Source organism: Musa acuminata, chromosome BXJ3-1 (assembly GCF_036884655.1).
Source record: "Musa acuminata AAA Group cultivar baxijiao chromosome BXJ3-1, Cavendish_Baxijiao_AAA, whole genome shotgun sequence".
Taxonomy (NCBI): domain Eukaryota; kingdom Viridiplantae; phylum Streptophyta; class Magnoliopsida; order Zingiberales; family Musaceae; genus Musa; species Musa acuminata.
This window is the reverse complement of record NC_088349.1, coordinates 36,124,455-36,196,543: the sequence shown is the minus strand read 5'-3', so window position 1 is coordinate 36,196,543 and position 72,089 is coordinate 36,124,455. Positions and strand designations below refer to the sequence as shown.

General features: G+C 37.6%; 2 protein-coding genes and 1 pseudogene across 2 annotated transcripts in view; 1 reads left to right on the top strand and 2 right to left on the bottom strand.

Moving 5' to 3' along the window:
* Positions 1-1,105, bottom strand: part of LOC135629646 (calcium-binding protein CBP-like) — a 3,540-nt gene extending 2,435 nt beyond the window's left edge. Inside the window, exon 1 of the mRNA XM_065137338.1 lies at positions 541-1,105. Within this exon, the coding sequence (XP_064993410.1) occupies positions 541-1,021 (481 nt within the window). The 5' untranslated portion in view covers positions 1,022-1,105. The remainder of the gene's footprint in view (positions 1-540) is intronic.
* Positions 1,106-39,950: 38,845 nt separating this feature from the next.
* LOC135628780 (triacylglycerol lipase SDP1L-like) lies at positions 39,951-42,809 on the top strand (annotated as a pseudogene).
* Positions 42,810-44,787: 1,978 nt separating this feature from the next.
* LOC135629551 (uncharacterized) lies at positions 44,788-62,602 on the bottom strand. Its single transcript, XM_065137077.1, has 9 exons — positions 61,297-62,602; positions 61,068-61,190; positions 60,921-60,987; positions 55,194-55,297; positions 54,985-55,087; positions 54,605-54,900; positions 47,216-47,521; positions 46,775-47,139; positions 44,788-45,293 (listed from the first exon to the last, which is right to left on the bottom strand). Exons 1-8 carry the CDS (start codon positions 62,515-62,517, stop codon positions 46,783-46,785), a joined length of 2,577 nt encoding a protein of 858 aa, XP_064993149.1. The 5' UTR covers positions 62,518-62,602; the 3' UTR covers positions 44,788-45,293; positions 46,775-46,782.
* Between the last annotated feature and the right edge of the window lie 9,487 nt (positions 62,603-72,089).

Below are 72,089 nucleotides of genomic sequence, written 5' to 3'. Positions count from 1 at the left end.
TTATTTATTACAGGATGCACATGAAAGGGTACTTACTTTGAAGATTGTCCTATTTTCCTCCGCAATTGAGGAGGTATGCTTTTGCAGCATTAGAGGATATTAGTGCAAGAAGAAAAAGTTTTCTTTAGTGAGCTGCACACCAACCCAAAGCTGTGGCAACATTAAAAAATCTCAACTAATCTCCTCACCAATATTATTCGGCTTTTTTTTTTTCAACTGATAAATCCACTAAAATTAAGAACCAAAATATTTAGAAATACTAGGAGACAAATGAGAGTATGTTAGCGCAACCAACTCCACTATATCGGTCCTTTTGGCACTCGTAACACGAAAGCCCTAACGTTACTGTCCATCACCAACATGTTATATTTAATTAGAGATTAATTCCAATAAAATAAAATGCTGGCGTAGGGTAGCACTCAACAGGCTAACTATACTACCATGCGCCACCTAGGGTTTAGATCATGTCGATTTGGGGAGGAATAATTGCAATACTTTCAAGTATAAAACCCTAGAACGATGGCAAGAGGAAGAACTGACCAATCTTACGGACGTTAGAGGAGGTGAAGAGGTACATGAGAAGATGGACGGTCCTCAGACTGAAGCTCTGGTTGTAGGACGACAGCGCCTGTTGAAGCTCCTTGTCATCGATAAACCCGCTGCCGTCGCGATCTGCCGCCTGGAAGCACGCCATGACGTTCGGGTCCGTCCCCGGCGGGAACGCCGACGGCATCAGCGCCGCAAACGGGCTGCCACCATACGCACCTGAAGGAGGAGGCGGCGGCGCCGACGAAGCCGGAGGAGGCTGGCCGTAGTACCCGGGTTGCCCGTAGCCTCCGTAACCGTGAGTCTTCCCTTCCTTTGGGGGCTTCTCGACCGCCGGCGGCGCCGACGGCGCGTAGGGCGGGGCGGAGACGTAGGGCGACGGCGGTGCCGCGCCGTAAGGCGGAGGGACGCCGTAAGGGTTTGCCGGGGGAGCACCGTAGTGGGGGTAACCGGAGCCCGGAGGATAGCCTGACATTTGGACTTGGACGATGGAAGGAGGGCAGGGAAGGAGGAAGAGCCGTTCGGTAACGCAACGCAGATCGAAGTTAACATTAATCAATGTGATGTATGATATATATACAATCTAAGCCAGTAGTTTTCGTGAACAACGCAAACTACGCCGCTAAGCAAACGATTAGTTTGACCGACTGATCAAATGGACACGCTGTGATGAGCGGGTATGGAATGAGCGTCACATCAGATGCCACGTCACGACATCGCAGACCGGATAGGTGGGAAATTTACGGGTGAATGTTGTGGAAGGGGCGCGTTAGAATCAACGCGTAGCGATCGACACGGAGCGAGGCGGACGACGCGTGGGAAGCTTGCGCAAGTAATGTCGTGGTGGCAACACGGTCCGCAGACATAATGCAACTAGGTAGGTAGAATTGAGTATAGTATTTGAGATGGGCTCCGATCTTAGGCGAGATGGATGGTGGCCGTCTCTTTCTTCTTCCCTAATCTATTATCCCTTCAGTCTTCTACGTGCATCGGTCTTCCTTTGAAGGACCAAGGGCCCTCTCGCGATCTCGTTAAAACGAAGAGGGTACCTCCTTATGCATAAGGCCCATTTGAAGAGGGTAAAGAAGGGGTGTTGGAAGTTAGGAGTCTCTGCTAAAGGAGACGTAATTGGAGGCCTAAAAATTGAACGGACCTTCTGCCACCAACAAGGGGAGGGAGGCCTTCCCGTGGGCGTTGATGGAATGATGCTGAGAAAGAAGATTTATTCGGTAGGTGTGGAATGGCGATGCACCTTTACTAGATAGAAGTGTTTCAGTAAAATTTTCCTTGGATCTTCTCAAAAGGGTTCTTCCGAAGTTTGGGGCCTCGAGTTAGGGTGTTAAATAGTAGTAGATGTTAGTTTGGCAAGTCACATAGTCTTACATCGGGAAAATCAGGCTTGTTATCTCCTATTAGAACTATAAATAAGGGTTTGGGCTTTGAAGTCAGATGCACCACAAGAAAAACCTAAGTGTTTGCTTTAGGTTTAAGTCCACATTCAGTTAAATAGTTTAGGCTTATAGTTTAGATTTTTCTTATTTAATAGATTCCGGTGTTTTATGGTCTAGGAACATCTTCCTAAGACATTTATAATAGTCCCTTTTTTATAATAGTGATTTGCTCCTCTTTCGTCCGTGGATGTAGGTCAATTGATCGAACGACGTAAATCTGGTGTTCTTGTCCCTTTTATTCTTTCCGCTTTATTGTCTTTGTTGGGTTGTCAAAATTACCCTTTAGTAAATTTTCTAGGGCTAGCTCTAACAGTAAACTTAGCTACTGTGTTTTTCTCCTTTCAATTTTTCTTTCAGGATGACCTATCCAATTTGTTAGTGGGATGGCCCGATTCATGATGGATTAGGGTCTTTTCTTGATTTCTTAAAAATTGATTTTTCAACTCCGGAAAGAGCAAAAATACCGGATCTAATTTTTAAGTCTTCCAATTGAACTGAAGATTGATCAGGTCACCATGCCTTGGATGCAAGATAAATTTGCCCAAGTATATGACCTTGATGTGTCTAAATTTATCACATAAGCGGTCTGGATTAGGGTGAAAGACTTTCAATCCTTTTAGTAGATAGCTTTTGAGAACATTAGGAATGTTTATTTCCACTATATGGTAAGATGGTAAGATGGGTCATAAGAATGGGGACTATATCCTGACAATGATCGTCGATGGTCTTGCATAATCTAAGGAAGGGTCGATTAGGGTTTTAAAGTAGAACTGAACGATAAGTTAGTTTATGAATTGTGATTAGAGCCTAAAGGAAAGATGATTAGATCGAGTCGTGTTAAGATTATGGATTACAGAGTTGGACCCACAAGTTCGGTTCAAGAAGGGTAAGAGGAATATATGCAAATTGATCTGATTCAATCAGGGTCTTACTCCTGTGAAAGAATATAGGCTTGGTAGGGCAATGACTCAACTCTTGATTTCTCGAATTGAATAAGTGTGATAGCTTGGAGCATTTATGGTGATCAGTGGTCATTTGAGATGGGCTCTGATCTTAAGCGATATGGAAGGTGACCCTCTCTTTCTTCTTCCCTAATCTACTTCCCCTTCAACCTTCTCTGCGCATCAGTCTTCCTCTGAAGGACCAAGGACCCTCTCGGTCTCTGGTTCTCGTTGAAAGGAAGGGTGTGCCTCCTTGGTGTGTAAGGCCCATTTGAAGAGGGTAAGGAAGGGGTGTTGGAAGTTAGGAGTCTCTGCCAAAGGGGATGCAATTTGAGGCCTGGAAATTGAACAAACCTTTTACCACCAACAAGGGGAGGGAGGCCTTCCCGTGGGCGTTGATGGAATGATGCTGAGAAAGAGGATTTATTCGGTAGGTGTGGAATGGCGATGCACCTTTACTAGATAGAAGTGTTTCAGCAAAATTCCCCTTGGATCTTCTCAAAAGGGTTCTTCCCAAGTTTGGGGCCTCGAGTTAGGGTGTTAAATAGTAGTAGACTTAGCTGCTGTGTTTTTTTCCTTTCAATTTTTCTTTCAGAATGACCTATCCAATTTGTTAGTGGGATGGCCCGATTCATGATGGATTAGGGTCTTTTCTTGATTTCTTAAAAATTGATTTTTCAACTCCGGAAAGAGCAAAAATACCGGATCTAATTTTTAAAGTCTTCCAATTGAACTGAAGATTGATCAGGTCACCATGCCTTGGATGCAAGATAAATTTGCCCAAGTATATGACCTTGATGTGTCTAAATTTATCACATAAGCGGCCTGGATTAGGGTGAAAGACTTTCAATCCTTTTAGTAGATAGCTTTTGAGAACATTAGGAATGTTTATTTCCACTATATGGTAAGATGGTAAGATGGGTCATAAGAATGGGGACTATATCCTGACAATGATCGTCGATGGTCTTGCATAATCTAAGGAAGGGTCGATTAGGGTTTTAAAGTAGAACTGAACGATAAGTTAGTTTATGAATTGTGATTAGAGCCTAAAGGAAAGATGATTAGATCGAGTCGTGTTAAGATTATGGATTACAGAGTTGGACCCACAAGTTCGGTTCGAGAAGGGTAAGAGGAATATATGCAAATTGATCTGATTCAATCAGGGTCTTACTCCTGTGAAAGAATATAGGCTTGGTAGGGCAATGACTCAACTTTTGATTTCTCGAATTGAATAAGTGTGATAGCTTGGAGCATTTATGGTGATCAGTGGTCATTTGAGATGGGCTCTGATCTTAAGCGATATGGAAGGTGACCCTCTCTTTCTTCTTCCCTAATCTACTTCCCCTTCAACCTTCTCTGCGCATCAGTCTTCCTCTGAAGGACCAAGGGCCCTCTCGGTCTCTGGTTCTCGTTGAAAGGAAGGGTGTGCCTCCTTGGTGCGTAAGGCCCATTTGAAGAGGGTAAGGAAGGGGTGTTGGAAGTTAGGAGTCTCTGCCAAAGGGGATGCAATTTGAGGCCTGGAAATTGAACAGACCTTTTACCACCAACAAGGGGAGGGAGGCCTTCCCGTGGGCGTTGATGGAATGATGCTGAGAAAGAGGATTTATTCGGTAGGTGTGGAATGGCGATGCACCTTTACTAGATAGAAGTGTTTCAGCAAAATTCCCCTTGGATCTTCTCAAAAGGGTTCTTCCCAAGTTTGGGGCCTCGAGTTAGGGTGTTAAATAGTAGTAGACTTAGCTGCTGTGTTTTTTTCCTTTCAATTTTTCTTTCAGAATGACCTATCCAATTTGTTAGTGGGATGGCCCCGATTCATGATGGATTAGGCTCTTTTCTTGATTTCTTGAAAATTAATTTTTCAACTCCGGAAAGAGCATAGAAATACTGGATCTAATTTTTAAGTCTTCCAATTGAATTGAAGATTGATCAGGTCACCATGCCTTGGATGCAAGATAAATTTGCTGTGTCTAAATTTATCACACAAGCGGCCTGGATTAGGGTGAAAGACTTTTAGTTCTTTTAGTAGATAGCTTTTGAGAATATTAGGAATGTTTATTTCCACTATATGGTTCGATTAAGGTTTTAAAGTGGAACTGAACGATAAGTTAGTTTATGAATTGTGATTAGAGTCTAAAGGAAAGATGATTAGATCGAGTCATGTTAAGATTGTGGATTAGAGAGTTGGACCCACAGGTTCGGTTCGAGAAGAGCAAGAGGAATGTATGTAAATTGATCTGATTCAACCGAGGTCTTACTCCCGTGAAAGAATATAGGCTTGATAGGGCAATGACACTTTGATCCCTTGAGAGTTGTATAATCTAAATCTAGGCTTGATACTCAATTGTAGGAAAAAGATGCTTGATATTGTATGAAAAAGAATACAAAGAAGTCCTTTTCAGTTTTATTAAGTTTTATAATCTAAATCTAGTTATCTTATTAGAGACTCATTTGTAGGAAAAGAGGAATTGGGTGTTCACTAAGCAGCTTAATTGAAATTGGGATGGTTCATTCATGTCGACAGTTGGGCATGTAGGAGGCATTTTGGGGGTATAGACGACTCCTTAATATATGCGGTCGTAATCTGTAAGACTTCTTAAGCTCTTAACCTCTTGATTCGCTCTTGATTCAGAGCGAAGTTCAGCACTCTACTCTCGTCTACTATATATACAAGTATTTCTAATTTTTATCATGATTTATAAAAATTATTTTTATCTATTGACTTACCTTCTATTTCTTGACTGATTTATAGGGACAGGAATGTTATTAATTCAGCTGAAGAGAAAAAAGGGTGGTCGGCCTTTTGTTCTATCATAGTTGATTTTGGATTTTCAAATATTTATTCTTTGAAATGGATTAATTGATCTATGTTTCATGAAAATAGATTTACTTTCTATTTTCATTAAATTATATCATAGTTGAAAGGAGTAGTTTTGACTAAAAAGTAAGGAAATTATAAAGTTAGTTTTGGGGATTATGAATAAGGCCCCTTAAGTTTGATCCCATGTTGACTCTGTAGGGCTATCTATCCAACATCCAAGCCAAGGTTCGGAGATGGAGAGCCTCCCATAGAAGGAACCTTGAGAACCAAATTAGAGTTACCTAAAAGACAATTGATCTCATTGTAATAATACTTTTTAGGTTCTTGAAAATTTATAGTTAATAATAAGAAACTATTGGTGTCAAAATCATCTAGATCCCTCGAGGACTCAATTTATTATTAAATTAAAAAGATTATAATATTTATTATTATTATTATTATTATTATTATTATTATTATATTTTAGATATTATAATTTATTATATAATAATAATTATTATTAGTATAATTATAATAAAAAAACTAAAAAATTATAATATGTTAATTTATCTCCCAATAATAGTAATAATAATTTTTTGTTATATAATTATAATATTTTTTAGATCCCTTGAGGACTCATGACACTTGGGTATAATTATAATAATATTTTTTATATTTTAAAAATTAAAAATTAAAAATTAATTTTTTCATACTATTCTAGGTTATTCAACATTTGAATAGTGTGCCTTTTTTTCTAATTTTTTTAATTTTTTTATTTCTACCAAAATATGATGGATCCTTGTAATGGTTTTTTAACATTTGAGCTTCTAAATATGTGAAAAACCTATGGTAAAATTTTGGTCCACGAAACACAAGTCCTAGTATCAAATATACTATTTTTGGAATGAAATAAAAAAAAGAGTGTATCTAATACAAGGACTAATCAAAATACTATGAAATTTGTTTCACAGGACCTAAGTCCAAGTATCATATACACTATTTTTAGAGTGAAATCAAAAGTAGTGTTTTTGATATATATATTAGTCAAAATATTGTAAAATTTTCATGAAACTTTCGAATAATACCCAAATGGATATTTTTTATAACTTTTTATTATTTTAGAGAATGTTTTTAATATTTTTCTAGGTTATTTTCCATATGAACAATCAGCCTTTATTCTATTTTCTCTGAGTTTTTTATTTTTACCAAAATATGAAGGATCTATGCAATATTTTTTTATATTTGAGCTTCTAAAAAGGTGAAAACCTATGATAAAATTTGGTCTACAAAACCCTATCCCTGGTATCAATTACACTATTTTTGGGGTAAAATAAAAAATACTATATCTAATATAAGGATTAGTTATAATATTATAAAACTTTTATTAAACCTTTTAATGGTACCCAAATGGATATTTATGATACTTTTATTATTTTATAAAATTTTGTTGGTTGTTTTTGGGTTATTCACCATATGAATAGTTTATCTTTCTTTTATTTTTTTATTTTTTTTATTTCTATCAAAATATAATGGATCCTTATAATGTTTCTTGATATTTGAGCTTTCAAATATATGAGAAACTTATGGTAAAAAATTTATTCACAATACCTATATCCTAGTATCATATACAGTATTTTTGAGTGAAATAAAAAAATAATGTATATGATACAATGACTAGTCAAAGTGCTGTGAAATTTTTATTAAGCCTTTGAATGACACCCAAATAGATATTTATAATTTTTATTAAAAAAATATTTTTGACGGTGAATAACCCATCAATTTATAAGAAAATATAAATGACACATATTTTTGGGATGAAAGAAAAAATAGTGTATTTGATACAAGGATTAGTCAAAATGCTATAAATTTTTTTAAAAAACCTTTGAATGACACATTGATGGACATTTATGATATTTTTCTATTTTAGAGAATTTTTTTGATTTTTTAGGATTATTTACCATCAGAATAGTTTATTTTTTTCAATTTCTCTAAGTTTTCATATTTTCATCAAAATATGATGGGTCCTTATAATTTTTTTGACATTTAAACTTCTAAATGTTGAATCTCGTATTTTGATGATGAAACAACTTTATATGTGTTTATGATTTAATCTACGTTTTGAGTGACACAAGATGCTTCGATCAGGATGAGATAATTAAAACAGGAAAATCATATTGTGCCGGAGGAACATGTCAGAAGATTGGACGTCGGACCGGTGGATCGGTCGACGTATCAACAGAAGACTTCGGGCCGTGGATTCGAGCATCGAGCCAAGAAGAGCGGGTAATGCGCCGAGGATATCGAAGTTGCAGAGTCAACTGGCCAATTGGGCAATAGGCCGCAAGAGAGGACGATGGCCGAAGAGTCGGACGAAGCGACGTAGTACCACTGACATGCCGAACAAATTGATTATTGCTTTGTATTAATTGTCTCGATCAAAGTTTTGTTTTACATGTGTAGGATTAACTACGATAGCTTGAAGACATAAAGCTAGTCTACCAGAGTCAAGTCCGATGGGTGTTCGAGAGTCCGAAGATTCGTTGGAGATGCTGCCGGAACCAACCGAGAAGAAATCGGAGACTTGTTGGAGTTTTCGAAAGTCCATCAAAGAGATCGTTGGAGGTTCGTGGAGATCACCGAGAAGGCTTGGCTACTCGCTGAACTCGCCACAAGATCGGGAGCCTACTGGGAGTCCGCTGGAAGAAATCCGAGGGTGTATCGGAAGTCCGCCGGAAGTTTGCCGAAAAGCTCACCGGAAGGAAACTCGACATTGCCGGTTAAAAACTTACTTAGGACTATCTTAAGCTCGTAGTTTGTATGTAATTAGGGTTATGATTAAGGGTTAATCCTATAACCCGGTTAGGGGCCAATTGAACCCGAGTTCGGACTAGTTTGGGCCAAGTTTAGAGCCCAACCAGTGAGCTGAAATAGTGTAGACGGTGGCACCGCCCAGAGCCTGAAGTATCAGGCGGTGGTACCGTCGAACTGGGCGGTGGCACCGCCCAGAACCCAAGAGTTCTGGCGGTGGCAACGCCCAAAACCCGAGAGTTCCGACGGTGGCACCGCTAGAACACTATCAATGTGGAAATTAATAGGCGGTAGCACTGCCACCGACAGGCGGTGCTACAGCTAGTAAACAGTCAATATGACATTGACAAGCGGTGGCACCACCGGGAATCCAAGAGAATTCAAAATTTGGAGCCCAAATTTGAATCCTCTTGGGGTCTATAAATACCCCTCAATTCTCAAATGAGAACACTACCTTTTGAGGAGTAAGAAATTGAGATAAAGCCTTAGCAAAGTCTTTAGCAAGTCTTGTTTTTCAATTGCTTGAGTGTTCACCTCCTTCTTTCTCATTGAAAACTTGTAAGAGTGTGAACCACTTGTAAAAGGTTGTAAGAGAGGTATTTATCCTTCCTCTTCAAAGTGATTTGCTAGTGGAAGTTGGGAGCCCCTTCGAAGAAGACTTCTTAAGTGGATGTAGGTCATTTTAACTAAACCACTTTAAATTGGCGTGTTCCTTGAATGTGTGAGTTCTTACTTTCCTGAAATTGTTATTTACACTACTGCAAGCTTTCGGTTTTCATCTACTCAAGTTACTATCGAAACGAAATCTCCTCGTATTTACGAATTCGTTTTTAAACTTACAAGTTTTAATCCGCTGCACTAATTCACCCCCCCCCCCCCCCTCTTAGTGCCGCTCTGATCCTAACAATTGGTATCAGAGCCACGGTTTTCTACTTTGGTTTAACACCCAAATAGAAATGACTCTTTTCGGCATTCAAGAGGGTTACTCTCTCATTCATCCTTCCTTTTTCAATGGGACGGACTATTCTTATTGGAAAACTCGAATGAGAGTTTTCTTTTTTTTTTTTGATTTGAATTTATGGCACATAGTCGAAAATGGATTTGAAATGTCTTCTCTTCCAATGAACCATTGGAATGATTTAGAGAAGAAGATGTTTTCTCTAAATGCAAAGGCTATGAATGCCTTATATTATGCACTTGATAAAAATGAATTTAATTGTGTTTCGATGTATGACTCAGCTTTTGATATTTGGAGAACTCTAGAGGTCACTCATGAAGGCACTAGCCGAGTGAAAGAGTCCAAAATCAACATTCTTGTGTATTCTTATGAACTTTTCCGGATGAAATCAAGTGAGTCCATCGGAGACATGTACACATGTTTCACGGATGTCATCAATGGACTCAAAGCTCTTGGTAAAGATTTTTCTAACTTTGAATTAATAACTAAAATTCTAAGATCCCTTCCAAAGAGTTGGGATCCAAAAGTTACGGCCATTCAAGAGGCCAAGGACCTTAAAACATTCCTTCTCGAAGAACTTATTGGGTCTCTAATGACCTACGAAATGAACAATGTGACAAAAAGGAAACTCGAGAACAACCTTTCAAAGGACAGGAAGGATTTGGGACATAGTGTTGGGAAATCTTGGGGGCGACATCATATGCGCAGCGGAAGAACAAGAAAACAAAATCCCCGATTCCCAAAGAGATGTTTGCCGTCGTGCGAAGATTGGTGTGCAAAATCCGTGAAACTTAAAACTGCGTATAGAGTAGATTGTGTTACCTAGGGAGATCGTATATCCCTATTTCCTTGCATATCCTTAGGAGAGGGTGAAGGAGGTCAAGCGTCCTCCTCTCTAGCGGTGTTCCACACAGTAGGGTTGCGACGACGCTCCTCAAAACTCCAGGCCTGCTCTGAGGTGGAGAGGGAGAGGAGAATAAGAAAGGCAAGCAAAGGCTCTAGCCTATGAGGCTCTGAATCCCTCCTATTTATAGAGGTCCCCTGTCAAACCCTAATGGGTCCTCCTCTAGTGGGTATTGGATCTGCATCCAATAAGACAAGGGCTCCGTCGGATATCTCATATCCGAACCTCTACTCATCGCAATGCCTACCATATGTGTGTGACCCTCTAGGCCCAATATCGAGCTGGCCATGAGTCATACCTGTCAGAACTCCTTCTAACTCAGTGAATTATTATCTCTGTAATAATTCACTAGACTCATCGACTACGGACGTACTAGGCCACTACGCCGTAGTCCCCAGACGATACAGGGGAATCCAATCCATTGGACCTGTTTGTCCTCAGTTACCATGTACCTATAGTCCCTCATCCCTCTAATATCCCAGAGACCGTATATCGAGCATGGTGCTGTCAGACCCATACGGTTTCTACTTGAGTCTCGCTCTAATCAGATTCTCCCGGAGAACTCTTTCTCTCTCAACCTGAATGACCCTGGCCAGGGATTTGTTTGAGCAAGAACACATGGGATATTCCTCTCATGATGCCGAGAGTGGATGATCCTTTATCGACACTCAATAGCCCTCGTAAGGTCGACTACCACTCCCAATGACCAGCTGTACTAGATCTAGGACAACCAAACCTATAAGTCTGGTATCAAAAAGTGGAGCACTCATACAGGACATCCTTGGTGTCTCAAGTCTAAGGACCAGATACACCACTAGGACTACAGAATCGCTGTTTGACAATAAGGCATCATCAACCATCCAACATTCCGTAAGCGGATCAATCAGTGAACTCATTCTCCAATTAGCACCTGTACTGTATCCCTAGTTGTTAAGATCAAGAGCACTAAGAGGTGGGGGGGGGGGGGGGGGGGGGGGGGGGGTGGGGGGTGAATTAGTGCAGCGGAAAACCTTCTACGAAAAATAAAAACTGCGTTCGTTCGTTAAAAGTGATTTTGGTAAGAAAGCTGATTCGTAAATCACTTTAACTTTTGTTTAAGCGAGATGCAGTAAAGATATAAATGTAGTTTGCAGTTATGATTCTAATCAGATAGTAGGCGCAAACTGAAATATGATATTCGTACGAAAAAAGTGATTTACGTCTAAATGTTGATTCGTAAATCACTTGATTAAGCGAGATATAGTTTAAGCAAGGATATAAAGGTAGTTTGTAGTTATGATAGAAATCAAAACGTAAACGCAAACAAAAATATGATGATCGTACGATGAAACTGTTTTACGTCTAAACACCGATTCGGAAAGTGCAAAGCTTGAAACCCGATCGTATATGTGCAGAAAGCAGTAAGCTTTAGAGGAGGTTTGCAGTAAAGATAATATGCTCAAAGTAAATGCAAACCGGGATTTAGAGTGGTTCGGTCAATCTTGACCTACTCCACTTTTGGCTTCCTCCACTGACGAGGTCACCGACGTCAACTAGAGGCATTCCTTCAATAGGCGAAGGCCAACCACCCTTTTACAGTTTCACTCCTTTTTGACGGGCTTAGGAGACAACCCTTACAGAATTTTCTCTCCTCTCTTTAAAGCTCAGAACTTGGAAGAAAAGAGGGAGAAGAACTTTTGGCCTTTACAACAATTTTGAGCTCTAAAAATCACAGAACAAGATAAGGATTTCAGTGTATATTCGGTGCCCTTTCAGTGCTGAATGGGTGGGGTATTTATAGGCCCCAACCCAGTTTGAATTTGGAGCTCAAAACTATCAATTCCTGGAATTATGGGATCTGGCGGTTGCACCTCCTGACTGGAGCAGTTGCACCGCCTGGCAGAGCTCGAAGACTGAGCCTTTGGGGGTGCCACCTCCTGTTAGGGGCGGTTGCACCTCCTGCCAGAGCTCGAAGACCGAGCTTAGGTGGTGCCACCTCCTGACTGAGGCGGTTGCACCGCTCAGCTAGAGCTCGGAGACCGAGCCCAGTCGGTGCCACCTTTCTCAGGGGAGGTTGCACCGCCCAATCTCGCTCAGAGACTGAGCCCAGGCGGTGCCACCTCTTGGCTGGGGCGGTTGCACCGCCTAGTCTCGCTCAGAGACTGAGCCCAGGCGGTGCCACCTCCTGGCTTGGGCGGTTGCACCACCCAGTCTCACTCGGAGACTTAGCCTAGGTGGTGCCACCTCCTGGCTTGGGCGGTTCAATTGCTTGGCAGAAATCAGGGTCCAAATGGGTTGATCCATTCGGCCCAATTTGGGTTTTTCAGGGGCCCAATTGCCCCAAGATTAAGTTAATGGGATCACCTCCCATTTCCAACTTAATCATTGTGCTAACTACGATTTTTCCTAAGATATTTACTGCAACTTGCTCCGGTGCGTCAATCGCTTCTTCCGACGAGGTTCCGGCGAACTTCCGTCGATCATCCGATGAACCCTCAGTGATGCTCCTGCGGACTTCCGGAAAACTCCTGGACTTGCGACGATCCACTTGGCGAGTTCTAACGAGCTTCTTTGGCAAGCTCATGGACTTCTCGGATTTGTTCCCGCAGAACCTCCGACGACTGTCCGAACTTCCGTCGAACTCTTGAACTCCCAACGTGATCATTGTCTTGACTCCGGCGCAACTCCTGTTGCATATCTTATTTTCATCGTAGTTAATCCTGCATACTTATATCAACATATAGATTAGATAACAAATGACAATTGACTTCATCATCAAAATCCGAGATTCAACAATCTCCCCCTTTTTGATGATGACAATCAATTGATAATGGAGTTAACCTTAACTCCCCCTGTCTATATGCCATACTTGAGATAAGTCATTCTTGAATTTAAAACCTTTGAATTCAAGAGACATATTGATAAGTTAAAATCATTTAAACTTATCAATACTCCCATCATGATTCCCATCATGATGTTTCTCTCTGAAGATGATGTCAAGGCTTGACATTCATTTTTAAATTTTACATAACAGGTTTGAATGATGGTAATAGTAGCAATTCATCATATCAACATGTAAAACTGCGAAGTAAGATTTTGATATCATTACATGATACAAACAAGGCATAATGCAAATTATAGCAATCATAGCATCAATTCATATATCTCTTGGTGATGCAAGCATGACATTAATACTCATTTATTTCTCCCCCTTTGTCATCAACAAAAAGCATGGTAATTGTGATAGCAAGAGAACAATAAGCGAATTTTGAGCATAAGTGTTATAGTTGTTCATGCCTTTACATATTATTTTCCAAGCATATAAAGGAAAGCATGATACATAGATTGCTTTGAATACTTCTTTCTTTTTATTTGTTATAATCTCTTTGCATGAAGGAGGAAGGCTATTTGTGAATTTACTTTGAGTGAAGTTAAAATCGATGAGAGATTAAATCATGCTTCATTTTTACAAGGATCAAGATATGTATGTGAAACAAGTCTTTGCAAGTAAAAACACTATTATCCATATTTCAAGATGGAATTTATAAGCAAGAATCATTTCATCAAATCCAATTCAGAAAAATATTTTTCATAAGTGTATGAGAAAATCCGATTGTTAAGATACCAATTGTTAGGTGAATCCGAAAATGAAATTAACACTTTCATGCATTCGGACAAGACTATGCTATTGATTTTCAAATACAATCATGAAGACAAAACATGCACATAATTTCCAACATGTTATTTAGGCATGTAATGACAATCAAGTGATTTGATCATTCAATAAAGTCCAAAAGATAATTTTAACTAGTTTATGTATTCGGACACATCAACATTCCAAATTCTCTTCTTATGAAATCAAATTATTCTTCACTTAGAGGTTTTATAGAAATATCAGCTAGTTGATGTTTAATATTATGGCAATATGACGCATCAACTGCATTGGTATATCATTTTCTCAAATCATATTTATCGTGGAAACCAAAACATTTAATTTCAATGTAAAATCCGATAGTGAGTAACGAGATTAAACAATGAGTAATGTTCGTAACTTTGCTAACAAACAAATACATCAGGTAACCATATCAAAGATCAAGGCACAGGGCATTGTGATGAGTAACATAAAGAGTTTACAATAACAATAGGTGATTGTGTTCACATACAAGCTCATTCAGGGGGTGGAAAATTAAAGTGCCTAAATAAAGAGTCAAATTATCGATGAATTTGCTGCAGCTCAAATAGGATTTGATCTTGTCGATGTTCAAGCCGTTCTTGTCTTTGTTCAAATCGGTTCATCCGAATCCCAATATCTTCGATAGATGATGCAGTAGCTTGCTCAAATGAATGTGTTTCCTCAAAGGGACAGATCGGAGGAGATTGAGTACCCCTAAAGACTGATGTTTCCGGTTCTGGTTCAGGTTGAGGGGGATCGGTTCTTCTAGGCATTCTAACCCAGTTACCATTTCTATAAACACATCTTAATCGGTGAAGTAGATTTTTATTTATTATGCTAAACCTATCTACTTTTATTACTTCTTCTTCCGGTGGTATTGGAATATCATAGGCTTTCAGTATTCTAGTGATTATACCACCATATGGAAGCATCATGTCTTTCTTAGATAGTTCTAACATGTTTTGCTGGATAAGATAACCAAGACAGATGTCATGTCCTTTCATGATCTAATACATAGTTCCTAATTCTAATTGGCTTACTTCATCATGATGGTATTGTTTAGGGAGAATGATGCTAGTTAGGATATGATGAAGTACCTTAGTATTTAGTGGCAGTAGATGTTCACAACATTTAGGAACAAATACTAAGTTGGGATTGGCGAAAATTATTTCTAAGGCTTCAATATACGTTGTCCCAATAGTTTCATTATCCCATGATCCTCTAAAGTAAAGTCCTCTATTTTTTATGGGAATACATGTCATGTTGCAAATGAATTTATCCGTAATGGAGATGTGTTGTCCTAGGAGATAGGTAGACATTCTTTCTTCTTCATCTACTTGTATATTGTTGTAAAATAATCTAACAAGTCTTGGATAGATGGATTCACTAATTTGTAAAATAGGGAGTAGATCTAAGTTTGCAAACCATTGGATTGTCTCTAAGTCTCTTAGTTCATTTAAATCTATATGTTTTCCCTTATTGACACTCCTAAGTTTGAAAGAGGAAAACTTTTTAACATGATATTTTGAATTGAAAAGGGTAAGATCAAAATCTTCCACTAATCTCCTCTTCCCTTTATCCCTTGAGGATCTTCTAGACCCCATAACTACTGCTATTTAAGAGGATAGTAATGAGCAAGAGTAAATAAATCAAAAATAGAATTTAAGGGGTTCTTAGAGAATACCTTAGTGAGATCTTCAATAGAAGGAGAGATTGTTGATCTTTTGCTTCAAAATGAGGAGTATTTGGGATGCTATGAGGGGTGAAATGGATGTGGCGAAGCTTTGGAAGAGTAAAGAGGGAAAGGGAGTGAGTTGGGGTCGGTTCCACCGCCGGCCCTAGCTCGGGTTAAAAAGAGGCAGAATTGCGGGCGGTTGCACCGCTGGTTGGGGCGGTGCAACCGCTTGCAACACGTGACAGCCGGAGGTGCTACCTCCAACTGGGGCGGTGCCACCGCCTGCAGGCGGTGAGCACTTGTTCTGATCGCAGTGTGATCTGATTTGAATGTTTTTGACTTGAGAAGAATTTTCATTCAGAGCAATCAACTTTACTTATGTTATTACGTAAGAATTTTCATTGTAAGATAAGAAATTTTGCATGATCAAGATAGATCTTGTGACGTGCATACTCTAAATGTCATGTATATGTTTGTGACAGTTTGTTCAGGTTGGTAAGCCTTGCAAGTTTATGACAAACTTAGTAAGTTCATGATATAGTTGGATTTGAAAGTAACAAACGGATGAAATCAATGAGTTTGAAAATCTAGAGGATATGTGAAGTGAGAATCATGGGTTTCCAATTCTGAGAGATCAAATAGGATTGTATCTATATCATATTTGTAATTTTAACCTTCTAATCCTCTTCTGTTATTTAGGCTAGAGAGCAACGCGAGTTCTTTTTGGATCTCGGGTCATGAATATCGAGAAACCAAAGAGTAGGATATTATTTCTTGCTCCTAGCTTAAGATGTTTTATGTCTTTACCAGAAAGGATGATCGTTAGGTACCCATTTGCTTTTGGGTGCCTCAAAAATAGATCTACATTGTTTATCATGTTGCATAGAATTTATCATGGTTCCTTTAGGAACCCAAATTAATTTGTTTGGACTAATTTTCTTGAATGGACAATAATACGTTTTGTGTCCAAGTTTGCAACAAAGGTTGCATTTGTCTTGGTGTCGAACATGTAAGATGGGGCATTCTATGAAGATGGTTGGATTTTGGTGAGGACTTCTCATAAATCTGATTCCACTTCTTTTGAGAACGTGACCCTTGTTTGCAAGGATCATGTTCAAGGACTTGCTACCAACCTTGATTTTCTTCAAGGTGTCCTTAAGTAGTAAGTTTTCCTTTTGGAGAGTTTCTAGATCATGGTATTTTATGCATGAACCTAAACTATCATAATATTCAGCTTTTAACTTATCGAAATTACAAGTAAGACTATCATGCTCCTTTTTTAGTAATTTATATTTTCTACTAATAATCTTGAATTCATCAAATAAGTCATGGAAGGCATTTAATAATTCATCAAATGATAAATCTGCATCTATTAAATTCGTTACCTCCTCTACGATGGCCATTAAGGCATATTGAGCAACTTGCTCGGTGTTGGACTCCCCTTCTTCGGACGCGCTCGAGTCATCCCATGTTGCTTTGAGCGCCTTCTTCTTTGATGTTCTCTTTTTGACTTAGGGACAATCACTCTTGTAGTGTCCCGGCTTTTTACACTCATAACAAATAACTTGGTCCTTCTTGGGTTCAAGTTTATTTTTTGTGTCATTCTTAAACTTGTTTCTTTTAATGAATTTTTTAAATTTTCTTGTTAGAAGTGCCAAGTCATCGTCATAGTCCTCATCACTTGAGTTTTCTCTCAAGTGGTCTTCTGAAGTTCTAAGTGTCATATCCTTCATGTTCGTTGGAAGGATGTCTTCTTGCTCTTCATGAGCTTTGCAAGTCATCTCATAGGTCATTAATGACCCGATTAGTTCTTCAAGAGGGAAGTTGTTTAGATCTTTCGCCTCTTGAATAGCAATGACTTTAGGATCCCAACTCTTAGGAAGGGATCTTAGAATCTTATTTACGAGCTCAAAATCCGAAATACTTTTTCCGAGTACTTTTAGACTGTTAACGACATCTGTGAAATGGGTAAACATGTCGCCAATAGTCTCACTCGGTTTCATCCGGAAAAGTTCGAAAGAATGTAACAAAAGATTGATTTTTTACTCTTTCACTCTACTTGTGCCTTTGTGAGTCACTTCGAGTGTGTGCCAAATATCAAATGCGGTTTCACAAACCGAAACACGGTTGAACTCATTTTTATTAAGCGCACAAAATAAGGCATTCATAGCCTTTGCATTAAGAGCGAAAGCCTTCTTCTCCAATTCATTCCAATCGATCATTGGAAAAGAAGACTTTGAAAATCCATTTTCGACAAGATTCCAAAGTTCAAAATCCATAGAAATAAGAAAGATCCTCATTTGGGTCTTCCAATAGGTGTAGTCCGTCCCATTGAACATGGGTGGACGTGTAATAGAATGGCCCTCTTGGTTTCCGGCGTATGCCATCTCTCTTGGGTTTTAATCCATTTGAGAGTTAACCCCGCTCTGATACCAATTGTTAGGATCAAGAGCACTAAGAGGGGGGGGGGGGGGGGGGGTGAATTAGTGCAGCGGAAAACCTTCTACGAAAAATAAAAACTGCGTTCGTTCGTTAAAAGTGATTTTGGTAAGAAAGTCGATTCGTAAATCACTTTAACTTTTGTTTAACCGAGATGTAGCAAAGATATAAATGCAGTTTGCAGTTATGATTCTAATCAGATAGTAGGCGCAGACTGAAATATGATATTCGTACGAAAAAAGTGATTTACGTCTACATGCTGATTCGTAAATCACTTGATTAAGTGAGATGCAGTTTAAGCAAAGATATAAATGCAGTTTGCAGTTATGATAGAAATCAAAATGTAAACGCAAACAGAAATATGATGATCGTACGATGAAACTATTTTACGTCTAAACGCCGATTCAGAAAGTGCAAAGCTTGAAACCCGATCGTATATATGCAGAAAGCAGTAAGCTTTAGAGGAGGATTGGAGTAAAGATAATATGCTCAAAGTAAATGCAAACCAAGATTTAGAGTAGTTCGGTCAATCTTAACCTACTCCACTTTTGGCTTCCTCCACCGACGAGGTCACCGACGTCAACTAGAAGCCTTCCTTCAATAGGCGAAGGCCAACCATCCTTTTACAGTTTCACTCCTTTTTGACGGGCTTAGGAGACAACCCTTGCAGAATTTTCTCTCCTCTCTTTAAAGCTCAGAACTTGGAAGAAAAGAGGGAGAAGAACTTTTGGCCTTTACAATAATTTTGAGCTCTAAAAATCACAGAACAAGATCAGGATTTCGGTGTATATTCGGTGCCCTTTCAATGCTGAATGGGTGGGGTATTTATAAGCCCCAACCCAGTTTGAATTTGGAGCTCAAAACTATCAATTCCCGGAATTCCGGGATCTGGCGGTTGCACCTCCTAACTGGAGCGGTTACACCGCCTGGCAGAGCTCGAAGACTGAGCCTCTGGTCGGTGCCACCTCCTGTCAGGGGTGATTGCACCTCCTGCCAAAGCTCGAAGACCGAGCTCAGGTGGTGCCACCTCCTGACTGAGGCGGTTGCACCGCTCAGCCAGAGCTCGGAGACCGAGCCCAAGCGGTGCCACCTCTGTTAGGGGAGGTTACACCGCCCAGTCTCGCTCAGAGACTAAGCCCAAGCGGTGCCACCTCCTGGCTGGGGCGGTTGCACCACCCGGTCTCTCTCGGAGACTTAGCCCAGGCGGTGCCACCTCCTGGATTGGGCGGTTCAACCGCCTGGCAGAAATTAGGGTCCGAATAGGTTGATCCATTCGGCCCAATTTGGGTTTTTCAGGGGCCCAATTGCCCCAAGATTAAGTTAATGGGGTCACCTCCCATTTCCAACTTAATCATTGTGCTAACTATTATTTTTCCTAAGATATTTACTGCAACTTGCTCCGGTGCGTCAATCGCTTCTTCCGGCGAGCTTCTAGCGAACTTCCATCGATCATCCGATGAACCCTCGGTGATGCTCCTGCGGACTTCCGGAAAACTCCTAGACTTGCTACGATCCACTTGGCAAGTTCCGATGATCTTTTTTGGCAAGCTCATGGACTTCTCGGATTTGTTCCCGTAGAACCTCCGACGATTGTCCGAACTTCCGTCGAACTCTCGAACTCCCAACGTGATCATTGTCTTGACTCCGGCGCAACTCCTGTTGCATATCTTATTTTCATCGTAGTTAATCCTGCACACTTATCTCAACATATAGATTAGATAATAAATGACAATTGACTTCATCATCAAAATCCGAGATTCAACACTAGTGTCCCTACACGAGCAGCTATGAGACCAGCTGCATCCATCATATGGACGGGTATACAGCACACTGGTCTGTCCGGTTATCACGATGTCCCTCTCGAGTAACCTATGACCGGGATTATTTAAGATATGTGTTTAAAGGTGAATCGATCTTATTATCGTGATTTCATCACGATCCGATTCCCATTGCACAAATCCAAGGGCATCATAATATATATGCATATATGCAAAAAGATATACGCCAAAATATAATAAGCAAAAAGATTCTGTATCAAGTCACACGTGCCATCACTCGCGTGATTGGCTTGCTGGGCACCTATGACTAACAATCTCCCACTTGACCTAAAGCCAATCACCTATGTGTCCGATCCCCATCAGACCCCTGTGATGCTCAAAGATAATCTGAGACAATGGCTTTGTCAGTGGATCTACAATGTTATATTCGGATGGAACTCTTTCCACTACTACATCTCCTCGGGTTACGATCTCTCTGATAAGGTGGAACCTCCTTAGAACATGCTTAGATTTCTGATGAGACCTAGGTTCTTTTGCTTGAGCAATCGCCTTATTGTTGTCGCAATATAGGGAGATCGGCTCCTCGCTACCTGGCACAACTCCCAAATATGTAATGAACTTCTTCAACCACACTCCCTCCATTGCTGCATTTGATGCAACAATGTACTCCGCTTCTGTGGTCGAGTTAGCAATGGTATCTTGCTTGGAACTCTTCCAGCACACTGCTCCTCCATTCAAGGTGTACACATACCCTGAATTCGACTTGCTATCATCAACATCAGACTGAAAACTTGAGTCAGTGTAGCCTTCAACCTTAAGGCTATTACCTCCATATTCTAGTAAAAGATCCTTAGTCCATTCAAGTACTTAAGGATACACTTTACTGCTTTCCAGTGCTCCAAGCTTGGATCTGCCTGATATCTGCTCGTGACACTCAGAGCATACGCTATATCAGGCCTAGTACATAGCATGACATACATGATAGACCCTATTGCTGAGGCATAAGGTATCATATTCATGTTCGCCTTTTCTTCTAGAGTCTTTGGGGAGATACTCATAGAAAGTAATATCCCATGTCTCATCAGTATGAGACCTCTCTTAGAATTTTACATGCCAAACCTTTTGACAATAGTTTCTATGTACCTGGACTGGGACAAGCCAAGCATCCTCTTGGATCTATCTCTATAGATTCTAATCCCCAAGGTATAGGATGCTTCCCCTAAGTCCTTCATGGAGAAGTGTCTAGATAACCAACCCTTTACTATGGATAGCATTCCTACGTCATTCTCAATGATCAGGATGTCATCCACATATAACACCAAAAAGGTGATAGCGCTCCCACTTACCTTCTTGTACACACAAGGCTCATCTTCGTTCTTAACGAAGTCATAAGATCTGATTGCCTCATCAAATCTTATGTTCCAACTTCAGGAAACTTGCTTTAGTCCATAAATAGATTTAAGCAACCTACAAACCTTATCTGGGTAGTTCTTGGACACGAATCCCTCATGTTGCATCATATACACCTCCTCCTTGAGATTCCCATTAAGGAATGTGGTTTTCACATCCATCTGTCATATCTCATAATCATAGTGTACTGCAATAGCCAATATAATTCTGATGGATTTTAGCATTGCTACGAGTGAGAAGGTTTCGTCGTAGTCAACACCTTGCCTTTGACGATACCCCTTAGCCACTAGCTTTGCTTTATAGGTCTCTACCTTTCCATCTACTCTGATCTTTTTCTTAAAGATCCACTTGCAACCGATGGGTACAATACCTTCAGGCGCATCAACTAGGTTCCAAACCTTATTGGAGTACATAGAATCCATCTCAAAATTCATGACTTCTTGCCACTTCCCGGAGTCTATACTCATAATAGCCTCCTCGTAGGTCTAAGGATCAATATCCTCAACATCCTCTCCTCTAATATGTCCCACATATCTCTTAGGAGGATGAGATACTCTATCATACCTACGTAAAGTTGAAACTTATGTATTAGGTACCTGAACAGACTCGGGCTATAGAGTGGTGCTTGAGCTTGGTTCTCCAACCTCGCTCAACTCTATCATTCTCCCACTATCTCCGCCAAGAATGTGTTCCTTCTCAAGGAACACTGCTCTCTTAGCTACAAAGACATTTTGGTCCTCGAGATGATAGAAATAATACCCACAAGTTTCCTTGGGGTATCCCACAAATTTGCATCGCTCTGTCATTGATTCTAACTTATCGGTGTTGTGTCTTTTAACGTGGGCAGGGCAACCCCAAATCTTAATAATCTTAATATCAAGCTTCTTCCCTTTCCATATCTCATATGGTGTAGACACTACCGACTTAGTTAGAACTCTATTCAGAAGGTAAGCTGCGGTCTTTAGGGCATATCCCTAGAATAAGATGGGTATGTTAGCGAAACTCATCATGGACCGTACCATATCTAATAGGGTACGATTCCTCCTTCTAGAGACACCATTGAGTTGAGATGTATAAGGAGGTGTCCATTGGGATAATATCCCATGGTCCTTGAGGAACTGAGTAAACTATATACTTAAATACTCACCTCCTCGATTTGATCGAAGAGTTTTGATACTCTTTCCAGTCTGGTTCTTCACCTCATTCTTATACTCTCTAAATTTCTCAAAAGCCTCGGACTTGTACTTCATTAAGTACACATATCCATACCTTGAGAAATCATCAGTAAAGGTAATGAAGAGTTCCAACATACACATATCCATGTTAACTCACCAATAGCATGAGTTAACATGGGTCCACATACATCACTATATATGAGTTCCAACAGCTCAGTGGCTCTCTCTCCAGTTCCACTAAATGGAGAGTTGGTCAGTTTTTCACGAAGGCAATACTCACAAGTTGCATATGACACATAGTCGAATGGATCTAGATATCCATCATTTAGCAACTTTTGAATCCTTCTTTCATGGATGTGACCTAGCCTACAATGTCACAGGTATGCACTGTTCATCTCATCTCGTTTCCTTTTGGACACATTTACATTCATGATATGTGGAGTAGTGTCTAACATAAATAAACCATTATGCAATGTTCCTTTTGTGATGATGTTATCATCTAATAATATCGAACAACCATTGTTCTCAAAAACAAATTTATATCCACTAACTGTTAAACATGAAATGGAGATAATGTTTTTTGATAATAGAAGGAACAAAATAACAAGCATCTAATGCAATAAAAGCTCCACTAGGCAGATGTAGGGCGACCTCGCCAACAGCTACTATAGTAACTTTTGCTCCATTACCCATCTTGAGGTCCATCTCGCCTCTCTCTAGTCTCCTAGGCCTTGCCAGAACCTGCAACAAATTACATATATGATAAGCACTACCGGTATCCAATACCCATGTGTTATCAAAAGAGTCTGACAATTGGAGATTGATCATGAATGTACCTGAAGCTTCTCCAAGCTTCTGTTTCGCCCTTTCTGCAAGGTACTCTTTGCAGTTCTTCTTCCAGTGCCCATCTTTACCACAGTGGAAGCATTGGTCTTTGTCATTTGCTGGGTCTTTCTTCGCAACCTTTGCTTTACCTGGTTTGCCCTTGCCCTTTCCCTTCTTAAAGGACCTTTCTGCTTTCCTTTTCTTTCTGGTCTCACCAGTGTATAGAACTGGCTTCTCTTTCTTAATAGTACTCTCTACCTCTCTCAACATATTGAGGAGCTCTGGGAGAGTCACCTCAAGCTTGTTCATATTAAAATTTATTATGAACTATGAAAAGGAATCTAGTAGGGACTGAAGCACAATGTCCACACACAAGTTATCCTCTAGGACCATTCCTAGACCTATGAGTTTCTCTATCCACTCAATCATCTTTATGACATGGTTCTGAACCGGTGTCCCCTCAGTCATCCTAGTGCGGAAGAAGCTCTTGGATATCTATATCGCTGAGTCCTTCCCTGTTCCTCAAATAATTTGCGGACATATAGGAGAATGGATCTGGCATCCATCTTTTCATGTTGTCTCTGTAACTCAGGAGTCATAGAGCTCAACATATAGCACTGAGCAAGAGTGGAGTCATCAATGTACTTTACGTAGCGAGCGATCTCATCCTCGCTTGCCCCTTCTTCGAGCGTAGGCATCACTGTATCAAGGACGTACATGATTTTCTCCGCCGTGAGAACAATTCTCAAATTACAGATCCAATCCGTATAATTTGGACCAGTGAGGCGATTGACATCAAGTATGCCACGTAAGGGATTTGAAAGCGACATTTTCTAAAAATAAAGATGCGGCAGAGATGAATAACATGCAGATTTTGCAAGAAATAAACTGTCAAGATATGGACTTCTATCTTAATATGCTCCTACTATTTTACTAACGAGTCATGCGATACCCTCAGCACATGAAACGGAAGTCTCCGGTAGACTTCTAGTGGGGATCAGGATCCAATCAGCGTCTTAGTGTAACCTCGAGGGACTCGACCAATCACACTAAGCCTAAAAGGTAGGCAACTCTTGCCGATCACAACTCCTTGTGATTCCCGTCCTGTTCGGCCTCCGATTCACCATGGTCTCGAGGGACTCGACCAACCATGATGCTCGGTTAAGTCAACACCTTCGTTACAAGATGAGTCTGATTTGATGATATACCCTCGAAGGACTCGACCAAGCATACCATGCCCTCAGGTCACCGGTGACATCTCTATGTCGTAAGCAAGATAGCGAATCGCGATATAGGTGAGTCTCGAGCGACTCGACCAACTCAACCTAAACCGGGAATCGGTTTCTACTTATAACGATGGAAGGCCACGTGGGTCAATCTAATTGCCTCACGTTTACCGACTTAATATTATCGAGAGATGTTTCTATGATTTGGTCTCCTAATATGACATGTCACACATATACATATTTAATATATATCTACATCGCATGCAAATATATATACATATTTAGTATATGTATAAACAATCACACCAGATGATCATGGACCATAACCTAATGTGATTAGGCCTGATCCAGTAGACCTAATCACTCACAATAAGATCTATGTATGCAACGGTGCATCTCCATGCCCTGTGATCGTCTATCTCGTCCTCGTTGGTTCCGTCGACATCTTGATGGATCATGGACCATAACCTAAAGTGATTAGGCCTGATCCAGTAGACCTAATCACTCACAACAAGATCTATGTATGCAACGGTGCATCTCCATGCCCTGTGATCGTCCATCTCGTCCTTGTTAGTTCCGTCGACATCTTGATGGATCTTCATGCATCGCGATCGTCCGTCTCGTGGGTCCCGCTATCGCATCCACGCTCCCGCTACGCCTCCTCATGTGATTACAACTTAATCATAGGCACGTAGGCCCGACAATAAACGAGAAATATAATAAAGGCTCGCATACCTCAATAATAATAATCACAAGTACACAAATCACACGGTCCATGATCATCCGTCCATACATCATACATCACATGTATAAATAATCATCATCACGTAGGACTACTAGATAATGATAAAAAATAATAATCAACTAAACCTTTCAATTAATTAGTATTTTATGAAATCAGGGATATATAGGGAATTTCGGAATTCATAGGGGTATTTTCATAATTTGGATAAAAGACAGAAACTGGAATTTCTTAAATTCCGAGGGGTAAAACTATCTTTTGCCCAAAAAACCCTAATGCCCTACTCCCCTTTACTGCTGCCGCCACCGCCACCCTGCTGGCGGCAGCCTGTGCGGCGGGGCGAGGGCGCTGCCCTCGCCTGCAGGCGGCACGCCCGCTGGCGGCGCTGCCGTTGCAGGTGGGCGCCCCCGCGGGCGCCGCCACCTCCGCGGGCGGTTCTGCCGACGGGGCAACGCCCGCAGGCGGTGCTGCCCCTGCAGGTTGGCACCCCTGCGGGCGCCGCCGCCTCCGTGGGCGGTTCTGCCCGCGGGGCAACGCCCGCAGGCGGTGCTGTCCCGCCGGGCGGTCGCCCCTGTGGGGGGTTTCGCCCGCGGGAGCAGCGGCGGCAGGCGCCGCTGCCCTGCGGCGCCTCACCCCGCGGGAGAAGCGGCCGCAGGCGCCTCTGCTCGCGGGCTGCCAGCCCTGCCGGACGCAAGCCTGCTGCAAGCAAGCCGCCGGCCGGCTGCTGCAGACGCAGCCCATGTGCTGCCTGCTTGCGGCTGCGCTGCACGCACGTAGATCGAGGGCAACAACTGTTGCTGCCCTTTCTCGCTATTCCGTCAACGATTTTGACATCAAAAGTTTTTCCTAAACACAACACTCGCAGTTCAAAACCAATCATTCGCACGAACAACCTGGCTCTGATACCACTGTTGAGAAATCTTGGGGGCGACATCATATGCGCAGCGGAAGAACAAGAAAACAAAATCCCCGATTCCTAAAAAGATGTTCGTCATCGTGCGAAGATTGGTACACAAAATCCACGAAACTTAAAACTGCGTATAGAGTAGATTGTGTTACCTAGGGAGATCGTATATCCCTGTTTCCGTATAGAGTAGATTGTGTTACCTAGGGAGATCGTATATCCCTGTTTCCTTGCAGATCCTTAGGAGAGGGTGAAGGAGGTCAAGCGTCCTCATCTCTAGCAGTGATCCACACAGTAGGGTTGCGACGACGCTCCTCAAAACTCTGAGGTGGAGAGGGAGAGGAGAATAGGAAAGGCAAGCAAATGCTCTAGCCTATGAGGCTTTGAATCCCTCCTATTTATAGAGGTCCCCTGTCAAACCCTAATGGGTCCTCCCCTAGTGGGTATTGGATCTGCATCCAATAAGACAAGGGCTACGTTGGATATCTTATATCCAAACCTCTACTCATCGCAATGCTTACCATATGTGTGTGACCCTCTAGGCCCAATATCGAGCTGGCCGTGAGTCATATCTATCAGAACTCCTTCTAACTCAGTGAATTATTATCTCTATAATAATTCACTCGACTCATCGACTACGAACGTACTAGGCCACTACGCCATAGTCTCCAAACGATACAGGGGAATCCAATCCATTGGACCTATCTGTCCTCAGTTACCGTGTACCTATAGTCCCTCATCCCTCTAATATCCCAGAGACCGTATATCGAGCATGGTGCTGTCAGACCCATACGGTTTCTACTCGAGTCTCGCTCTAATCGGATTCTCCCGGAGAACTCTTTCTCTCTCAACCCGAATGACCCTGGCCAGGGATTTGTCTAAGCAAGAACACATGCGATATTCCTCTCATGACGCCGAGAGTGGATGATCCTCTATCGACACTCAATAGCCCTCATAAGGTCGACTACCACTCCCAATGACCAACTGTACTAGATCTAGGACAGCCAAACCTATAAATCTGGTATCAAAGAGTGGAGCACTCATATAGGACATCCTTGGTGTCTCAAGTCTAAGGACCAGATACACCACTAGGACTACGGAATCGCTGTTTGACAATAAGGCATCATCAATCATCCAGCATTCCGTAAGCGGATCAATCAGTGAACTCATTCTCCAATGAGCACCTGTACTATATCCCTAGTGTCCCTACACGAGCAGCTATAAGACCAGCTGCATCCATCATATGGACGGGTATACAGCACACCAGTCTGTCCGGTTATCACGATGTCCCTCTCGAGTAACCTATGACCGGAATTATTTAGGATATGTGTTTAAAGGTGAATCGATCTCATTATCGTGATCTCATCACGATCCGATTCCCATTACACAAATCCAAGGACATCACAATATATATGCATATATGCAATATTTATAAAGTGATATACGTCAAAATATAATAAGCAAAAAGATTCTGTATCAAGTCACACGTACCATCACTCACGTGATTGGCTTGCTGGGCACCTATGACTAGCACATAGAACACATGAAGACCACTCGAGCATAAGCTCAAGTGATGGTGAACTTAAACTACAAATGAAACAAAAAATAAAAAGTAAAAATAATGAAACTACTTGCTTTGAACGCAAGAAGAACATAAATTGAGATGAATTGAGCTCTTTCGAAGACGATGAGAAAACCAAGAAAAGCGAGGTGGTAAACTACGCCTCAACCACTTTCAACGATGAGGTAATCAAAATCCCTTTAATTTATTTCGAAATTACATAATACTTTCTTGAGTTATTTTTAATTTAGTTTAGGATTAATTTTCTTGAAAATTGCATGTGTTATGTTAATGCAATAAAATGTTAGATATAAATCTAATGCTTATACACTTAGTAAGATTAATCTTATGTATGTACTTGAGAAGCAAGAATATGTATTTTGACGATTTCCATATTGATTTTCAATGACGATGCATGGCTTTTAAATGGAAGGCTTGATGATTTTTTATGAACCTTACCTTTGGTTTTCAAACATGATGTATGGTTTTTACATAAGAACAAAAATTTGAAGCATACTAATATAAAGTCAATCATATAAATTAAAACTAAAGAAATTTTAAATATCTATAAGAATCATTCAAAATTATGTTCAATAAAACCTTGCTTGATTTTGTAATGAAACTATTGAAAGTTTTGATACCATGATTTGACGATTTTATGCATAAGATTGTAAAGTTATACATGATGATTTTTGTGATTTATTGGTCTTGATGGTTTTTATGATAAAATTCATTTTTCGATCCTAAATGTGGATGCACATTTTTATCTAGCATAAATGACATGAATTTAAATAACTAAAAAGAGAAAAGCATTTTCTTGAAAATTGTTTTTCTCTGTTGATTTATATGAATATCTTGAAAATGATTTTGATTTGATGATTTGAATTTGAAATGAGTTTTATCAAAATCATGATATTGATTTGACAAATTAAATGAGTTAAAAATGAATGATGATTTTTCTCTTGAATACAACTTGTAATATTATATATATATATATATATATATATATATATATTTATTTATTTATTTATTTATTTATATTATCATCTTGATTTCTTGATATTCGATACATGAATTTTTTTTTTTCATGAATTAAAATTGTTTCATGATGTGATTCTTCTTGGTATTCACTAAAAATGATATATTCAAATTAACCTATGCTACTCGACATCTTGATAATATATGACTTGAATTTTATTATGTAAAATTTCTTGCATTCATGAAATGTGTAGTTCATCACCAAAATTCTCTTGACATTTTGAATAATGCATGAAATACAAATGAGAAGTTAATGATCATGCATGATACGATGTAATGAATTTTGACATTTAGATACCATCATTTGAATAGCAATGATCATGTTACCAAAATGATATATCATGAATGCTTGAATATCATGTATGATATGCCCATAGTGATGATTGATTTATTTGTATCATGCATGAAAAATGAAATGTATGGTTTTGAAATTATGCATGTTCGAATTTAAAAATATGATGATGCAAAATGATGAAATTATGTAATAAAAATATTAAATATTTTGAAACTATATTTTAATATCATGCATAATGATCATGCTTAATAAATTTTGAAATTATGCATGACGATTTTTAAGAAATTTATGGATTATCGATTTTTATCATGATGAAATTTTACATTTTCGGTTTTAAATATGATGCATGTTTTCATACAAAAACTTGAGCATATTGATTTGAAATCATATTTAATGGTTTTATAATTTGAAATTATGCATGATGAATCTTGCGTTTTATGGATTATTGATTTTTACCATAATGAAAGTGCCTTATTGATCTTTGTTGTAATAAATCTTACGCTTTCGGTTTTAAACATGATACATGTTTTTATTTGGCATAAATGAAATAAAATCATATGAATTGAAACAACTAAAAAGAGAAAAATATTTTTTCCTTGAAAAATTATTTTTCTCTATCTTATTGATCTTGATAATTATTATAATAAATCTATATATACCCTTTGGAATCTCTTGAAAGTAATGTTGAGATTTTGATGAATTTGACAATTTGAATTTAAATGAGTTTGTATTCAAATTATGATCTTGATTTCTTGGATTTACTACTTGAGATTCCTTTTTTAATCACAATCTCTTCTTTGTATACCTACAATTTTTGTTTTTTTTATAAAAAGAAGATATTTGATAAAATGAATCATATCTTTTGGTATTCAAATGATCTTATCTTGGATGATATGATTTCTTTGTATCTATAATACAAATGTCTTGAAATGTTTGAAATATTTTACACTTTTATGCTCTTCCCTACTTTCTTCTTTGTTTCAATGATAAAATGGGGAGAAGTTTTGATATGGTAGGATATAATTTGATAAAATTAATACCATCGTGATATGAAACATTTATGATTTGCAATGATACATACAATACTTGTGCTTTTTAATTATGATGTGATATATTACATATGATGTGAATCATGATTTAAAATACTATGAGTTGTTGCTAAAATGATGTATTATAAATGTTGATTTAATGTTTTGTATCATGAATGCTCTAAATGATAAATGTTTGGTATCATGATCAAAATATTGATAAATAATTAAAAATTTTAGTATCATGTATGATATGCTCATAATGTTGATTGATTTATTCAATATCGTGCATGAATGAAATATAAGGTTTTTAAAATAGTGCATGTTTTAATTTAAAAATATAATAATGCACGAATAAGATTCATACTTACCTTTGTCATAATTGATGTAAAGGTTCTTTCCTTCTTTTTGACAATGACAAAGGGGGAGATAGCTAGCTTGCAAAGACAAGAGAAGCAAAAAATTACAAACTTACACATCCCAAAAAGGGGCAAAACTTATTAGCTTGCTCATCTCAAAAGCAAGAAATGCTATCTTGTAATCTCAAGCAAATGTACTATTTTGCTTATCTCAAGAAGCAAAACTTGCAACTTGCACATTGCAATAGAAAGCAAGAATCATGAGCTTACATAAGAAGCTATCTTGCATTTGCTTTCGAAATTTTTGCTAGCTTGTATATAGTAAAACTTGCATATCATAAAAATTACTAACTTATAGTCTAAAGAGAAGCAAACAGTTGCTATCTAAAGATGCTAAATATACTAAACTTGCACTTTGCAACGGAAGCAAAATTGCAAACACAAACATTGCAAAGGAAGCAAAATTTGATAGCTTGCAACTTGTATATTTCAAGAAGCAAGAGTGGCTTTTTGAACATCTCAAAACTGCTAGCTTGTATGTTCTAAAATATTGTAAAATGTTGTGAAGTAGGACTTGCTATCTTACTATCTTGCATATCTAAAACTTGATAGCTTGCATATTCTAATGTGATATAGCACTTGCTAAATTTTTGCTAGCTTGGATGATGTAGCATTTGCTAAATTTTTAAGCTTACAAATTGTATGATGATAAAACTTGATATTATGTTTTTCATGCAATAAGTTGAATTCATCTCTCAAACACATAGAAAGTGACACTTCTCCTTTTTGTTGATGACAAAGGGGGAGAAGTATTATCATGTTATGCATGATGACGTATTGCAAATATTCATGATGAATATTTACAATGACTTAAATTTGGCTTGAATTCAAGGTTCTATCAATATGACATATTGATAGGGGGAGTTTGTTTAAACTCCGGGAGTTAAGGTTAAAGTTAAGGTTAACTCCGTCATCAAGTGGTTGTCATCATCAAAAAGGGGGAGATTGTTGAATCTCATATTTTGATGATGAAACCACTTGATATGTGTTTATGATTTAATCTGTGTTTTGAGTGATGCAAGATGCTTTGATCAGGATGAGACAATTAAAGCAAAAAAATCATGTTGTGCCGGAGAAACATGTCAAAAGATTGGACGTCGGGCCGGTGGATCGATCGCCGTATCGACAGAAGACTTCGGGCCGTGGATTCGGGCATTGGGCCAAGAAGAGTGGGTAATGCGCCAAGGATATCGGAGTTACGGAGTCAACTGGCCGATTGGGCAATAGGCCGCAAGAGAGAACGATGCGCCGAAGAGTCGGACGAAGCGTCGTAGGACCAATGACATGCCGGACAACTTGATTATTGCTTTGTATTAATTGTCTCGATCGAAGTTTTGTTTTACATGTGCATGATTAACTACAATAGCTGGAAGACATAAAGCAAGTCTACCGGAGTCAAGTTCGATGGGTGTTCGAGAATCCGAAGATTCGTCGGAGATGCTGCCGGAACCAACTGAGAAGAAATCGGGGACTTGTCGGAGTTTTTGAAAGTCCGTCGAAGAGATCGTCGGAGATTCGCGGAGATCATCGAGAAGGCTCGGCTACTCGCTGAACTCGCTACAAGATCGGGAGCCTGTTGGGAGTCCGCTGGAAGAAATCCGAGGGTGTATCAAAAGTCCGCCGGAAGTTCACCGAAAAGCTCATCGGAAGGAAACTCGATGTTGCCGGTTAAAAACTTGCTTAGGACTATCTTAAGCTCATAGTTTGTATGTAATTAGGGTTAAGATTAAGGGTTAATCCTATAACCCGGTTAGGGGCCAATTGGGCCCGAGTTCGGACTAGTTTGGGCCAAGTTTGGAGCCCAACCAATGAGCTGAAATAATGTAGGCGGTGGCACTGCCCAGAGCCTGAAGTATCAGGTGGTGGTATCGCCGGACTGGGCGGTGGCACCGCCCAGCACCCGAGAGTTCGAGCGCTGGCACCGCCTAGAACCCGAGAGTTCTGGTAGTGGCACCGCCAGAACATTGTCAATGTGGAAATTGACAGGCGGTAGCACCGCCACCGACAAGCGATGGCACTGCCAGTAAACGGTCAATATGACATTGACAGGTGGTGGCACCGCTAGCTTCGGGAATATAAGAGAATTCAAAATTTGGAGCCCAAATTTGAATCCTCTTGGGGTCTATAAATACCCCTCAATTCTCAGCAGAGAACATAACCTTTTGAGGAGTAAGAAATTGAGATAAAGCCTTAGCAAAGTCTTTAGCAAGTCTTGTTTTTCAATTGCTTGAGTGTTCACCTCCTTTTTTCTCGTTGAAAACTTGTAAGAGTGTGAACCACTTGTAAAAGGTTGTAAGATGGGTATTTGTCCTTCCTCTTCAAAGTGATTTGCTAGTGAAAGTTGGGAGCCTCTTCGAAGAAGGCTTCGTAAGTGGATATAGGTCATTTTGACCGAACCACTTTAAATTGGCGTGTTCCTTGAATGTGTGAGTTCTTACTTTCCTGAAATTGTTATTTACACTGCAAGCTTTTCATCTACTCAAGTTACTATCGAAACAGAATCTCCTCGTATTTACGAATTCATTTTTAAACTTACAAGTTTTAATCCGCTGCACTAGTTCACCCCCCCCCCCCCTCTTAGTGCTGCTCCGATCCTAACACTAAATAGGTGAGAAACGTATGGTAAAAATTTGGTTCATAATTTTATTATTTTTAATAATATAAATTGATATATATTAGTAAATTATTTAATATAATTTATTTTGAACCGATCTAAGCATCAAATTGGTCAACCGGATCAATTGTATAAGTTGATTAATTAAAAAGATGAAGAGAGAAGATGTCGCTTTTAAGAGAAAAATATAAAAGTTATTGAAGAGTTAGTTTTGTCATATTAGAAAGAAAGGTAGGGATATTTATAGGAATTTTCGGACTTTTTTTAAGGAATTCGCTCATATATAAGTATAATTTATATTTTTAAAATATTTTAAGTTAAATCCTCCGATAACTTTTCTTTTTTTCCTTAAAATTTGCATCTTCTCTCTCCACTTTTTTAATGAACCATTAATTGATTCAACCAATCTAAAATTTAGATAGATTCAAAATAAATTAACTCAAATAATATACAAATATATTTCAAAATATATTATTAAAATAATAAATTAATATATAAAAAATATGCTAAATTACTGAAAATTATAAATTATAAACTATAAAGTCAAGAATAATATAATTATAATATTTACATTTGGATGCCATTGAAAGACTTTATAAAAATTTTAAATGATTTTGATTAGTCCTTGTATCAAATATATTGTGTTTGTTCTCACCCTAAAAATAGTGTACCTACCTTTTGTGGACCAAATTTTTACAATAGAATTTTTTATCTATATAAAAATTTAAATATCAAAAAATATTATAAGTACCCATCATGTTTTGGTGAGAAAAAAAAAGAAAAAAAAATGATAGACTATTCACATGCTAAATAAAAATAATAATAAAAAAATCTCTAAAATAGAATTAGTACCATAAATGTCAGTCTTGAGTACAATGCAAAGATTTCATAAGAATTTCAAATGACATCTAATAGCAGTGGATCAATTTTTTTACCATATGTTTATCAGGTATTTAAAAAATCAAATGTTATAAATATTGTAAGGATCCATCGTATTTTGATGAAAGTAAAAAATTTTTAAAAAATAGGATAGATGTTGAATAAATCAAAAATATTATAAGTGTCCATCTTTTGATCCCATGCAAAGATTTCATAAAAATTTTAAGTGATTTTGATGAGTCCTTATTTCAGATATACTATTTTTAACCCCACCCAAAACAAATGTATCTGATACCAAGATATACCTTTTGTGAATTAAATTTTTTATCATAGGTTTCTCATATAGTTAGAAGCTTAAATATCAAAAAATATTTGAAGGATCCATCATATTTTGGTGGAAATGGAAAAACTCAGAGAAAATAAAAAAAATATTAACGTATCTAAACGCTAAATAAATTAAAAATATAAAAAAAACTCTAAAATAGAAAAAAAAAAAAGTGACATAAATGTCTATTTGGGTATAATGCAAAGATTTTTTATTAAATTTTGAATGATTTTGACCCATCCTTCTATTAGATATACTATTTTTAATTTCATACAAAAAATGATGTATCTGATCCCAGGGCCAATCTTTTCTAGACTAAATTTTTACCATAGATTTATCACCTATTTTGAAGCTTAAATGTCATAAAACATTACATGAATCCATTATACTCCGGTAAATAAAAAAAAAGTAAAAAATAACAAAATGACAAACTGCTCAGATACTAAATAAATAAAAAAAATCTTTAAAATAAAAAAAAAGTGTTATAGATGTCCATTTGGATGCTATGTAAAGATTTCATAAAAAATTCAAATGATTTTGACTTGTCCTTATATCATATATACTATTTTTGACCTCACTCCGAAAATACTATATCTGAATTCAAGGCCTATCTTTTGTGAACAACTTTTTACCATATATTTATCATTCAAATGTTATAAAATATTATATATTTTGGTAAAAATAAAAAAATGAAAAATAAAAAAGGCAAGATATTTAGATATTGAATACATAAAAAATATAAAAAATATCAAAAAATCACTAAAATCGAAAAGTATAGATGCCATGCCAAGATTTTTATAAAAATTTCAAATGATTTTGACCTATCAGATCTACTGTTTTTTTTATCTCACCTTAAAAAAAAAAAAATCAAATGCCAGGTGTGGATCAAACTTTTATTTATTTATAAGTTTGTCACCTATTTAAAAATTTAAATATAAAAAATATAAGGATGAATCATATTTTGGTGGAAATAAAAATAAAAATTTTATAAAAGGTAAATTATTCTGATGGTGAATAGTATAGAAAATATCAAAACAATAAAATAAAAATATTATAAATATCCATTAGGGCGGTCATTCAATGGTTTTAATAAAAATTTCATAGTTTTTTTACTAGCCCTTGAATTAAATATACTATTTTGATTTTACCCAAAAAATAGTATACCTGATGCCAAGGCTTAGGTTTTAAGAGCTGAATTTTTATCATAGGTTTCTCACCTATTTAGAAGTTCAACTATTAAAAAATATTTCATTGATCTATCATATTTTGATGTAAATAAAAAAAAATATTACACACTATTTAGATGCTGAATAAATTAGAATAATATCAAAAAATCTCTAAAATAGAAAAATGGGCATAAATGTCCATCTAGGTGAAATGTAAAGATTTTAACTAATTCTTATATCAGTTACACTATTTTTTTGTCTCATCCAAAAAATAATATATCTAATTTCAATTCCTGCTTTTTATGGACCCAATATTTGTTATCAATTTGTTACCTATTTATAAGTTCAAATATTAAAAATATTGCAAGGATCCATCATATTTGGTAGAAATAAAAAAATTAGAGAAATTAAAAAAAAAAAAAAAAGACTCTTTAGATGGTGAATAACATGTTACGAAAAGGAGTCGGCACTAAAAGGGAGAGTGAATTAGTGTAACGGTAAAAATTACGTCAGTTCAAAACTTCGTTGCAATTAAATCCGTTTTTGACGAAAACTGTTTCGTAAATATCTTAACTTGAAACACGTTTGTAAATGTATTGAAACACATTCGTACATATCTTAACTTGAAACATGTTCGTAAAGATAAATTGCTTAAAGTAAAATGCAAACTAGATTTTAGAGTGGTGCAATCGTCGTGACCTACATCCACTTCGCCGATTCTTCTTTCATCGAGGCCACCGGCATCCACTATCGATCTTCCTTTAATAGGCGAAGATCAACCTCCTTCTTACACCCCTCTTCTCTTTTTCACAGGTTTAGGAGCTAACCTTTACAAGCACACACTCCTCCTAAACAGAATTCTAAACTTAGACTATAGGAGGGGATTTCTCTAGTGATTGCAACAATATTTTCTCACTTTTATATACTATGTGCTTGTGTCTTTTAACCAAGGATGAGTTCGGGCGGTACCATCGCCTGTGTTGGGCGGTACCACCACCTATGTTAGGCGGTACTACCGTCAATGCCAGTCTAACACTGACACTACATTGGGTGGTACCACCGCTTGGCACCCTGCTAGGGGTGGTACCACCGCCCAAACTAACGATACCACTACCTGACACAATCTCGAAGACTATGCCATGATAGTGCTACTTCTTGGGTCATTGTTTGGGCCTTTCATTGGGCCCAACACAGTCCTTACATGGGCCCAACTGGCCCCTAATTGGGTTGACTCAAATCCAATCTCAATTACGTGCTAACTACGAATTCTAAGATATTTCCTAAGCTAAACAAGTCCGTAAGTCTAGTTTCTTCCAGCGAGCTTCCGGCGAACTTCCGACGATCTCTCGGCAATGTTCTAGCAGACTCCCGGCAAGCTCCTGGACTTGATGATGATCTTCTTGGCGAGTTCCGTCGAGCTTCTCTAGCAAGTTCCGAGACTTCTTGGCTGGTTCCTACAGAACTTTCGACGAATGTCCAGACTTCCGACGCACTCTTGAACTCCCAACGAAATCACATTCTTGACTCTGGGACTTCATTTTGCTTTATGCCTTGCTATCGTAGTTAATCCTGCACATGTAAAAACACACTTCGATCTAGACAATTATTACTAAGCTTGAATCATGTTGTCCGGCATGTCATTAGTCCCTCAACGCTTCGTATGATTTTTCGATGTATCGTACTCTCTTGCGGCCTATTGCCCAATCGGTTAGTTGACTCTGCAACTCCGATATCCTTGGCGTAATATCCGCTCTTCTTGGCCCGATGCCTGAATCCATGGCCCGAAGCTTTCATCGATACGTCGACCGATCCACCGGCTCGACATCCAATCTTCTGACATATTTTTGTTAGGAATGAGTCAGCATTAAGAGGGGGGGTGAATTAGTGCAGCGGTAAAAATTACGTTGGTTGGAAAAACCTTCGTACGGTGAAATCTGATTTCTACGAAAACCGTTTCGTAAAGGTAATAACTTTGAAAGTGCACGGAGTGTAGGCATAGTAAAAGCACAGTAAGAAGGAGAGGTAATTCACTTATAAAAGTAAATTGCAAGAAGTAAAGGCAAACCGGATTTTTATAGTGGTTTAGTCGTCGTGACCTACATCCACTTCACCGATTCCTCTTCCGTCGAGGCCACCAGCATCCACTATCGATCTTCCTTTAATAGGCAAAGATCAACCTCCTTCTTACACCCCTCTTCTCCTTTTCACAAGTTTAGAAGTCAACCTTTACAAGCACATACTCCTCCTAAACAAAATTCCAAACTTAAACTATAGGAGGAGATTTCTCTAGTGATTACAACAACGTTTTCTCACTTTTAACTACTCTGTGCTTGTATTGTTAACCAGGGATGAGAGGGGTATTTATAGGCTTCAAGTTGATTCAAACTTGGAGCCTAAAAAGGTCTCATCCCAGGTTTCCTGGGTACTAGCGGTACCACCACCGTTCCTGGGCAGTACTATCGTCGTAGGATCTAGTACTGGGCAGTACCACTGCCGAACAAGGGCGGTACCACTTTCCAGCAATCCTGGGGTGCTATTCCCTAGGCGGTGCCACCATCGGCCAAGGTTTCAACACCCTGGTTGGGCCTTGAATCCGGCCCAAACCAGTCGAACTTCGGGCCCAATTGTCCCCTAACAGAGTTGATGGGATTATCTCCCATTCCCAACTCTAATTATGTGCTAACTATGATTCCTAAGACATATTCTAAGCAAGATAAGTCCGATTTCTTCAAGCGAGCTTCCGGTGATCTTTTTGGCGAACTTCCGACGATCTCTCGGTAATGTTCCGGCGGACTTCTGGCTAGCTCCTGGACTTCACGATGATCTTTTTGGCGAGTTCCAACGAGTTTCTTTCGCAATCTCCTGGACTTCTCGGTTGGTTTTAGCAGAACTTCCGACGAACATCCGGACTTTCGACGAACTCTCAAACTCCTAACAAAATCGTGTTCTTGACTCCGGGACTTCATTTTGCTTTATGCCTTGCTATCGTAGTTAATCCTGCACATACAAAAATATATTTCGATCTAGACAATTATTACTAAGCATGAATCATATTGTCCGAAATGTCATTGGTCCATCGATGCTTCGTTCGATTCTTTGGCGCATCGTCCTCTCTTGCGGCCTATTGCCCAATCGGCCAATTGACCTCCGCAACTCCGATATCTTTAGCGCAATATCCGCTCTTCTTGGCCCGATGCCCGAATCCATGGCCCGAAGCCTTCTATCAATACGTCGACCGATCCTCCGGCCCGATGTTCAATCTTCTAACACATTTTCCTCCGGCCCAACATGATTCTTCCTGCTTTAATTGTCTCTCCCTAATCGAAGCATCCTGTGTTACTCAAAACGTAGATTAAATCATAAACACTTATCAATTGGTTTCATTATCAAAATTCGAGATTCAACAATTTTCCCCCGGCCCAACATGATTCTTCCTACTTTAATTGTCTCATCCTGATCGAAGCATCCTACGTCACTCAAAACGTAGATCAAATCATAAATATTTATCAATTGGTTTGATCATCAAAATCCGAGATTCAACACAACATAGAATATATAAAAATATAAAAATATAAAAATATTATAAATGGTTCAATTCAACGATTAACTAAAAGTCTACCTTTTTTTTAATCAAAATAACTCGTATGAATATTTATGACACCTTTTCTGTTTTAGAGAATTTTTTGCTATTTTTCTAAAGTTATTCACGTGAATAGTATTTTTTATTTCTCTATTTTTTTTATTTTCATCAAAATATGATGGATCATTTCAATGTTTTTTAATATTTGAGCTTTTAAATAGGTAAGAAACCTATATATATATGTATATACATATATGTATATACATATATGTATATACATATATCAAAATTTTTGGAAGATTTGTCAAAAATTAAGGCTATCTATAAAAATTTTGAAAGTTGGAGTGCTCAGCCAAAATTTCTGAATGTTTGCCCGAAAATTCGTCTAATATTTTATATCGAATTTAAGCCCCACCGCTTGAATCAGTGAGCCGTCTAATTGACCGGCCAGACTTGTGATCATCAACTGTCCTCGTCGTCTGATCATTGAGTGAAGGGCTCGGATTCGAGTACCATCTGGGGTCCACCATCTACCGTCCATTCTCTCCACTGTTGTTTCCTTTCAATTTTTCTGGGACGTGCATCTCACTTTGCGACTCCCTCCTCCCTCCTCCCGCTTGTTTACATCCACGTCACTATCCTCCTTCCCTTTCGGCTGCCGAACGCCTTCCTTTCTCTCTCCCCCCCCCTCTCTCTCTCTCTACCCTTCCGTCATCCTCGGCAGCGCGTGGCCCCTTCCACTTCTCTTCTTTGTCCATCATAACCAGTCCAATCCTCCCTCCTTCCAACTCTGCTTCTCTAAGACCACACCAAGACTAGCAAGACCAAGAAACCATGGACATCACGAACGAGGCGACTGTCGACGCGTTCTCGATCGGCCCGTCGACCATCGTGGGGCGCACGATCGCCCTCCGCGTCCTGCTCTTCGGTTCCCTCCGTCGCCTCCGACGACATCAAGCGCGGCTCCTGCGCGTCGCTCTCCGCCGCCTCCGTGGCGACGCGAAGCTGCCCCCGCTCGTCGCCTTCCTCAGGCCCCGCCACGCTCTGGGCATCCTCGCCCTGGTCTCCCTCGCGGCCTTCGCCCTGCGCCGCTTCGCCAACGAGCGCCCCCTTGACGGAGTCGGCGAACCGGCGCAAGTTCTTTCGCGACGCGATGGGCAACGCCATTACCTTCGAGGAGTGGTTGCACGCCGCCAAGATGCTCGACGAAGAAACGACGACCAAGATAAACGAGGGCGAGCTCTACGAGGAGGAGCTCAACCGGAACAAGCTGCAGGAGCTACGCCACCGCCGTCAGCATGTCTCGCCGCGGGACATCATCTGCGGTATGCGTGCTGACCTGATCAGGAATGTGGGTAACATGTGCAACCCGGAGCTCAGGGGCAGGCTTCCGGTATCGAATCCTATCTCCTTGCTGTTACTGTTTCCTCTTGTTGTGTCTCCGTGTTTCAATTTGTTCCAATCTATTATTTCATGTTACGGTATAAAAATCCCTATTTAGCTAATCGTAGATATCACATTATTTTATCGACTGTAGATATCAATTATCCATGTTTCTTGTACTCTCCAAAGCTAGTGTTTATCTCCTTGAATTTGGAACTCAATTCAATCCGATTGCTTGTTTTTCAGGTACCCACACTCGTAAAGGAATATATTGATGAGGTCTCAACTCAACTAAAAATGGTTTGTGACTCAGATCCCGATGAGTGGCCCTTGGAAGAGAGGCTTGCATTCGTGCACGAGAGAAGACATGCTTTCGGTAGGACGGCTTTGCTCCTGAGCGGAGGTGCTTCGTTGGGTGCTTTCCATGCAGGTGTAGTGAAAACGCTAGCGGAACATAAGCTATTGCCTCGAGTAATGGCAGGGTCATGTGTGCTGTCGTAGGAACAATGTCCCCGCCTAAGCTCGACAGTTTCCTTGAAGATTCATGGTATTCGTTGCAGTTCTTTGACCAGTTGGGTGGGATATTTGCAGTGGTTAACAGGATCATGACACGCGGTGCGGTTCATGATATTAGGCAATTGCAGAAGCTTTTGAGGCATCTCACAAGCAATCTAACGTTTCAGGAGGCTTATGACATGACCGGTCGTGTCCTTTGTATCACAGTTTGCTCTGCCAGAAAGCATGAGCCGCCGCGGTGTCTTAACTATTTGACGTCTCCTCATGTTGTGATATGGAGTGCTGTTACTGCTTCCTGTGCATTTCCTGGCCTCTTCGAGGCGCAGGAGCTGATGGCAAAGGATAGATTTGGAGAAATCATACCTTATCATGCACCCTTCTCGCTGAGCTCTGAGGACAAGCCTGAAGCTTCAGCTCGTCGCTGGAGAGATGGAAGCTTGGAGAGTGATTTGCCCATGGAATTATTCAACGTTAATCATTTCATCGTCAGTCAAGCCAATCCTCACATAGCCCCATTGTTGAGGCTAAAAGAAATTGTCAGAGTATATGGCGGAAACTTTGCTGCCAAGGTATTTAACCCATCTATCTATAGCCATCATTGTCTATGCTTTTTCTTTCTTTTGTCTATCTTATTACTGTACTTTTCCACTAGATCACCAACGTCATTATATATATATATATATATAACGTCATTATATATATATATATATATATATATATATATAATGACACCACTGCATGATTACTCATTCGCAAGCAATGGATGCATGATTTCCTTGCACATATTTCTGGACAGAAATCCTTTGCACTTCATTCATCAACCTCATATGATTATTCCCTGCGTAGCTCGCTCGACTTGCTGAAATGGAGCTTAAACATCGATGCAATCAATTTCTCGTTGGGTGGCATTGGGAGGGTTACGTTATTCCTTCCTTTTAATCTGTATAAATAGGAAAGGGATATGTTAATGTATTCAAACGAAGCTTCTTCACTTCTTCAATAAAACTTCTTTAATAATTATTCTTACCTTCTATTATTTTCATCAGTTATGTCAGCGATCCTTTCTCATGTAAAATTTTAGCTCTTATTCCTTTGTGAATTTGTCGTGTTTCTTAAGCTGGTTTGCAAAAGTTGACACAAAATCTTTGTTGATTTCCATTATCAGTATTTAAAAATTGTACAAAACCCATCTTGCTTGGAGCTCCAAATGGCTGCTAACCAAGGCAGAAGATGCACATGGGAGAAGCTTCCTGCTATGAAGGCAAATTGTGCCATTGAACTTGCACTCGATGAGTGCATCCTTCTTCTTGACCATAAACGCAGGCTCGAGAGATGCGCTGAAAGAGCGTCTGCATCCCAAGGTCACACGGATTCTGTCCGGCTCGGTGCCTCGAGGAGAATCCCTTCGTGGAATTGCATTGCGAGGGAGAACTCGGCAGGCTCGCTTGAAGAAGACGTACTTGCGGATGCTGCTGCTTCGATCCACCATGGAACTGCTACAGTTGGACAGTTAAGTCACCGTCCTCGTCGTCGACAAAGCATGCATGATGGAAGTGACGGTGAGTCAGAAACTAACCTCTAATGAGGACAGCTTCTGCTTGTAACTTCATTAATCTTGTGTAGAATCACGAGACTGATACCAAACGCAGCAGATCTCAATTGAGGGAAAAAAGAGACTGATGCTGTAATACCATGTTCCAGCTCTACGGTGGGTCGCGAGGTGGTGGGGATCCTTACTATGACAGCTCCTTAGTAACCATCCCTGATCGAAGGAAGAGAGCAACAAAATTCCCACTTGATGCTTCCACAAAGTATTGTGACATCTAAATCAGATCTTTTGCAGCTTGAAAAGATTCGTCATAGGATTGTGTTTAATGCTATAAAGAAGGATACACTTGTTGCACATAAGAACAGCGACGCGGAACAGCAGTAAGATTCATTTAGAGAAGCAGATGCATAGGACATGCAAATAAAAAATTATTTTAGGATTAGTGAGTGTTTTTAAGAGTTTTAATTATATTCAAATTAGTTGGAAGAGTCCTTATTAAATTGAAATTTTTTTGTAAATTAGGGTTTGTATCTTAAGGTTTTGGTGAGAGAAAAATCAAGACACTTCGATTGTTAGGGATGATCTTTAGGGTTTTTAAAGAGGGTTGAGATAAAAGTTTTTCGGGTGATGTTTGAGTGAGGATAATTCAAGGGTCTTGTAATTGATATTTTATATTATATAATTTAATTTTTCCTATAGATTTACTGAGGTGTTAGATTTTTTTTTTTAATTCCTCTCTCTTCCCAATAAAGTGGTAAAGCCTACAAGATCCGATAACTAGATATTTAATAAGGATATCATCATTTATTTCCTTTTGTTTTACTATGGAGAAATTTAATAAAAAATAGTTTTATCCTAAGATTTTCTTGTTCAATATGATTTAGCAAGAACATTGAAGAGACGAGTAAACAAGCTAAAGAAGATGAGTGATGAAGATTGAGAGGTACTTGTGGTAAAGTACATGAGTACTATTCATTTATGCATATTATTAATGATAACTCCACTACGATTATTTCGAATAAATAAAAAAGATTTTATATGGCTAAAAGGTTAACTAACAAAATTATATTTGAAGCAAAAGTTATATAGACAAAGAATAGAGAACGGTGGAGACTTGATAAAGCATTTAAATGAATATTAGATCAACCGAAGAAAGTTGATTGAAGAAGATTGATAAAGAAGATAAGGTACTGTTAATTCTTATATCGCTCGTTGACTCCTATAACAACTTTATAGAGATGATACTATGTGAGAAGGATGATTTTGCATAGATCTCAATGTGATAGGTTGAAATTAAGAGTCAGGTCTTTGGATAATGTTCAATGCTAAAGAATAAAGAGTACAAATATATTAGATAGAATTATTTTGAGAAAAAAATAAAAAGAAAAGATCGGTGAGTATTCTCTTGTGATGGAGATATCCTCACAATCTCCAAAGGTAACAATGCATCTTTCAAGAAGAGTTAGTTTTTGGATTTTACTTGTGTTACTTATATTTACTCTTAAAATAATTACTTTTATTCACTGAATACGTTGAGTCTGACTCTACTGAATACTCAAGTTGATGAAGCAATGTATACTTTAGAAGATATAACTTATGTTGTAAAGATGAAAAGGAATATGATTTCTTGAATCTGCTGAATGATCCTGAAAAAAAAATCCATCAAAGATTTTATCATTTGAAAGGAAATAGAATAAAGACCTCAAAAGTTAAAACACATACAAAAGGTTACAATAAAGAGCTGAAACACATACAAAAAGTGATAGATGCCTACAGGAGTAAGCTTTGAATAAAAAAACAATGGATGATACTAAAGCTTCATTCATTCATGATTAAAAAAAAAAGACAAAGGATGATATTTATGATTTGATATCTATAATTTGGCAAACGGTTACGAGAAAAAAAAAATCCTTAAATAGCTTAAATGGACGACAATCACTGTCTTTGATCCTTTGGAAGGAAGGTTTTCCTTAAAGAGTTACTTTTTTATTTATTTTGTGAGACATTTTGTACACTTTATCCTCAGTAATTAAAGCTTTTTATTTTTTGAAAAAACAAAAATCACTACCTAGCGGCCACCCCTCTCGGCCCATTCATCTTCAACATTCACGTTCTCGTAATCTGAAGAACTTCCTGCAGAATTTTCCATGTGTTTTTGGTGTCAAAACGAGTTCTACCGATCAACATAGGCATCCGTTCTCCCTTGACCTAGAAAATATCATGTCCAAGACATCCGTTCTCAGCACAAACAAATAGCTTGGATACTCCTTACATCCATCCCGTTGGATCTACAGGAAAACTAATAAGAGTTACAGTACAAAAGACTATTCTGACATGAAAGGGTTGACGACTTCACACGATGCATCAGTTCAAAAGAGGTATTCCACTCCGCCGCCTAACCATAAACAAGGAATAGCCACGTGGATGGAAAAGAAATCGCCAAGGTTAAGACTTACAATAAAAATGTATGGCGATACTCTGATGTTGCAAGCATCCCGAATTAAATGTCAGGGAGATGACTTCATGAAGAAATGCTGTCAGATGGCTAAGGAAAGACTTCAAATTCTGATTGTCAAGGTACAAAAGCAGACGATATCAGCCTTATCTGCATTCTGTAAAATATTTTTCGAACTAGCCATGAAAAGTTCTTCAGCACTTCACTACGAGGTATAAGCTTCCCTCAAGATGTTCGCCCCTATTTATAAATGCCTGATGAAAGAGTAAAAGTGAAATCAGAAAACTTAGGGATGCATATCTATACTTTCTCAATTTCACATTTCAAGCAATTAATACAAGTACAGATGATCCTGAAAAATGTAATGTCAAAAGCCTATAATGATTACTGCTATTCAAGGGCTGTTAGTAGGAAGAACTGCACTGAATCTGATCACCAATGCCAATAACCAAATAAATGAAACTTTCTTTAATTACACGAAGATGACAGTGAACAATTACATTTAAATGATAATAAATATTAATTGCTCATCAATTATTCCTGCATCAAGCATTGAAACAGGACATACTTATGACATAATCTTATGTATATGCCCTAACCTTGACAGGAGAAACCTCACTTATATTTCATTCTTGATGAATTGAAAGATCCCCACATGCCAGTGTCCACCAGCTTGGATGGTTGGACCATTGGGATCCCTTGCAAAGGGTTGAGTTCAAATCCCTCTTCTTTTCCCCATCCTACATGATAACCCCCGTGGAACTTGAGTGTGCTGTGTGTGTGATGCAATATATATGTACCACGCAACATTAGGTTGGAAGCATTTCAATAAAGTCAAGCTATCTTCCTCACAATATCATCTCAAGAAATGCATCAAAAACAATTCAGCAACTAAAAGTATTTTGTTTAATTAAACCCCCAAGAAAAACTGGATCTTCATTGCATATCCAATAATTTTTGTGCCAGATTTAGCAACTAACAGTATTTTGTTTGATTAGACCTCCAAGAAAAACTGGATCTTTATTGCATATCCAATAATTTTTGTGCCAGATTAGCTAGACAACAAGTGTGCAACCAAAAGAATAAGATTATCATGTGAACTACCTTTATTTTATTTTCTAAGATGAATCACTACCACATTGTGGCATTCCATGTACTAACTCTAATTACTGGAATAATGAAAATCCATAAGCACTTGGACCATATAATTTTTTTCACAAGGGGTGTCACTAATAACTCTATGTAGGGAGTCATCTCAAAATTAAGCTTGTCACTTTTTTAGCATCAAAAAGCTGATTGGATTGTCTCAACAATATTTTCAGGTAATACCATCACTATTTTTTACCTCATATTAAGAAAATAACAAGCCTTTCAAACAAAAGCATCAAAGGCTTTTGGGTTCCTAATGAATCATAAGTGAAAGAAACTATTAATTATAGACAACTATTTAGATATCTTTATTATGAATAACTAATTCTCTAGCAATATGAAGATGCTACTCTACTCGAAGCCAATGGATACATTGAATCATATTCCTACTAGAAAGCCAAATCTTAACCATAACAAATGGAACATATAGTAACAACTAACACACAAAAAACTAGAGCTTTTCTTGCTAAAAAAGGGAATATTAAGGCTGTTGTTATTAGCACATGAAAAACAATATCTGGTTACCATAGAAGCAGTTACACATCAGAAAGTAAAAGAGAATGCATAAGAGACTTAGTTACTTCACCAGGTATTTCAATTCCTCTTGTGTTTCCTGGAATGCCTCCTGCCCCTTTCGCCTTCATCTGAGCTCGATTCTGACTCAGATTCTGAACCCGAATCAGAGTCGGAACTTGAGCTGCTTGAACTTCCAGATTCATCTTCAGAATCAGTAACTGGCTTTTGTTGTTGCATGATTAGCCTTGGCATATTTTTCAGGTGTTCTCTCAGGTTTTCAGTGATACCACCCAGCCCAATTGACGTGAAGAAATTGATGGAAAATCTAGTATTTTTCGGGTTATCCTTGGGAAATATAGAATCAAATGAATCATGCATGGTAGGATCATTGAGACGTTCATTGAGTAAACGAATTCCCAAGTGTTCTGATAACTCCTGCATTCAAAGTTATTATCAACATCATCAGTCGATGGAGAAAAAAAAAGGTAATCTAAGAACAACTTGTACATACCTGAAAGAGAATCTTAATGAAGATTCGAGAAGATGATGTTGTGTCCTCCTCGGTCAAGCGTATATAAGCAAGTACATGCCATGGAAGTGCATCTGTTCCAAGTAAATGAGCAAAGAATTTTGCCACATTGCGCAGCTTATTAGTTTCAAGGCGATGTATCATGGAATATTGCTGCACAAAGCATTTCTCAAAATTTTCTTGGTGAACTTTATTAATCATGCAAAACCGCTGCCCAAGAAGACCATAATATCGTAGATATGTTCTCTCTTGACTGCAGCATTCTAGCAACATTATGCACAATTCCATCTGCAAACAAACAAAGAGACAGGGAACAAGTTCAACAATTCCATTGCTTTAAGGAAAACACATGCTGGACAAAGATGACATAATACTTCCACTTGAGAATCTAAAAACACAATATGAAAAATAATTGGCATATCAAAAAGGTATTTACACGAGGAAAGAAAATTCACTTACAATGGGAGTAAACATGCTAAAAGTAAAGAAAGAAAACAAATGTAATGAAGAAAGCTGTAACACACACATGGCCAAAAAATAATGAGAAAACATCTGATATGAAAAACGACCAAATAGTTACACTTTTTCCTACATCCATTGATACCATAGTTAGGTAATAGTGGTACATCATTCAATCCACTTACTAGTAAAAAGTAGGAAGCATAAAATCCAAATTTTGGTGCCCCTTCATAAATTCAAAGGATGCCCATCTTCATCTCATATTCTTCCATATATACTCTGCATATCATTAACCCTCGACAAGGATATACTTAACTAGCATTAAACTGAGGTATGATTAAATGTTTAAAATGGTCCCACTCTCAATGTTGCTCTCTTTTTTTCCACATTATACCTTGCTATGTCAATGATGAGTTTCTATGGGCAGATATTCAATCGACCAATATCTTTATCAATGAAGGTCAGAACAAGACTTACCATTATCTTTATCACTCACAGGTCAAAACAAGTCCTGATCCATAGCAGGTCCGTCTCGTTTTGCCTAATTTCTTTTATCCAAGGATAAATCTTGATTCAAGATATTTAAGGGCGTTTTTCAGTATGATCCCAGAGTAGAATTGGATTTTTACTGATAACAGTTAAATTTCAAAAGAAATAAAACATCTATCAATTGGAGTTTCATTTGTAGATGTTCATTAACCTTAAAGAAGCATGTATGACACTTGTTACTTGACAAGGATTTTCGTGAAATATAGGCATCCAAAGGGGCAGTTAATAGAATTTCTCCAATATATATTACTCTGCATCATAGGTTAAAGAAGCACAGGATAAAGAGTGCTGCAAGACAGATCAATATGCTGATATACCATTGTACTACGCATGTTTCAACATTATTTGATTATTTTTTTATTATCTCTTTGGCATGCCTGCCAGAACTGCTACAAGTAGTTTGCTGAAATCAATATCAAACTTGCTACAAGTATTTTAGACCTTTTCCATATTGCCTTCATCACCAGTTCAATGAAGCTATCTAAACTTATCCTCAAGCAAGATTGAGTAACATGCAGTTGATATATAATAAGCAGGCTATCCAAAAGCTCAAATCATGTAGGTCAGTATTCTATATGAACAATGAACACACTAATACTAAATTAAACTTATATCATTTAGTATTAGTATTACTGGACAAATGTCCAGTAAAGGAAGCAAAAGTAAAGAATAAGGAGACACGAAAATGAATGATATCATTTATTGCAAAAATGACAACAAAATGAGACTAAAGTTGTCTGCTCAATCACATAACCATGTCCCATCTAAGTCAAAAGAAAGTTCAGCATAAAATTTTCCCATAAAAGCTACACAAATTTCTCACAGAAAAGAAAAGGCAAGAGTAATTGTTCTATGATTTGGATGCTTCCATAGCAAGTTTAGTAACATGCTTCAATTTATAATACCAGTTCAGATGAATAATGAAACAACTCAAATGCAATATATGTATAACAACAACAACAAAACTATAAGTCCTAACTATTTGGGGTTGGCTACATGGATCTTTTGCCGTCATTGAAATATGTAAACAGTCATATGCTTAGTGAAATTTAAAGTACTTAAGTCTTTATTTATAATTTCTATTAAGGTCTTTTTAAATCTTTCCTCTATCTTTCCTTTGTATTACGAAAATTAATCATTTCACCTCTTCTAACTACTGCATCCGAAGGTCTTATAATCACATATTCATACTATCTTAAACGATTTTCTCTCATCTTATTTTCTACCGAAGCGATTCCTAGTTGTTCACGAATAAAAGTATTTATTTTTCTATCTTTCATACAGTGATTGCAAAAGGCGCTCGGGCGCTCGCCTAGGCGCTCGGGCGAGGCGAGGCAAGGCCCGAGCGCCTCGCTAATGTCCCAGGCGGCACGCTTCAAACAGGCGCCGCCTGGGAGCTCGCCCGAGCCCAGGCGCTGGGCGCTTCGGGCGAGCGCCTGGGTAAACCAAGGCGACCGAACCAGAATTTTAGGTCTGGTTCGGTCCTGGTTCGGTTGTTAGTTGGTTCAATCGAACCAACTAAACCGATATAACCCCAACCCTAACCCTAACCCTAACCCAACACTAACCAGCTGCCGCTGCCGCTCTCAATCCCGATCCCGATCCCGATCCCGATCGCGATCTCGTCGCTTGCTGCTGCTGCTCCAGCTGCCGCTGCTCGCGCCTCCCGCGAGCCCTCCCGCGAGCCTTCCCGCGCGAGGCGCCTCCTGCGAGCCCTCCCGCGAGCCTTCCCGCTGCTCGCGCCTCCCTCGAGCCCTCCCGCTGCTCACGCCTTCCGCTCCCTTTCCCTTTCCCGCTGCCGCTGCTTGCCGCCGCTGCTTCCTCGTTTCTCCGTCAGCAGGTTTATACTGTTAATGCGATTATATTTATTAATTATATTATATATTTTTATATTTTTATTTAAAATTTTAAATAATTATATTTATTAATTATATTTTATATTTTTATATTTTAGCGCCTCGCTTCGCTCGGGCGAGCGCCTAGCGCCTCGGGCGTTTTTGGACCTTGGCGCCTTTTGGCGCCTAACGCTTTTTAAATCACTGCTTTCATAGTAACTCCACATAACCATCTCAACATTCTCATCTTGACAACACAAACTCTTTGTATAAGTTATTTTTTCATTGCCTAACACTTACATCCATAAAGCATTGTTGGTCTCACAACTGTCTTATAAAATTTTTCTTTTAATCTCAAAGGTATATGATAATCACACAAAACTACCGACGCCCCTCGCCATTTTAATCATTCTATTTTTAAACTATGAATAATAGTTTCATCGATCTCTCCATCGTGTTAAATAATTTATCCAACATAGCTAAAGCTTTTAACTTAAAAGGACTTCCTATTCATCCAATTTAACTATATTCTCCTATCTATTTCTAGAATCACTAAAATTATATTTTTTATATTTAGTTTTAGTCCTACTTAATCTAAAACCTTTAGTTTCTAAGGCTTGCCTCCATAGCTCAAGTTTATAATTAATTTCACTTAATAAAAATCATTCTTCTTTTTCTCCATACACTTTATCATTAAGTGTCTTAATAAATAAATAGCTTATATGATTGATCTTCTAGTGATAAAACCAAACTGATTTTCAATGAGATTTGTTTCAAGTCATCCTACTTTTGATGACTCTTTCCTAAAGTTTCATAGTATATCATTTAATTCCTCTATAATTTGAATAATTTTGTATGTCACCTTTATTTTTGTAAATCGGCACTAAAATTTTTTTTCTCCATTAAGTAAGCTAGTTAACCAAACTACTCACTTGTTCCCTAAACTTCTCTAAACCTCAATTGAGATACCATCAAGCCCTACACTTAGTTATTTTTACTTCATTAGCTTTAATTTTATGAACAAATCTATGATTATTAAATCTACCACTATTATTTATCATTAGATCTAAGTCCTATATGGAATATTTATTAAATAATTTATAAAAATATTTTTTTCATTTTACTTAAATCTCGTTATCACTAACAAGTATTCTTTGATCTTCATTTTTAATGCATCTAATATTACCTAAATCCTTATACTTTCTTTCCTTGGCTTTAGCAATTCGATATATATCTCTTTCATCATCTTTAGTACCTAATCTATTATAAAAATTATCATAAGCTTTATATCTTACCATACTAACTGTTTTTTTAGCCTCTTTTTTAGATTCTTTATATCTTTTAATTTTTTTTCTATTTTTTATAATTTTGTCAATGTTTAAAACATGATCTTTTAATAAAAAATATTTTTTAAACTCCTTCGCATCACCACCAACTCTCTCTTAAGGGTACACTTCTATCTTTAATTTCATTAAGAATATCTTTCGTTAAGCCCAAATCTTGTTAGCCATCATAGTCCAAATAATATTAATATTATCCTCATCTAAGTTTCAAGTCACCTCTCTTTTCATCTTAACCTTAAAAGTGTTTCCATTATCATCTTTAAAATTCCACCATCTAATCCTAGCAAAATTTTCTATTATCTTTTTCTTTTTTATTTTCTACAGTAAATATCTAATACCATCAACCTATCTTGATCCATGAAACTTCCGTTAGGTATAACTTTACAATTCTTATAAATAACTTTATCTACTTTCTTGTGAGAAAAAATTCTATATGACTATAGTTGTTATAACTCTTATAAATAATCAAATGTTCATCTCTTTTTTTAAAGTGGGTATTTATAATTATAAGATCATACAAAGTTGCAAAATCTAAAATCATACCACCATCTTTATTTCTCTCTCCATAACCAAAGTCCTCATGCACCCCTTTATATTCACCATATGTTTTCTCTACATTATCATTTCAATCTCCTCTAATTATAAGTTTTTCGATTATAGGCATTCCTTGAATGATATCATCTAAATTTTTCCAAAATTTTCTTTTGGTTTGATCACCCAATCCAACTTAAGAGACATAAGCACTAATGACATTCAAAATATTCTTTCACAAATTTTATAACTATAATTCTATCTCCTAATCTTTTTACATCTACAACATTGTTTTTAAGATCCTTATCAACAACAATTCCTACACCATTTTTTGTGTTTAACTTTTTCGGCATATCAAATTTTAAATTCGATACTATCAATCTCTCTAGATTTTTCCCCTACCAACTTAATCTCTTGTAAGCAAATAATATTTATTCTTCTTCTGATCATAGTGTCTACCAATTTTAATATTTTCCCTGAAAGTGTTCTTATATTCTAAGTAGTTAACCGAACCCTCTATTCTTGCACTAACTTCTTTACTTCCATTGATCCAAAACAATATCTAGGCGCCAATGTGATAGGTTGCTTCTGAGCGACCTCCTAGCCCACCGTTTGCAATTCAAAACAACTAAGTGGTGAAGGCAACCCACATCACTTCCAAATTACGACCTAGCTCTATATTAAAATCAATTAAGATCCATGTTCATGAGATCTAGCATAGTTTTACGTTGGTTATCAATGACCTACACGACTCTCCATCTTTTTCATCCGGGCTTGGGATCAGCATTGCCGATGTTGGCGCTGAAGCCAAATGCACTGTATGTAACATCTATAAATTTAGTACATAAAAAAATAAGCATGAATCAATTAAGAGCACAATGTTCTGTCGATTTCTAAAATTTCAATTATGATTCGACAACCACATATTCAAAATTTTAATTAAACAAATACAAATAAATAGGGGAACTAGGAAAAGTTGAATCAAATCAATATAGTTACATAACTAACAAACAATAGTAGACAAGTGTACACAAAACCAAACCTAAAAACACGGAGAACTAGGACGTGGATCATGTCTATCAGCTAATGAAAATAAAAGCACTATAATTTATAATAGTTACTAACAAGTATGTTATGATATTAATAGTAGTAGAATAATTCAAATGATTTATCTATATAAATATCCTTCCCATGTCAAAGGAAATACAAGTTTTAATACCCATTGATAAAATTTCCTCGTATTAATTTACTTTCTTTCTCTAAATCATGTATTCAGTAGTTCAGAATCTAGGAAATAAAAGTATAATTGAATATTGGATTCGAAAACTTGCCTCATTTTTTAAGAAAACATTCTCACATTCTTCGTTCGGGTGGGGTTTAGAAAACATTCCCACATTTTCTAAGATACAATTTTCCTAGTGCCCACAGTCTTATTTTTGAAGAAAACATTACCACATTCTTCCTTCGGGTGGGGATCCACCCAAAGAATGAAGAGAACTTGGAGAGGAACTTTCGACTTATGTTGAAGTTCAAAAGGAAAAAGAGCTAAATTTTGTGGATGACAATATAATCATGCAAAATAAAATCACACTCATCATTTTTCAAAAGAAATAGGCTTTTGTTCTATTGATCGACCATTTGGCCTTTCAGATTGTTTGCAATGAAAAACTGCTTCCATAGACAAACATGATTTATTCTCTTACAAAGAACAAATTCAATCTTATGCAATGCACACAAAGTTAACCAAATAATATGTATAGCATTGTGGAGGCATGCCTTTAAGCATTTAGACCTACAAAAAAAGAAAAAACAAAATGTACTCTGAAGGAAGAATTAGTGAAGCCTCTAGGCCTTGATTGAAGTGATACCCAAAACCCAAGTCGCAATCACTTCATAGCATATGGGACACTGATCGAAGTTAAGAATTCAAGCACTGGAAAATGTCTAAAAAATAGATAAATGTTTTACAAGATATGGACCTTAAATTCATGTCACAGTAGAGAAAAAAAACCAAATAACCTCTTCTATATTTTTGCAATAATCTACATAATTTTATCCTTATCCAAGGTGTTAAATCCCTGACCAACACCAATCTCAACAATCGAGCAGACCAATATTGTTATTGTACCAAAAGGTGGCAAACCGAGCAACATCAAGCTGTATGGTTTGTTATCAATTCTTGGCCAGACCAATTAATATGAGTCGGTATGCACCACCAGTATTCTAAACCGTGGCTTCTCAATTAGAAAGTTCATCATGTTATATGATTATAGATCAATTCATTAACTCAAATTATTAGCTGAATGTTATTTTTGTCCTTTGAGCAACTGCCATTTCTGCAAAATTTCTTCTCAAAATTCCACATTTAAAAAAAAAAAAATCTCTTGTGCCTGTGGCCATGAGATTATATAGCTTATGATACATTCTTATTGGTAGTTATCATTCTCCACAAAGAAATCTAATAAAAGGCTCTACAACCTATATGGTTACGCTTAATATGGAGCAAATATCATCATATACCAGGACTGATCAGAATAAGCAACATTAGGTGTCTATAGGATAAAATTGAATTAGCAACACAGACCAATTGAAGCAATAATGCCTTCTAAAGGGAAAGTAGATCGCAAACAAAGCCCGTACAGGGCATAACTTACCTCCTGACCAGGCTCAAGTTTGATTTTTAACAACTTATGTCCAGCCTCCTCAAAATCAACACTTGACATAATTGTAAGATATATGGTTCTTCGTAAGTTGACAAGATTTGTCTCGGTTTCATCTTTTATTTTCATTTCTTCTGTTTCATCTTCCTCAGATTCTTCTTCCTCCTCATCATCAGAGACCACATCAGAGCCTTCTTCATCTTCAGAAGACTCATCATCAAGAATCCTCTTTTTAAGGTCCTCATAAGCCTTTTCATCGTCAAGAAAATTCAAATTTGGTTTAAAGACATCTGCAAATAAAAAAAAAAAGATCTATGATAGTCATCAAGGAAAGAACACCTAAACAGATGAACTAATTTATTAAACATAAATACCAAGATGTGTCTCTGGATCAATCTCCTCATCAAGGGATATCTCATGGGTAAGTTGCTCCTCTTGCTCAACAAGGTCCAGCTCTGGACGAATAGCAGGAAAACCCTATAGAGAATCGTCAGACCAAAGGAAAATTTTCAGCCAACAGAATATCCTAGGATCTTTTACATGAGACATGCATATTAAAGCACTTGTACTGATAAAACCATACCTGAAATTTGGCTTTTCGTATCGCAAAAAGTCCTTCAATCAAAAATTGGACCCTTTTATCTATTTCTCCCTCATGAAGTATACCACGAAAACGTTCAAATATACCTGTAGATAAAAATATCTACATGTCAAATTATGAAAGAATAACACTCCTTAAAGAAATTGTTGAAAAAGGCAATTAACAATACTAGCATGTGGCTTGAAGTGACTAGTAAAAATACAACACAAGAAGTTGAACCAAAAAGGGATATACACAGATAACCCAAAACCACAGAAACCATGGTCCATGTTGAGATATACCAAATGCTGCTCTAAAATGTATATTCCTATTTATACCCTAAAATTGCCACTTAGATTACTATTTTATGATCAAGTATGTAAAATACATGTGAATGTGTACTGTAATGACTATCACTTATGCAATAAGGTTAAAAAGATAAGATACAAAGGCAAAAATTTGCGTTTATTCACAGCATCAAATTATCATCATACAAAGAGAAGAGACGTTGAAACTTCTGAAGCTACATACATCAACTATACATCTTGATATCTTCTCAAAGTTGGACTATCTGAATAAAGGGTGTCAGTGAATCGTCACTTCCGAATATTTCATTTATTTGGGAATGCTTCTTCATTGCTCTCTTTGTAACACAGAAATTTGAAAAACAATGCTGAAAAACAAATAACAACAAACCATAACATTGCAGTTATTTGTGATCACTACAAAAACAATGTTGACAAACATATAACAACAAACCATATCATTGCAGCTATTTATGATCACTATCTGTTGCATGGATCTCCTCCCATCAGTATGTTCTACAATATAGATCCTTTGTTAAATTAAGTGCATTTTGAAGTTTCTCAGTTCCTCTGCTCCTCTCTTTGCAATACTAATGCTAATTGGTTCACCTTGCCTAACCAAAGTTTATGCTCCTTTTCTTATGCCTAGACCATCTAAGATGTTTCCCCTCATTGTTGTCTCCTACTGAGATTAACAATTCACAAGTGGAAGTGTTTCTTATTCTATATTTTCTTGATATTTATTTTGCTTTTATTGAACGATAAGTTCAAACAGTGATTGTCTGCATACTTGATTGTCAATGTCTTATTATCAGTGATTTCAATAGGCGATTAGGTGCTCGTCTAGGCACTCGAGCAAGGCGAGGCGAGGCCCGAGCGCCTCGCTTCATTTCCAGGCGTCGGGCGCTTCGGGCGAGCGCCTGGGTTAAACTAGGCGACCGAACTAGCGTTTTAGATCTGGTTCGGTCTCCGGTGCTATAGATGATTCAATCGAACCAACTAAAGCACCAATATCAGCGCGACTTCCCTAACCCTAACCCTGCTCGCTGTTCAAGCTGCCTCTCCCGTTGCTCGCTGCCGCTGTCGCCGCTCCCGCTCCCGTTGCCACTGTCGCTGCTATCATTGCCACTGTCTCCGCTCGCCGCTCCCGTTGCTCGCTCCTGTCGTTGCCACTGTCGCCGCTTGCCGCTCCCGCTGTCGCTGCTGCTGCTCGCTGCTACCGATGTCGCTGCCATTGTCACCACTTGCCGCTCCCGCTACTACCGTTGCCGTTGCCACTATCATCGCTCGCCGTTGCCGCTCCCGCTTTTATCAATCAGCACCCTCAGTCTTCCCTTACGCTCTTCTCTTCTCTTTCGATAATATACTGTTAACAGTACACAGTATACTGTTAACTGTATACTAGTAACAGTATTTGTATTTATTAGATTAATAATATATTATTTTGATTTTAATACTATTAATTTTTATTTATTTAAAATTATTGTTAGGTTTCAGGATAAAATGACAAGTGTACAGAGTAACTCAATAGAGTCTCCAATGGCATCAAAAAAAGATCCTGCATGGAAGTATAATTATCTAAAGGATCCGAAAGATCCTAATGCAGTGACTTGCATGTTCTGCGATAAGACTACTAGAAGTGATATTTTCCGTGCAAAACAACATCTAATAAGAAATTTCAAGAATGCAATAGCTTGCAAAAAGTGTCCACCTAAGGTAAAAGAAGAATTGTTGAGTTATATGAATGAAAAGAAGACGCAAAAGAATGAATCTTACAGGAATTTATCAGAAGACAATGTTGAACATCTCAGGGATGAAGAAGAAGATTATTCTATGAGTATTAACCCAAGTAGGAAAAAAGTATATGACAAAAAAGGAAAAAAAATTATGAGTACTAAGAAGGGTAAAAAAGGATTGATGGATCTATATATGTTTCAAGGATTATAGAAGCAACAAGGGCAAGCAGGAGGCTCAAAATTTAGACAAACAAATATAAGTGATGCTTGTGATAAAGAAATAAGAGAAAAAATAATTCAGCACATTGCTCGTTTCTTCTATCAGGCTAGTCTTCCCCTTAGTACAACTCGTTTAGATAGTTTTAAGGAAATGATTGAAGCTATTGGAAGATATGGTGCAGGATTAAAACCTCCAAGTTATTATGAGATACGAGTTCCATTGTTACAAAAAGAGTTGAATTATACAAATGACTTACTAAAGGGTCATAAAGAATCATGGGCAACACATGATTTCTCTATTATGTCAGATGTTTGGATTGACAGGAGGCGCAGGAGTATAATTAATTTTATGGTTAACTGTTCTTTAGGGACTATGTTTGTGAAGTCAATAGATGCTTCATCTTTTGTAAAATCTGGAGACAAGATATATGATTTACTTGACAAGTTCGTGAGAGAAATTGGAGAACAAAATGTCGTTCAAATCATAACAGACAATGGAAGCAACTATGTATTAGCTGGTAATATTCATCTTTTGAATTTTTAAATTTTTAAAATTTTGAATTATTTTATCTTCAATTAAATTGTTAAACTCTTAAGTCTTATCATTTTTTTTTATCCTTTGTTTCAGGTAAATTGCTTGAAACAAAAAGACAACACTTATATTGGACTCCATGTGCAACACATTGTATTGATTTAATGTTGGAGGATATTGGAAAGATCTTAGACATCCAAAAAACCTTAGAAAGGGCAATTTTTGTTGTTGGATTTCTTTATAATCATATTGGAGCTTTGAATATGATGAGAGAATTCACAGGAAACAAAGAATTAGTGAAATATGATGTCACTCGATTTGCTACTTCATTCTTGGCATTACAGAGCGTGCATCATCAAAAACATAATCTGAGAAACATATTTACCTCTGAGAAATGGGTGACAAGCAAATGAACAAAAGAAGCAAAAAGCAAGAGAGCTACTGATATCATCTTAATGCCATCCTTTTGGAATCATGTAGTTTATATATTAAAGGTAATAACCTCATAAAAATAAGATTGCAATGGGATATATTTATGAGGCTATGGATAAAACGAAAGAGATGATTAAAAGGTCTTTTAATGAAAATAAAGAAAAATATGAGAAAATTTTTACAATCATTGACGAAAGATGGAATTGTCAACTCCATCGTCCCTTACATGCAATAGGATATTATTTGAACCCTGAATTCTTTTGTAAGATTAAATCTGTTGGGTTTGATGTAGAAGTTTTAGATGGGTTATATCAGTGCGTTGCGAGATTAGTTCCAAACCTTGAGGTGCAAGATAAAATTATTCGTGAATTATCTTTATATAAAAATGCCGAAGGTCTTTTTGGAATTCCAATGGTCGTTCGATATAGGACAACTACGTCTTCAGGTATTAATAATTTGATATAATTAATTTCATCTATAGTATGTTACTATGTTATTGCTAATAATAACATAAATTTTGCAATTGAATGGTGCAGTCTATTTGAAAATTTCACCCCGAACTTATAATAATTTGCTATCAAAGTACTTAGTTTGACATGTAGTGCTTCGGGTTGTGAGAGAAACTAGAGTGTCTTTGAGCATGTAAGAATCACTAAATATTTTTGTTTTAATTTATTTATTTATTTAGCTAAATGTATGAATATATTTTTTAAATTATATGATATGACAGATTCACTCAAAGAGAAGAAATCGGTTGGAACATCAACGATTACACGATCTTATTTACATAAAGTATAATTAAGCTTTGAAGGCTCGTCATGATTTGCTAAATAGAATTGATCAAATCTCATTGCAAGATATTGATGATTCAAATGAGTGGTAGGTGGGAGAAATAAGTGCCAACTTGCAAGATGCCGAAGATGAGCTTGTATTTGAAAATGATAGATTAACATGGGAAGATATGGCAAGAGCTTCAAGTGTTGGAGAATTACAAACATATACAAGACAGATGATAAAGAGAAAAATAGTGCAAAAGCATCAAGCTCGACTTCTACTATTGTTGAAGACATAAAGAATGAAATATATTTTGATAAAGAGAAAAGACAAGAGAAAGAGGACGAATTCAATGAAGATGATTTATGTGAAAATGATAATAATATTGATTATGATGAATGACTTTGATGTAAAATTTTATTGTTTTGAATTTTGAGACTTTTTGTTAATGTGACATTATGATTTTGTACTCTAGATTTTCTTAATTTAATAGTATATTTTTATTTAAAATTTTAAATAATTATACTTATTAATTATATTATATATTTTTATATTTTAGCGTCTCACTTCGCTCGGGCGAGCGCCTAGCGCCTCGGGCGTTTTTGGACCTTGACGCGTTTTGGCGCCTAACGTTTTTTAAATCACTGATTATTATATTTTATTTTATTGTATTCCGTTGCTTGATTCTTAATAGCTCATGGTCTCTTATTCATTTTTAATGGTGCTATGCTCATATATATACTTAGACTTTTATGAATTTTATTTTTAATACCTAAACATATTTAATCAACATATTGATATTAGTTATACCTTGGATTCCTTCTATTACCCATGTGAGCAGAAGCCCTATAAGATCAAATTAACTGGGAAGAATTGATATCGATATTATGATTATGATTACCAAAAAGCTGTGGTACAATACTTAACTTTAAAGATAACATAGTAAACACAAGCACTTTGTTGCCCTCAATACACAAACAATCATCCATCAAAACATGTATTGTACATATGATATTCTTCTGCCAGAATTTAAATCCTCATTCAAGTACATCAAACAAATAAAAAGGCTAGAAGTCTGCAAAAATTAAAGAATATTTGGTATCAACAGTTCAAATTTAGGTTTGAACATTACAGAACTCAAGTGTGATCTAATACTCTAATTGTAGGATTTTCTTTTTTGGCAAAGGGCAAGTGGCGAAAGAATGATTCGAGCCCAGGACCTTACAATATTCTATTAAAGTTTTTACCAGCTAAGCTAACCAAGACCTTCAAAATATATCGGATGAAGTTTTAAAATCTCAACCTTTGATAAGTGAGTCTCGTGCACCACCGCCAAACTGATGTTTAAGGTGTAATTAGAGGATCTTATCCAAATTTAAAATATATTTACTACAATCATTGTAAAACTTTTACTCTTGGTAGTTGTTTTTTTTGTCTTAGCCCTGCTAGCTAGTGTTGCCTTTTCATTTGTAATGAGTGTCGATGAAGAACAAATCTAGCAAATGCTTCATTTTAAAGATCACCAATCTAATAGGTACATAATTTCATAGTTGGAACAAGATAATTCCAATTATTTTTAGATTACAAGGCACCTATAGCCACAACCTTAGGGAAGAAGAATCAAAATGAAGAGCCACATCTCAAAATGCAAAAAATAAAAAGGTTCCTAAAAATAACCAATATGAAAAATTATCCAAAGTAGAAAATGCTTTGTAAACAAAAACTAGCTCACCATGGAGGCCTTGGGGTGAAATGTCCTGAAGTAATGCTCCACATTCTTTCACGAATCCAACAGCAACCTTCGCATGGATAAAGAAAAGATATAAGAGAAATCCAAAACAATTGTAGGCGCACCAATATCTTAATCATAGCATTTTACCTCTACGCTGTCATCTGTAGGATTTTCCAACAGCACAGTGAGAAGCTCTAAAGCAATAACCTCATGTGCTACTAGTTGATTCACTAAATGAGCTATAAATTTGGTTGCAGCAAGTAGTTGAGGCTAAAAACAGAGAACACAGACAACATATCAGAGGTTAACATTTTTTACTTGAGCAAAAAATACAAAATGAAACTGCAGCTAGATAATAAGAAACCCAAATGCCTACCTTGTCATTCCTTTTATAAGCCCTCTTGAGTTGCAAGACAATTCTCACAACAAGAAGCCTACCAATTAAAGGAAACTTGGTATTGACAACTGCAACCAATGCAGCAAAGACATCCGTAAATCCAGGGGATGCCATTTGGGACTTCATGCATGAACGGCAGAAAAGTCCCCGTCCACGAATCAAATTCTCCATGAAGAGCTCAGGAATTATGTTCTTAATGTTTGTAGCATTTACTTTATTCACTAGCCCATTGATACTCTTCCTCAGGGCATCCCAGCTCAATCTCTGGTATGCCTCGCTGCTCTTATCCTGCACTTCACGCATCATTTGGGCCATCCTGTGAGGAGGAATGTAGATACCACCAGTCCTTCCGATATTAGAATCTGAAGCAGGTGCTGGTGGTGGTTGACTCTCCACCTTCTTGATCTCTTGGTCTCGGCCCTTGCCTTCTTCTGCAGTCCTATCCCTATGGTTTTCACTATCATAATCCCTATGTCGGTCATCTGAACGCCGATCACTATTTCTGTTATTCCTTTCTCGCCGTCGAGGGCTTTCTTCCTCATCTGACGATTGCTCTTCACCGTCTCTTCTCCATTCTTCGTGTCGTCGGCCTCCCTTTCGTCCACTGGAACGGGCTTCTCGTCTCCGAGGTGGGCTCTCCTCAAACTTATCCCTCCTATCCCTGTGGAGATGCGAATCTCTATCACGCAACTCGTCGTCGTCTCTCATTCTCTTTCGCCTGCTATCCTCCTCATCGGACCGTTGCCTTCTTTTCTCCTTCCCCTTCCCAGCGTCCTCATCACTACCACGCCGCCTCTTTTTCCTCCTCGCCTCGCCATCATCCTCACTACCGCTACCGCTCAACCTCCTTTCCTTCTTTCCCTGGTCATCTTCTTCATCGCTATCGCGCCGCCTCCTACCGGATATGTGATTCCTCGATTTCCCTTCTTCATCGCGAAGATGTCGATGTCGGCGCTCAGTCGTCGATCGCCGCACCTTCTCGCGGCTATCAGAATCGGAACTCTCGCTCTCCGAGCCGCGACGGCCTCTACGCTCAACGGGCGAAACCCTAGAATTGGCGCCGCGGGACAGAGAAGTTCCGAAGCCGTTCGGGGAGCCGCGATTAGCGGCGGCGGCTCCTCCGAATCTTCTGCTTTCGCGGTGGCGGTGGCGGCGACGGCTTCTTCGGTCTTGGGAGTCGGAGGAGTCGCTGGTCGCCATGGTCTGGCTCAGGACAAGGTGTCTGATTTCGATCCTAATTACGGTAGGAGTTGGGGGAGGCGGCGAGGAGACCTCTAGCGAACCCGGATCCAGATTGATGCGAACGGATGGAAATTTGAATCGTAGAAGGTCAGTGTGTGGGCTGAGGCCCAATACAGAGCCCGGATGTCGGATCATAGTGTGATCAAAATAGAATCCAAATAGAACAGAGTGCTCATCGGATTTATGTCACGATCAGCCTGTTTATTACTGGATCCGTTTAGGATCCGAGTTGGAGCATCTGTTGTCAGTCCATAAATCCATGGATAATGTAAATGCTGAGATAAACCGTAAATCCCAGCGTAACTTTCCGTCGTTTGTTGCATTGGATTCCACTGTCGGCTTGTTCATTTTGGGTCTTCCGAACTTTTTGATTGTTCGTGACTGAGACCATCTACTAACAACAATTACATTATATATATATATATATAAACAGTAATTGTTTACATGTTTGATATATGGTTGTCACAAAGTTGATCCGACCTATTCCGTATTTTAAATTTTGTCACGTTTGGAATTAGGAAACACTTCAATTTAGGTTGAGGTATAATTGAAGTTTAACCAAAGAAGCCCAAATCGTTAGGTGATTTATTTGGAGTTGACGTCCTTTTAAGTTCGAAAATGGTTTGAACATCAAACCTCTGCTCAAAGAGGTCATACAAAACTTGCGATAAGACTCCTCCGACGCCATTTGTTCGTGTTAGACCAAAAAATACAAAGCTGATGGTTCAATAGAATGATTGAATTCTAAGACTATGAAATCGTACCAGGCAAGGATTAAATAAATGAAATTGAGTTCTTCTATTTACAGAATCCATTTTGTAATCTTCATTTATTATATATATATATATATATATATATATGTAATACCGAGAGAATGAGAAATAGAATTTGAAAGGTTGAAAGTTATATTTACTGAAAATATTTTTGGAATAGAATAAAGGGATAAAAAACTTCTCACCCTAAAGATAATTAAATAAAATATATAATTAAAAAAAAATTCATCATTTACTAGATACAAAGACTAAACTCATCTTGACAAACTAAAGAGATACAAAATTAAATGATAGAACTTAAAAAGTTTATATAAATACAATCAGATTTTGAATTGTTTCTCACTTAAAACACTAAAATAAATATTAATGCATAAAACAACCTTTTATAGATTAGGAACTAACAAATAAAACCTTATTAGAAAGTTGGGTTCCCTCCTATTAAAGCTTAAAGAGGGTTCTAAGGGAGGTGTGTGAGGGAAACCTTATAAAAGAGGGGTGTAAAGGTTGTCTCCTAAACCTGTGAAAAAGATAAGGTGTAAAAAAGTAATTGAACTTTGTCCGATTGAAAGAAGATCGTTAGTGGATGCCGGTGGCCTCGATAGAAAAGGAATCGGTGGAGTGGATATAGGTCACGACGACCGAACCACTATAAAACAGTTTGCATTTTTATTTTGTTGTTTATCTTCCTTACAAACTACCTTACTTGCTTTACCTTCTCATTATACTCTTCCGTATACTTTCAAGTTTAATATCTTTTCGAAACAGGTTCAATTAAAACGAAGATTTTTAAAACCGACGTGTTTTATCTGCTGCACTAATTCACCCCCCCTCTTACTGCCGACTTGTTCCTAACATACTTGAGTACAAAGTTTACCCAAGTCCTCAAGGACCATGGGATTTTATCTCAATGGACACCTCCTTATGCACCTCAACTCAATGATGTATCTGAAAGGAGGAATCCTACACTATTAGACATGGTGCAGTCCATGATGAGTTTCGTTGACCTACCCATCTCATTTTGGGGATACACCCTAGAGACTGTAGCTTACCTTCTGAATAGAGTTCCAACTAAATCGGTAGTGTCAATACCATATGAGATATAGAAAGGGAAGAAGCTCGATCTTAATGTTGTTAAGATTTTGGGCTGCCCTACCCATGTTAAAAGACACAACCTCGATATGATAGAATCGAGGATGGAGCGATGCAAGTTCGTGGGTGTTGGGTTCAACCCATATGTGAGTTGGACAATTGGGCCTATTGAGCCCAAATCACTAATTGAGGGTAGCAAACAAAAGAAAAAAAGATTAGAGCGTGCGTGCGTGCAATGAAGGTGTGCGGCAACGTGTAGAGAAAAGAGGAGAGAGAAAGTAAGGTTTCTAAGATTTTTGCTTAATGATCGGTGGCCAAACGTTATCAGTTTTGGTCCAAATTTTAGGTGGAGAATCCTTACAGCAAACTCTACAATCCTAATGGTGTCGATCTACAGTTTATCCTCTCTAAGGTACTTTTCTGCTATACTCACTTTGTGAGACCTAGAATTCTCTTACGAGGAAATCCACTATGATGAAGATATGCTATACTATAGCCAAGATCTATGTTCTTGATATTATTGTGATCCTCTAGTTATTCTAGAGAAGACCTATTGTAAACCTGTTATCATTACTATTGATAGTGAAAGTTTGAGGTGGACTACAGTCTCGTGATTTTTCCCATATTGGGTTTTCCACGTTAAAAGATTTAGTCTCACTATGTGATTGATTATTTGCTCTATTGTTTATACTGTGCTGGTTGATATTTTCATTTGAATATCAAGTTGGTATTTTGATGAGGAACCCATGTTGATACACAAAGAGGGAAAAGAATATTCCGCTTTAACAAGTTTTTTTCCCAACAAGTGGTATCAGAGCAACAGGTTGTTTGGTGCTAGTTTTTCTTGTGTGATTGAAATAAAGCAGTCAGATGGTATGATTAAATTGAACTCATCAAATTATTCCACTTGGAGGCGTCTGATGGAAGATTTACTTTATTGCAAAGATTTATATAAGCCCATCAAAATTAAAAATAAACCTTCTACTATGGACGATGAAGAATGAGAAGTTCAACATAGAAAAGCTATTGCCTATATTAGAATATGGATGGATATAAACTTGCATGAGCATATTTTAGATGAAACCAGAGCTGATGTTGTTTGGCAAAGGTTAGAAAACCTCTTTGCAAAAAAGACAATGGGAAATAGAATTTCTCTCCTCAGAAGACTTATAAATTTAAAGTATAAAGATGGTGGTAATATTGTTAAGCACATAAGCCTATTTCAGAGTTTTGCAAACAAATTGGTTGCTATGAAAATGAATATAGATGATGAGATGCAAGGATTACTACTTCTCAGCTCTTTACTAGAAAGTTGGGAAACATATGTGGTGACAATTTGTAACTCCACGCTAGAGGGAACTCTAACTATAGATATGGTTAAAGACAGTTTGCTAAATGAAGATGCTAAAAGAAAAGAACAGGGTGAATCTTCTTCTGGTGCATTTGTTACTGAAAAACAAGAAAGATGTGGAAGAAGTCATAGCAGAAATCTACATGGTTATAGAGGAAGATCCAAGTCTAGAAGAGATATTAAATGTTTTCACTATAACAAGCTAGGTCACATGAAGAAAGAGTGTAGGTTTTGGAAGCGAGAATAGAATGAAATGAAGAAAAATGAGAAAGAGACCAATACAGTTGTTGTTGAAGGGAATATCACTATTGTTTGTGATGACGGTTGTGTCAGTCTTGTAGCTCAGGATAGTAACTAGGTAATTGACTCTGATGCTTCATTTCATGTTATTTCTCATGGTGATTTCTTTAGATCTTACACTGCTGGTGATTTTGGTAATGTCAGAATGGAAAATAATGATACATCTAAGATTGTGGGTATTGGAGATATTTGCTTGGAGACCAGTATTTTGAGCAAATTGATACTCAAAGATGTAAGGCATATTCCAGATATTCGTCTTAACTTGATATCTATAGGTATACTTGATGATGAGGGCTTTGCACATTATTTTGTTGAAAGCAAGTGAAAACTCACTAAAGGTTCTCTGGCAAAAGAAAAGAAGATTAACTCTTTTTATGTTATGGAAGCTAAGCTACACAAAGGAGAGATTAATGTAATTCGAAAAGGTGAAAGTATAGATCTTTAGTATAAGAGGCTTGGACATATCAGCGAGAAGGGACTTCAAACTCTTGCTAGAAAGCAGTTCTTACTAGAGTTGCAAGGTACATCTCTTAAATCTTGTGATCATTGCTTAGTTGGAAAAACATATAGAATTACTGTTAGGATCGAGAGCACTAAGAGGGGGGGGGGGTGAATTAGTGCAGCGGAAATCTTTCAGCGATTAAAAACGAAAGCTGTGTTCGTTCGATAAAAACTATTTTGATGCAAAAGCCAATTCTAAGATTACTTATGATTAAGTGCAGTTTATGTCTAAACACAGTTTGCATCTAAGCGCAATTTATGCAGTTTGCAGTTTGCGTCTAAACGTAGTTTACGTCTAAACTCCGATTGCGTCTAAGCGTAGTTTGCGTCTAAGCGCAGTTTGCGTCTAAGCGCAGTTTGCGTCTAAGCGCAGTTTACGTCTAAGATCAGATTGCGTCTGAGCGCAGTGCAGTTTGCGTCTAAACGTAGTTTTACGTCTAAACACAGTTTTACGTCTAAACGTAGTTTTACGTCTAAACGCAGTTTGCGTCTAAACGCAGTTTTATGTCTAAACGTAGTTTTACGTCTAAACGCAGTTTGCGTCTAAACGCAGTTTTACGTCTAAACTTAGTTTTACGTTTAAAAGTAGTTTACGTCTAAAACACAGTTTTACGTCTAAACAGAATCAAGACGTAAACGTAAACTGCAAAGAAACTCGTTCGCAGAAATCAGTTTGTAGTTATAAACAGAATCAAGACATAAACGTAAACTGCAAAGAAACTCGTTCGTAAAAGCGCAGAAGATAGTTTACAGTTATAAATAGAATCAAAACGTAAGTGTAAACCGCAATGTAGAGATCGTACGAAAACACCGATTTACGTCTGAATGCAGATTTGAAAAGAACAGAACTTAGAAACTTGTTCGTAAAGGCGCAGAGAGCAGTAGCTGTGTAGGAGGTTTGCAGTAATGATAAAGTGCTCAAAATAAACGCAAACCAGAGATTTAGAGTGGTTCGGTCAGTCTTGACCTACTCCACTTTTGGCTTCCTCCACCGACGAGGTCACCGACGTCAACTAGAGGCCTTCCTTCAATAGGCGAAGGCCAACTACCCTCTTACAGATTCACTCCTTTTGACGGGCTTAGGAGACAACCCTTACAGAAGTTTTCTCTCCTCTCTTTACAACTCAAACTTGAAGAATAGAAAGAGGAGAACTAGCAGTTTTGAGCTCTAAGAAACACAGAAAGATAGCAAGATTTCGAGTGTGTGTTCTGTGCTTTCAGTGCTGAATGGGTGAGGTATTTATAGGCCCCAACCCAGTTCAAATTTGGAGCTCAAAACGATCAAATCCCGGATTTCCGGGATCAGGCGGTTGCACCTCCTGACTGGAGAGGTTGCACCTCCCAGCTTCGTTGGGAGAACCTCTCCTGGGCGGTGCCACCTCTGACCCTGGCGGTGCCACCTCTTTCACTATTTCAGCTCACTTGGTTTGGCTCCAAACTTGGCCCAAACCAGTCCGAACTTGGGCCTAATTAGCCCCTACTTGGGTTATAGGATTAACACCTAATCCTAACCCTAATTAATGTGCTAACTATGATTTTAAAGACATTTTCTAAGCTATTACAAAGTTCGCAAGTCAAGACTTCTTCTGGCGTGCTTCCGGCAAACTTCCGGCGGTCTTCCGATGAACTCTCGGAAACCATTCTGCGGACTCCCGGCAAGCTCCTAGACTTCACGATTTGATCTTAGCGAGTTCCAACGAGCTTCTTCGGTAAGCTCCGATCTTTCTCGGCGAGCTCCGCGAACTTCCAACGAACCTTCCGGCGAGCTTCCGAAAATCCTTCGGCAAGCTCCCAACTCATTCTCGGCTAGTTCCGGTAGCATTCCCGATGAACCTTCGGACTTCCGTCGAACTCTCGAACTTGCAACAAATCCTTCGCGCTTGACTCCGACACTTTGTTTCGCTTTATGTCTTCATCGTTATCATAGTTAATCCTGCACAATTAAAGCAAAACTTCGATCGAGACAATTAATCCTAAGCAATTAACCAAGTTGTCCGGCATGTCATTGGTCCCTCGACGCTTCGTCCGATTCTTCGGCGCATCGTCCTTTCCTGCAGCCTATTGCCCAATCGGCCAGTTGACTCTGCAACTCCGATATCCTTGGCATAATACCCACTCTTCTTGGCCCGATGCCCGAGTCCACGGCCCGAAACCTTCTGTCGATACGTCGACCGATCCACCGGCCCGACGTCCAATCTTCTGACATGTTCCTCTGGCACAACATGATGTTCCTGCTTTAATTGTCTCATCCTGATCGAAGCACCCTGCGTCACTCAAAACGCAGATTAAATCATAAACATATATCAAGTATTTTCATCATCAAAATACGAGATTCAACAATCTCTCCCTTTTTGATGATGACAACTACTTGATGACGGAGTTAAATTTAACTCCCGGAGTTTAAACAAACTCCCCCTATCAATATGCCATATTGATAAAAACTCTTAGATTCAAAAATCTAAGCAACATGTCATCATAAACGGAGTTAACCTTAACTCCCCCTATCAATATGCCATATTGATAGAACCTTGAATTCAAACTGAATTCAAGTCATTGCAATATTCATTATGAATACTTGCAACACGTCAACATGAACATATGCATAAACTTATGCATCATATGTCATGTCATCAACATACTTTCATCAACATACTTCTCCCCCTTTGTCATCAACAAAAAGGAGAAGTATCACAATCAAGTGTTTGTGATATTGGTTCAACTCATTGCATGAAAAACATAATATCAAGTTTTATCATCATGCAATTTTGCTAGAAAATATAGCAAGTGTTGAATCATGCTTAGAATATTTAAGCTATCAAGTTTTATAGCATACAAGATAGCCTTGGTATGAAAATTAGAGATGTTCAAGATAGCAAGTTCTACATCATGCAAGCTAGCAAATTAGAGATGTTCAAGAAGGCAACTCTTGCTTCTTGAAATATGAAAATTTTGTCCACTTTGCTAGATGCGCAAGTTAGCATGTTTTGCTTCTTGAGATAGGCAAGATAGCACCTTTGTTCTTTTTGTTTCTTAAGATGTTCAAGATAGCAATTTCTTCTCTTTTGAGAAGTGAAAATTTGCTTTCTTCTTGAATTGTGCATGCAAGTTATCTCCTCCTTAGTCATTGTCAAAAAGAAGGGTAAACCCTTTCCGTCAATTTCTAAATCATGACAAAGGTGAGTAATCATTTTTATTTCAAAATTCCATAATTGAGATAAACCTTGAATTCAAATCAAGGCAATTTTAATCAAGGTTCATATCATATGCAATACATTACATAGAAAGCATAAGTATTGCATGCATCATTTTAGCAACAAATCGTAGCATTTCATCACATGGCAAGATGTCATCAAGTAGAATTACGATGCAAGTTCTTGATATCTTAACATGATGAAAATTCAAATATGGCACTTATAGTATCAATTCATATATTTCTCCCCCTTTATCATCAACAAAAGGAGAAGTAGCTCTAGCTATTTTAAAATATATGTAAGTTTTTATAACATGAAGCTATATTTTCATCACAACATATAAGCACAAAAGCATAGCAAGATTCTTAGGTTCAATCATGGCAATTCAACACTTGCTTCATGTGCAAGATTGCACTTGCTTTTCTTTGCATGTTCTAACTAGCAAAAGCTTTCTCCCCTTTGTTTTTGTCGAAAAGAAGGGAGAAATCAATGGCCAAAAATTTTTAATTATTATACAGGCCATATTACAAAATCTTGTCATGATATCAAGAAAGTTCAAGAAGGACATGATCCATTCAATAAATCCTTTTAATAGGGCAAAGGAATTATATAACCAAGAATCATGATTAAAATATTTCAATATCATAGATCAAGTCATGATTCGTGATTCATTATAAAGCAAATTAATTTTCAGTCATCACATAAGGCATTTAAAGAATTTTTAAAACATAGAAGAATGATTAATTTAAGCATGTAATGTTTCAATCAAAATCAAGTCATGAATACCAATACTTTCATATTGTGAGTATCAATTCATGAATACCAAAAGATATTATTTGTGATTTCAATTTTGCAAGATCATGATTATGATTTAGACATAACTTATTCAAATCAAATCGTCAACTTGAAACTCATAATCAAGTCATTAAAATTAATTTCGAAATTCACAAAATATCATGAAATCAGAAGACAAGTTGCATTTCATTTGAAGAACTCCTTTTTGATAAATGTAGGGAGCATAATGAACGATCTTGATTTATAAAGAACTTCATGTTATAATTATCAAGATCATGATTTTAATAATTATTCTCTTTAGCAAAGAATCACAAAAGCACTTTATTTTTGCATAAGAAATCTTATTGTATTATGATTTATAAATTCTTTTTCTGCACATGAATCATAGGAGATATGTATGTGAAACAAATCTTTGCAAGCAAAGACACTATCATTCATATTTCAAGATGGAATTTATAAGCAGGAATCATTTCATCAAATCCATTTTAGAAAAATATTTTTCAAAAGTGTATGAGAAAATCCGATTGTTAGGATACCAATTGTTAAGTGAATCCGAAAATGAAATTAGTACTTTCATGCATTTGGATAGGATTTTGCTATAGATTTTCAAGTTCAATTATGAAGATAAAACATGCTCATGATCATAAAAATTTATGTATCCAAAACATATAATTTCCAACATGTTATAGTGTAAAATCATCATGGCAATTAAGTATTTTGAACATTGAATCAAGAATGTCCGAAAAATAATCTTAACACGTTCATGCATTCAAGCACATTTTTGCCATAGTTTTTCAAATATACTCATGAGAATAACATATGCTTATCATCGGCTTAAAATCTCATGCATAAAATTGTTAATCAAAATATTTAATTTCATCGTTATGCATTTCTTCAAATCAAACATGATCTTTAATCAAAATCGAGAAATAACAATGGAACTCAACGTAATACACATTATTACTTCTTAACCATGATTTTATATTTTCAATCAAGATCATTTTATTTGTTTATCATAAAATATGCAATATTATCATTTTCGAAATTACTTAGTATGATCATAATAATTTTTTTTTAACATGTAATTTTTAAGAAAATTAATTCTAAACTAAAAGAGAAAAATACATCATGAAAGCATCAAGTAATTTCAAAATAAATTAGGGGGATTTCGATTACCTCATCATTGTAGGCTGTTAAGGCGTAGTTTGTCGCCTTGCTTTTGTTGACTTTCTCTTCTTCGGAGGAGCTCGATTCATCCCAATTTTTGTTCTTCTTCTTGCATTCAAAGCAAGTAGTTCCGTTCTTTTTATTTTTTAATTTTTGTTTCATTTGTAGTTTAAGTTCACCATCACTTGAGCTTATGCTCGAGTGGTCTTCAAATGTTCTATGTCCCAAATCCTTCCTGTTCTTTGGAAGGTGGTTCTCAAGTTCTTCACGTGCATTGCACGTCATTTCATATGTGATCAATGAACCAATTAGTTCTTCAAGTGGAAATTGGTTCAAGTTTTTCGATTCTTGAATAGCAGTTAC

Coding starts and splice junctions, on each gene's coding strand:
- LOC135629551 (XM_065137077.1), bottom strand. CDS start 62,517: ATGGCGACCAGCGACTCCTCCGACTCCCAAGACCGAAGAAGCCGTCGC. Junction 61,191..61,296: donor CTTATAAAAGGAATGACAAG/GTAGGCATTTGG, acceptor CTCTGTTTTTAG/CCTCAACTACTTGCTGCAAC. Junction 54,901..54,984: donor TGATCCAGAGACACATCTTG/GTATTTATGTTT, acceptor TTTTATTTGCAG/ATGTCTTTAAACCAAATTTG.